Below are 72089 nucleotides of genomic sequence, written 5' to 3' on the forward strand. Positions count from 1 at the left end.
ATTGCATTTAAAAGATTGGTCAAAGCATTAAAGACTGGAGCGTAATCAGTTAAAAACATTTAAAGCTCAGTCAAAACAAAAACCACTTTTTTGTTATGGTACCAAAACAAACAATCGGTTGTTTCCTCGAATCAATCCGGTTGTTTTGGTTTTAACAGCTCAACCATTTTGAAAACAATTTTCAATCTTTTCTAAAAACACTTAAGTATAAAACAATCGGTTGTTTCGACAAAACAATCGGTTGTTTTTCACTTAGTTTGAAAAACATTTTTCTTTTAAAAGGATTGAGAATGCCTATGCTTTGGATTCGATCAAGGGTGAATTACAAAACTCAAACTACCAAAGATTCTATCTAAGACAACTCAGCAACAGCAAGCATAACCCTTCAACATCCTTCAAAGGGTTTTGGATTCTTCAAAGCTTGAACACCACTTGGTTCAACAATCTCCCCCTATTTGATGAAGACAAATCCCTGATGCTTGTGTTGTACCTGATTGAATCTTAAGCAGTTCCTGCAAAGCATAATTTTAAGCAGAACACAAACTTTCTGATATTTGGTTAGCACAGAGACAAATATAGAAATTTTGAACATAATATCAGAGCAAACAATCAAACCAAATATAGGAGCAAAAACCTATAAGGTTTTACTCATCCAACTATTTTTCAGAAATAAAAACCAAATAGACATTAAACACATCATACATATCCCCCTATTTGTCTTCACAAATAGACAAACAGAAGAGATAAACAAGATAATTGTTCTCAATACATCAGATATAAAACAGCAAAAGCAGAAAGAATAGAAAACTGATACAATCACCAAAACAATCGGTTGTTTCGATACATCAACCGGTTGTTTTTCTTCATTCATCATCATCAGCATATTGAAGATCAAAGATTTGGTTCTGTACTGCTTCAATCTGTTCATCTAGAGTCTTGAAACGTGCATCCATACTGTCGAACCTGTTATCAATCCTCTGGAAATTGCTGACACAAATATCATGGAGATTCCTTTGATTCTCCGCAAAGCTATCAAGCCTATTCATCATGAGTGCTTCAAAAGAAGACATGGAATGCATTCTTTCTTCTTGATTTCCAGCTCCAGCACTAGGTCCAACATCTTGATGTGCTTCAGGTAGATCTTCATGTTGAAAATCCATATCAGCAGGTTCATCTTGTTCATGATCAGCAGCAGCACTAGATAAGGCTCCAAAGTCACCATCTTTGCTAATCCATTTGCCACCTACTTTGGTGAAACCCATTTTGTTGAGAGATCCATTGTTCAACTCTTGAGTTGACTTGACCAACTCAGATGTTTCATTCTCTAGGTTTACTTCAAAATAATGCAGAAATTTAGAAATCAAATTAACATATGGATAACGATAGTCACTTAACCTCATTGCCTTTTGCATGTGCTCTTTGATGATGTGTATCCAATTAATTCTGATCTTCTTCATAATGCAGAAGATGTACACCAGATTTTCCTCAGTGAGAACATAATGATTGCTTCCCCTTGGAGTTAAAATCCAAGTCACAATGAGAGCTAGCAATCTTTCATCAAGTCTTAAGCCACCAACCGAACAAGTCCCAACTTGTGCATTTTGGTTCTTCAAGCAACTCTTGTAGTATTGAACTTTGTTGAAGTCCTCCACTACACCAAGGTTCCCTTTGTTAATTCTGAGGTCTGAGTACTTTAGACCAGCTACAACAGTCCACACCTCATGTGTAATCTCCATATCTACACCTTTTACATGAGAAACAAGGTTGTTTCCCTCAAACTTGAGATTTGTGTAGAAAACTCTTATCAAATCTGGATAGATATTCCCTTTCATCTCCAAGAACTTTCTAAGGGACTGATCTTTGAGGAGCTTTCTTACATTGTCCAGCTTTTGACTTTTCAACCAATCAAAGCAAACAACTTTAGGGTTGTTTATCACTTTGGTGCTAGTCTCAAATCTATATCTCTCAATTAGATCATTGTCACCCGAAAACCATCCTTCAAGCCTTCCTCCAGACCTTACAGCTCTGGATTTGACTCTTCTTGAGGTGGGAGGAGTTGAATCCATGATGGCAGAGATGAACAGCAGAGAAAAGCTAACTCACAGATTTTGCAAGAGATGTTGCAAGAGATATTGCAATGGGTTGTTCTTGTGGAAGAGATGAGCTGCAACAGTTTTTTATAGCAAAACCAGAATCATAGGATATTCAATGGCATGAGTGGGTACCAGATTTTCAGAGAGAGAGGACTTGACCATGCCCTGCACAGAAAAAGCGTCAGAAAAAGCAGAAAATCACATGGTCTTCACATGTGATCTTTGACTAGTCATTAAGGCTCTTGAATTTGCAAGATATTGGAATATATTCCTTTATGACTATTGTAACTTCTTTCTGAGCGTGATCAGCTTTCAACTCAGGTTCATTGACCAAGGATTCTCTCTTTAATTTGATTTGCGACGGATAGAAAATCAAAATAGAAATTAAATTGGTTTCTTCACAGTGCTGTCAGACTCAAAACAATCGGTTGTTTCGAGAAAACAATCGGTTGTTTTTCTGCAGCAGTAAACTCATTTTGAATTTTTAAGCATGAGCAGAGATAAATCAAAGCAAATGAAATTTAACACTTTAAGAAGATTATTCAAACATGTAAAAGAATTTAAAAACAGAAATTAATAACAGAGATAAGGAATTTCTTATCCTTTGTGTTGTTCTTTCAATGAGCCATGTGCTTTGAGATCAAGAAGCCTTAATTTGACTGTTGAGGGCTTTTGGACAGATACATAACATTGATTCAGCTTGAATGTTGGTCTTTTCCTTCAAAAGGCTTGATCAGATGACTCAGTCCTTCACGCTTCTTTAGATTTCCTGCACAAGCATGAGTTCAAGCAACAAGATTTGACCCCTTCACAAATGTGGATCCAATTGATTTCTTTTTCTCATTTGGAACCTCACATTCTTTAGGAATCCATTTCATGTAGCCTCTAGGAACAAAAAACTTTCTTATTTTGCAGAATCTAACCGAATGGCCATTCTTCATGCAATAAAAGCATGTAACAACCGGTTGTTTCGAAACAACAATCGGTTGTTTTTCTAGCTTTCTTGAAAAAAAATTGAAAACTTATCTTGTTGGTTTTGTGGATTAAAACCTAAAGCAGCCTTTCCAAAAACACAGCTTTGAGATGCCAAGACATTCTCAAAGTTAGATTTCCCTTTTGAAAGCTTGTCCACAGTGTTAACAAGATAATGTACCTTTTTCTCAAGATTTTCACAGTTTTCGCAAATGAGAGTGTCACACTTGCAAGAAGAATTTTTGAAATGAGTTTCCAGATTTTTGAAATCATTTTTTGATTTTTCAATCTCATCTTCAAGTGATTTCACTCTCTTTTCCAACCAGCTATTGAGTTCTTTCAATCGATTGTTTGAAAGCACCAATCGATTAGCTTCATCGTGAGTTTCTTGAAAAGCTTCAAGCAATTCACTATAATTTTGTTCATTTAAAGAAGCACAAGAACTTACCTCACTTGAGTTACATGATTCATCATCATCTTCAGCAATCAAACAGATGTTTGCTTTCTCATCTTCACTTGAAGAAGAACTTGATGATGATACCTCATTTTCATCCCAAGCTATGTAGGCTCTCTTTGTCTTGCCTTTCTTTTCCTTGTAGCTAGGCTTTTTCTCCTTGCTCTTGTTTGGACAATCTGCCTTTATATGACCTTGCTCATCACAGCCAAAATAAGTATAGTTATTGGAATTAAAATCATTTGATTTCTTGTTTCCATACCTATCTTTGTTGTTGTCCTTGTTGCGGTTCCTTTTCAAGAATTTGCTAAACTTTTTTTATAGCAAACTAAGGTTTTCCTCATCACTATCATCGCTGGATTCTTGTTTGCCTTTATGCTTGGAAGATTTTAAGGCTATGCTCCTTCCATGCTTGTCTTCGTTTCTTGAACATTGAGTTGATTCATCTCTAACTCATGTTCCCTAAGCTTACCAAACAAAGAAGCCATACTTAAGGATGTTAGATCTTTAGATTCGAAAATAGCAGTTACCTTGGGTTGCCATGTTCTATCGAGACATTTCAAGATCTTGATGTTTAGCTCTTCCTTTTCGAAGGTCTTGTCAAGGCTCATTAGATGATTGATGATGTGCGTGAATCTTTTCTGCACCTCAGCAATTGTTTCACCTTTGAGCATTCTGAACATCTCATACTCTTGGATTAGAGTATGCTTCCTAGCTCTCTTCACCTCATTTGTACCTTCATGAGTTACCTCCAAGGTGTCCCACATCTCTTTTGATGATTTGCATTGAGAGACCCTGAAAAACTCATCTGAATTTAAAGCAGAGGTTATTATATTTTTGGCAATGCAATCGAATTTGGCCTTCTTGCTTTCTGAATCAGTCCATTGAGACCAAGGCTTTTCAATGGAGGATCCATCTTTTTCAAACTTTGGGATAAAAGGACCATTTTCAATTGCATCCCAAATTCTTTTGTCAAGTGATTCCATAAAGCTTTTCATTCTCACTTTCCAAAATTGATAATTCAAACCACAAAATAGAGGTGGTCTGTTGATTGAAGCACCTTCCCCAGAAGGTAGTCTATCAGCCATAAAATTTTTTTTTAGATCAACTTGAATAACTTTCAAGAACCAAGCTCTGATACCAATTGTTAGAATATATGTCTTTAAACTAGAGAGGGGGGGGGGGTTGAATTGTTTAAAGAGGGTTTTCGAAAAATTTTAAGTCAAGAATGAAATTTCTTTGAGAATCAATTGATAAAGAAAATCAGTTTGCCAAACACAAAGCAAAAAGCAACTGCACCAGAAAAACAATCGGTTGTTTCGCAGAAACAATCGGTTGTTTATACCAGTTTGCAAATATTAAAACTGAATTTAAAGAGTTTAAGGATAAAGAGAATGCACACAGATGTTTATACTGGTTCACTCTAAACCCAGAGCTACATCCAGTCTTCTCAGAAACCACTGAGTAATTCCACTAAGCAATCAAACCTAGATCACTTACACCACAACCAAGAAAGTGACCTTGATCCCCTCAAGACACACACTTCTCTTGGCCAACACACCAACACTAAGAATGCTTATCTTGATCCCCTCAAGAACACACAACACTTCTCAGCAAACACACAAAGATACTTGTTCAACAAATACAAGGATTACACTTGTTACATAAGCAAATCTGAAATCAATACAAGCAGAAATCCTATCTCAGACACTTTGATCAATCTCAATCTCTAAGCAATCTCAACTCTTTGGAAAAACTAAAAAACTTGTGTTAATTGTTATTACTCAAATTTGTTTTTCTGAATATATTCAAAGATGTTGTTTGTTATCAAATCTTAACAAACTTATTCATTGCATTTAAAAGATTGGTTAAAGCATTAAAGACTGGAGCGTAATCAGTTAAAAACATTTAAAGCTCAGTCAAAACAAAAACCATTTTTCTGTTATGGTACCAAAACAAACAATCGCTTGTTTCCTCGAATCAATCGTTTGTTTTGGTTTTAACAACTCAACCATTTTGAAAACAGTTTTCAATCTTTTCTAAAAACACCTAAGTATAAAACAATCGGTTGTTTTGACAAAACAATCGGTTGTTTTAAACTTAGTTTGAAAAACACTTTTCTTTTAAAAGGATTGAGAATGCCTATGCTTTGGATTCGATCAAGGGTGAATTACAAAACTCAAACTATCCCAGATCCTATCTAAGACAACTCAGCAACAGCAAGCATAACCCTTCAACATCCTTCAAAGGGTTTTGGATTCTTTAAAGCTTGAACACCACTTGGTTCAACATGGGCAACCGCAACAGATATAGGAGGACGACCATGTGTAAAGCATAACATCTGTCAATTTTGTGGCCAAGTTTGCCACAATGGTCACACTTGTTATGCCCTTTGTCTGCTTATGTGGGTGAGTACGATCACTATGCTAAGAGAATAAAGTAGAAGATTCATCAACATGAAGCGTTATACCAGTGGTGTGGTTACTTGACACTCACAAAAGTGTAGAACAAGTGGAAGTAAAATTGGACATGATATGAGATCCCAAAATTTGATGACGAACACGAGAATAATCATTAGGAAGACCATGTAAGCCCAATAACATGAAGAACTTGGATCATTGCTCTAGTTCTTGAGAAGGAGTGAAGACAAGAGGCAAATACTCATTAAAATCATGAAGAAGAGCATGAAGTTTACCTAGATATTTCGCCATTGTACCATCAAGACGTTTGGGAGCAACAATTGTGAGGAGATTTTGACACACCATAAAGACATTGAGTATCATTGGTGTATAATAATTTTGCATATTCCCAAAATTCTGAACATGTCTCAAAGGTACGAAAAAATTGTTTTAAAGAGGAGTGAATGGTAGATTTAATAACAATGCATAATTGAGCATCAATTTTCAACCAATGGAAAATCTCATTTTCAACAACATAGGAATAAATGAGATGATCAACATAACCTTGAATCTTAAGCCATAATTTAATATCTAAGGCCCAAGTGTCATAATAGACGGATCAGGCATAATGGCAACAAAAAAAGGCATAGTGGCAGCGGAAGAAGCCATAGAAGACAAGGACATATCCAATCATCAGCCAATTGGCAACAACAACAACGATGACGACTTCGACAAAACTCAAATGGAGGCTCTGGCTAGACTCTAACGAGACTTTGATGACGGCTCTGGTGAAACTCCGGTGGCGCCTTCGACGTCAAAGCAGCAATGGGGTAGTGGCTAGAAGATACCGGTGAATATTGGGTTCACCAAAAAAATGAATCATAACCCTATGCTCTAGATACCATATTAAAATAAAAGAAAAGGAAGAATAAGATAAATCACTTGTGTATATTGAACACATAAGATTATGTTTATATAGAAAAAGAAACACACGGAAAATATGGACTAAGTCCATTACATATATAGAAATATCTAATAATATCTATAATATCTAACAATATAAAACAATTTTCAAAAACAAATTTTAAAGATAAAAAATTAAGTAAAAAATGAAAATATATAATATAAGTAATAAAAATTAAAACAACTTAAAGATGATATTTTGAATGTATTTAATTTTAAAAACTATATTTATGTTTCCAAAGTTTTAATTTTTTAATTTCAAAAGCTTAAAAATGGATAGTTTTGAAAACAATTTTAAAACATAAAAATAAACAGGAGCAGTTTTCCCCTAATGCCATGTCAAATATAATGTAAAGGATCACAGAATGAGATAATGCAAAAGAATTAAATAATAGTAGCACACATGATGAAGGGGACAAGAATAAACGATTTTGCTTCATGTAAAATTGTCTATGCATACTTTCTCTGCATATACATAATAAACCTATCACCACAGAAGGGAATACTATACTTAAACTATAAACTCCAAAATATACCATACACCTTTCATATAAATGTATTAAAATATATAATAATGTCTTATCTTCTTATAAGCTACCTTATCTTACACGTTTCACTAAGATAACAAAATTTATATCTATTTCCACCTTCACAAAACTAAGGTCTCAGTCATTGCAGTCTCAGTCTAAGGTCTTTGACACTTAGCCTTTGTTTGGTATTCTTTTTACCATGCAGCAGGTGTAGGAGGCACCTCCTTAGGCACATAAATCAAATTCCCCTTACGTCCTCCTCCACCTCTATAGTTTCTTCTTCCCCTATTCACATTATTCTCATTATTGTTACCATTATATGCAGGAGGGGTTTTAGACCATGCATTATTATCTCTCCTTCTATAATGGCCATCGCATGTTCCCCAATTGCCATGTCCACCACCGTTTCTTCCTCTTCCCATTTTGTTCATGTCACCACCACCATACTGCTCCCTATGATTCCACTCCCAAGAATCATTCTTCCAACCTTGCCATTCAGGTTCTTTTGCAGGTTCAGCATGACCCTGTTGTTGTTGCCCATATTCTACTCCACTGTTTTCATGCAGCTTTGTCCCCCAGCCTACGACAGCAGTAGTTGGAGCGAAAGGCTTTGGCTGTTCCTCTTCATCGTCCCCCCATCCAGTACATGGAAGCTTCTGATCATTTAAGTAGAGAGCACCACCAATAATCACAACATCTTGATCATTTCTTACTACTCCCTTACAAGGGACCCTTAATGCTTCTCTTTCCAAATCCAGAATAAGTTCAGGGTCAACAATTGCATTCCAATCTACATCATCGATGTAAATGTCAGGATCAGGCAGCGAGATGTTGCAGCGAATGCCGTTGATGTCAGCCCAATACCTCATTTTTGCCTTCTCAAATGCCTCCTTGCCAGCAGAGTCATCCCACTTCACCACATTATCAAACAGATGCATATATTGCTTGGTTTCTACTATCTTTCGCCATGGAACTGAGCCAATTGAAGAACAAAATTTCTTTTCCCAGGCAGGGATGTTTGAATGGTAATTGTCTGTGAACCAAGAAGATTAAGCAAATCAGTTAACAATAAAAGGAAGCTCCTACCATCATGGCCAACATACGTAAGGAAAACTGTTTCAGTCCAAACAAAAGAAAAACATAAGGAAATGTAATAAATAATGTGTAAAATCTCAAGCAAAAGGACCGTGTGTTACCCTGCAAGCAGTTTAAGTCTGATACTAATACATTTTCTACAAAAAAAAATTGAAATTACCATGCTGGTGCTTCTAACACATTTTAAAGGAATGCAAATGTTGCAAGGAACCATTACTTTCAACGTTTGTTTGATTCAAATGCTATTATTATGAAATATTCAATTAATAACTAATATTTGCCAAAATCAACAGCTTCAATTCAAAACTTGAGACAACAGACATCTTTATCGAACCAAGGATCAATAACAAGATTTCTTTTTCAATAATTGAATTGTGTAGGCATTGCTTCAAACAGTCAGACATGTCTCCAAAAGATTGCATTAGTATATATACCTCGACGGTTTCAGTTTTGAACACAACATACCAAGTTATTAAAAACAGGAGATTCAGTTATATTTGCAGTACTTGATTTCAATTAAATAATACCATGTACAATTGGATGAATGGGTCAAAAGATGCGTTTCAGAAATTGCCAAAATCAAGACATTTTCAGTTCAGAACATGACAGAAATCAGAATCGCTACATTTGTAAAAGAGACTATCATAAGAATAGTTTACACTAGACTTCGACAATCTGATAATGTGAGGTTTTATCATACAGCACAGCAGTTTGGGTTCAAAGCACACAAACAAAAATTATTACATAGCAGAATTTGCTTGGATCCACTACAAAAAGGATAATTAGTAATGCATGTTAAATAATTCAATGACATTGGAACCGATCAATCTACTGAGCATGCAAAGCATCAATACCAGCAAACTACGACCCAAGAACCTACCAACCAAAGATATGACAGCACTTTATAAACTTAGAGGCCCTCACTTTGATAGTTGAAACTCTTAGTTACTTTCATTGACAAGTAAATGAAACCTAAACCCTCCATCATAACCCTTAACTCCTCTTTCACACACAACACAAGCCCAACCTTGAATAATCAAGCTCTAAGCCTTCAAACACAAAAGAGGAAGGTTTCATAACGGCACAATCAAATCACTCCTCACTTAACTTTGTAAATTAAATACAAGTTTGAAAATAAATTAAAAAAGAATAAAACAAACTCCAATACATATCTCTATCCAACTAAAGCTAGTTCCTAAAAACACACGACTAGCACAAAATTAGAACTCCATCACACGGCAAAGAAAGGCAAATGAGCAATAATTACTCGAAACCGACCATTTTAAAAAAAGGGAACCCCACTTTCTCAAACCAAAACCCCAATTATAATCACTCAAAAGCAGCCTGATCATAAAACGTGCAACAATTCCACAGCAACCCAATTTTCAAAACGGTCTGGAAATAAATAAAAAGGAAAAAAACACCAAAAGAGTAATCCATGCAACAAGAATTAAACGCGGGTTCAGAACCCAAACGAAGAAAAAGAAAAGAGTACTAACCCAAAGGAGGCTTTCTGCTGTTGGAAGAGGATCGCAAGTGAGCCACTTGATGATGAGTCAGACCTTGTTGTTTTCTCAAATTAGCCATTCCCAGACCCAAAAGAGAAGGACCCAGAAGAGGAAATTGGAAAGCTTCGGTCGCAAGCAGCGCAGAGGCAGAATATAAGAGAAAATTTGCAAAGTTTGGCAAAAGGGAGAAGCAGGCACGGATTTCACGAATTACCTCAGCAGAGAGAAAGAGAAAAGAGAGTTACTGCCTATCTATATGTGTATGGAGACACCACCGCATCAGACTAAGAAAAAAAACCAAGAAAAGGGTGATTGATTGATGGTAGAGGAAGAGGTGGAAGAAGAAGAATATGAAATTAAAGATGTGTACAGAAGGAGCATGAAGATGAAAACACGAACCAAAAAAAAGAATGAATGAATGTGTATGTGTAATTGTTAATGGACCCCAGACCGAGGAAACTCTCTTAAGGTTTCTTGTCACGCCTTGGAAGCAATTCCTTTGAAGTGAGACCCTATCATATTCTCTTCGCTATTTATAGCACATGGTTTTCTTTGTCCTTTGCTTTGTTTCAGTTTCATGAATCATCATCTTTCTTATTTTATTTTATTTTCTTATTTGCTTTATTACTTTCTATCTAATATCAACAATTAACCAATTAATCAATTATTTTTTATCTCTCTTCTCTCTCCCTCTCATCACAAACTAAAATAACAAATCCCTACAAAATCTCAACAACATACAATTTTAATATTCTTCACTTCTTTATTTTTTATATCTAATCTTTTTCATTTAAGATATAAGATTTGGTTTTGCATGATATTATTTTTATAAGAAAATACTTCTGTTTTTTACTTTATCTAACGGTTTATAACTACTATGCTATGCTCCTTTGTTTATTTGTAATCAATGGTGTTATGATTCTTTTAATTTAAAATATAAAAAATCATATTCATTTGACTTTTTTATCTTTCTATTTTTTGTTTTGATTCGCCTGTCATTAAATACAGAAAAGTCACCTAATTTAATAATATTTTATTATGCCGCTAAAACTAATATTTATTTTTTACTCTTCTTGGACCACAGTTAATTCCTATCCAAAATCGTTTTATTCAGCATTTATTTCCAGCTTAATATCTTTTTATTTTCTTTATTTGTATCTTACACGTTAGATCATTATTCAGAATTTGGATTCTCTAATGTGAGTAAAGAAATGCATGAAAAAAAATTAAAATTTGATATTTCGACAAATTCATAACGAAAACTAATTATTATAAAACATATAATTATAAATCTACATCATGTAACAATCTAAATTTAAATCATAGTTACTAGTCATATGATCATTGAAATATAATATATATTTATAATTTTTATTTATACTGCCGAAAATACGGTCACTATCTGGTCGGTATATTTGCATTTTTTTATCACATTATTTTATTTTAAGAAGTAAAAATTTAATATTTATATTAATTTTAATTTTAGTTATATATGTAAAATATATGCATCATTATTTTATATTTTATATTATATCTGTAACAATATATAATTTACCGATATATAACGGAATATTTCATTTAGTATATTGCCTATTTATAATATGTGTATATGTAAATATTAAAATATTATAATTTGAAAAATATAAAAAAGAAATAATTTTATAAAGATAAAAGTTAAGGAGTTATACAGTTATTCTTGAATTGATGAATTATACTTTTATTATTGAGTTGATGAGTTATGTGATTATTCTTTAATTGACAAGTTAAGTGGCATAAGATTACTTTTGGGTTGAGAGATTTTTTATTATATATTTTATTAATCTATTTTAATCAAATAAAGAGTAAAACATTATGATTAAAAATTATACTAAAAATGTCAAACAAATAACACACTTTATATATATATGATGACATATCCTCATGGAAAATAATTTTTAGAGGATAATTCATTTTCATATAATAACATTAAGGCTCTAATCTTTAGTCGATGTGAAATCTGATAAACCCAACAAATACTCGTTAGGATAGACTCGAAAATGGTTCTGATACCATGTTACAAAGTAAACTTTAAGTCTAACTTAACCTCATAAAACCAATTATTGAGGTTGAGGTTTGCACCCACTTATATACAAGGAAAGACTCTAATCTCTGGTCGACGTGGAATCTCCAACATTAACAACACATTAACAAACTCTAACAATATTGTTCATATTCAGTACACCATCAAATTTGCATCTAATTTCAACAAGATTCACTAAGTTATACATTGGAAGGTTTTTAATATGAATACCAAAGAGTGAATACAAGCTTCCTACAATACTGTTTGCATTATGTGCCTATTATTTAATAAATAGAAATAAATATTTTAGGATTTTTCTTTTTTACCTTTAAACTCTTCTCTCGAAACATCTTCGATTTATAATGTGTTAGTTTTTACCATTGATACAACCAAATTTTAGTTAAGTGTTGTTGAAAAACAATAAAAAACAATTAAAAGGTGCACTTTTTTTTTATTAAAATGTGTGATTTTATATTTAAAATCTTAAATGAATATATGTGCTAATGGTTATTTATCTCTTTTATTTCACCATTAAAAATTCTCAAAGTTTAGTTACAAATCATATCAAATAAATTTTTTTTATATCATCTCACAAGATTCATTGTTGAATAATATATTTAATAACTAACTTTTTGGCAAATTCCATAACTTTTATTTTATTGTAAAATATAGTTAATTAGGAAACACTATAAGAAAACTATTTAATACAAATTTTTTATCTTTATTTTTTGTGAATTTGTCTATATAAACATAAATTACAAGAAAATCATTAAATAAAAAATAATTTTAAAAATAAAAACTAATTAGTTATTATATTGATAAAGTTAGATACTATTTTATAAACTTGAATTTATTGGTATTTAGAGTAGTTTATAATATTAATAAAAATCTATAAACCTGTTTCTAAATTGATATTTAACATTAGCTATCAAATTTTGGTTACTAATTACTTTAGATTCTAAATTAGTCTTTATAGTGATTAATTTAGAATCTAGAGGAGTTAGTTACTAAACAATTCCCTACAAGAAAATCATGAAATACAAACTAAGTTTAGAGACAAAAAATAATTAGTTGTTATAGTAATTAAACTAAAGACTATTTTAGAATTTTTTATTTTTCTAAATTAGTTTCTATTATTGTTAAATAGTTTCTAAATTGGTATCTAATTAGCTACCAAGATTTTAACTACAAATTATTTAGATTCTAAAGTTGGTAGCAAAAATCTTGGTTGCTAATTAGATACCAATTTAGAAACCATTTAACAAGAATAGAAACTAATTTATAAACCAAAGTCTCTAATTTAGTTAGTATAATAAGTAATTATTTATTTGTTTCTATTTCATGATTTTCTTGTAGTGATTGATAATGAACATTAAATACCAATTTAAAAATTAATTTAAATTTTTTTATTAATAATAAAAATTACTTTAGATACCAATAATATTTTAATTTATAAAATAATATCAAACTTAGTCAATATAATAACTAATTCCTTTATCCCAATTTTTCCTAAAAAAGTGACATGTTCTTCAATTTTTTTTCTTTTATTCTAAAAAATAAAAAATTTCACAGTTGTATAATCACTTGATTAAACTCGTGGTTTAATTCTAAATTATATATTGTAGACAATATTTGTCATCTTCATCTTTAATTGGTTTTGTTTTTAAATTCTTAAACCCATACTCCAAAGAGCAACACAAGACCATCCAAGGTGATACAAGCCATTTCCACTTACTAAATCACTTCTTCTTGAATCTTATGGATTAATCCTTCCAATAAGCTTCAAAATAATTTATTTATTTATTTGATTACTCGTCGTTTTAGGTTTAAGTATTGAAGAGAAAATCTTATTTGAGTTGAAATTTGAGTTAAATCACCTAATGATTAAAACATCTAAAAATAGATTTAGGATTGTTCGTTGGCTAAGTTCATGATTATAATGACAGGTTTTTTATTTGATAATCATGGAATTGGTTTTGTTTATAATTATATGCTTATAACTTGTTTATGAGATTGCTTTATAGGCAATTATCTTGTATTTACTAGCTTATTGAATTTGATTTTTTCATATAGAAAAATGTTAATTTGAACTTTAATAGCTTCAATAATAATAATAATAGCTTATTATTTTTCTAGTTATATTTGAAACCTGTTGTGATGTTGTGATTGTGATTGGTACATTAATATAGAGGTTTATAGATCCAGAAGCTGAACTTAAAAGGAGTTCATAGATGATATACATTTTTGTTCATGGATGAATGCACATATTTTTAAAAAATATTATTTGTTTTGTAAATTCTATGTAAGGTAATACTATACCATATTATATTTGTGTAGATTTTAGTTATTAGAGATGTTAAATTTTTAAATAAAATTCTTTGCAAAACATGTGATAATGAAGATGATTACCAATCTAATTTGAAACACTTTAGACTATTTTTTTTTTCATTATTAATTTATATAATTATGACTTTAATTCATAATATAAAGTTTTGTGTTGCACCTTACAAGCTACCACCCAAATCTTATACAATAATGACATATATAAGATTTGAGGTTTTAGTAGAGATAATTTTTATATGGATAAATAATAGAAAGTCTATAAATAGGTTATACATGTTTTTTTTTATATAATTGAAATTTCAATCTCTCTAAAAATTTAAGTTTCTATGAAATTTCTTTAAGATTCCAATAATATGAACATTTTTGTGTTTACAAAATACAATTTTGTGGAGGTAGCAAGGTAGGGATTAAGTTGAATTGATCTAATTCTTAATTTAGGTAAGTAATTCATTTGCTACTAAGGACAACCCAAGCAACAAGATAGTTGCTCAAGGGTTAAGGATTAGAGATAGTCCTCATGTGAGTTTTGAAATGTGTAAGAGCATTCAATTACATATCAACACTCGAGTGATAACTTTTTTAGTCAAATGTTTTTGAAGTGGTGAGTTGAATGCTTATAGAACTTGTTGTATGTAATACAACAACTCCAGCTCTCAAGCACTGATATGACGCTGATCGATGATTATTTAGGTCAAGGAAGTCTTCCTTAGTTTCAAAATACAATTTTGCTCAAGTTAGAGGAGTTCGCTTAGACAACACAACTGATGATGACAAAAATGTTGATGATTGACTTATGAGGGATTAATGAGCGAAGTGAATGTATGATATGTTATTTGTGTGATGTATGTGTTGGTATGATATACATTGTGTTGTATATTGCATGTGGTATATGTATAATTTATTGTTCATTATGAGTGTGTTGCCTTTTATAGGCGTTTGGTAAGAATATTCAAGATAATATTGTGGCCTTAATACTCATAGTATTAAGCAGGAAACTTATTAAGAAAATAAAATATTATATACTTCAATGGGGATCTAATAATGTATATTAAGACACAAGTTGGTGAAAAATTAAAGAAAATTTATGCATCAGGGTGCATGAACTATCTGTTATAACTTACACAAGAAAGGCCAAGCTAAAGAGAATCAAGGAAAAAAGTATCTACATAGTATTACCGAAAACATACGTCACAAATTTCTTATAAGGGAAAAGAAAAACATCCATTGACTTAGTGAATGCTGATACAAAGACTAGAATGAAAAAATTCCCTAAGGGTCAGAGAGAGAGAGAGAGAATTCAAAATTGATTCCTTTTTTTTCTGCTACCATTGTTGCTCTTTAAAACAACCTCACCACAAGTCTGATTGACTAACTTTTGACACTCACTTTTTCGATTGACATTATTTTTCATCTCCTTGTTTGTACCTGGCTAACAATTTTACCTTTTTTTTTCATTAGCTTGTTGTCCTTTTCCACCATTTTATTAATTGACCGTTTTACCCTCTTAACATCCTTATCCACCATTTTATCATCTAACATGTTACCTCATAATACCATTCTAAGTTAATGATGAATTTTTAATACGCTTATGGTGGGGTGTGGTGTTAGTTTGTGGTGGGATATGCTTAATATGAGTTGTGTAGAAGGATCACACATTACTCTATTTCATTGAGATGCAATTTGAATCTATTTTCAATTAAAAATGATTAGATTGTAATTTGTTATGTGTGCGTTATGTTGAGAGTGTGATATATATATATATATATATATATATTGTAAATAATTTAAAAATATTTGTTTATCTTAAATGTTTGGTAAGGACTAACTTGAAATTGAGAAAACATAAACTAATTGTAAAATTATTTTGCATCACTTTTTTAAATTTTTTCTTTTTAACTTTTACAAAAAATTAAATTTAACTTATAAGAAATATATTTATTTTATTTTATTTTTCATTATATGTCCATATTCAGAGAATAAAATAACACAATCTCTTAGATACCTAAGTTTCAACATACAAGAGAATTTAATCAATTACATAATCTTATAAATATAAAAGTTGGGTATTTTATGTAACAATAATCTCACCATTAAAATATCTCAAATCTCAGCATTAAAGCACCACCCCACTTTATACTTTATAAGTTAGTCAAAGTCGTAATCTCTTACACATCAACATTCAATAAAAGTTAGATTAAATGACTTCATTAAGTTAGGAATATTATAGTGTGTATTGTACAATCGTATTAGCATTCTAAATAAAATTGTGTTTGTTTGGAATTAAGTAAGAAATGATTAAATTTATCGTAAAAGATGTAAAAATAAGTACATGATTGGATACAATCATCAAATATATATATATATATATATATATATATATATAAAGAGAGAAAGAAAAAATGCATATTGCATCTTTGAGTTGTTATTCCCTTCTTAGATTCTTGCAAGAGCCATGCAATTGAAATGCAGTGGATTCATTGTCTTTCCTTTTTCAACTCAAGTACATCAACCTGTCATGGTCCCACTTTATGTCAAACTCTTTCCTAGGTTTTTAGATTTTACTCAAATTAATTACAACCGTCAAATACAATTAAAGTGTGTTAAAAATTATTTTTAATCACATATGTTGTATCACTAAAATAGACTGAAATGAAAAAAAATATGGAACTTAATTAATAAATATTTTATCTCTCTACTATATTTTCTATTTTCCTAAAATCGTCTTTATTATTGTAATGATCAATTTTGCATTGAAGTTTTAAGAGTAAGGTGAATAAAAAATTCAAAATTATAAATTAAATTTATAGTTATCCCAATCTATATTGCTTTAAATTTATTTAAATAGATTTACTTTAAATTTAAAATCATATTTTAGGATTTTAAATCTAATCTATTTAACTAGGATGATTGGATATAGATTGAATAACTTTTTAAATTTTAAAAACTGAAATTATTTAAAATTAAGTTTAAATGACTTTAATATATTATAATTAGTAATTCTATAAATATAATATTTATTTTATAATTTTTTAGAGAAAAATATTTGTTTATATATATATATCATATATTAAATTATTTTACAATCATTAAATTATAATATCTATATAATATATATAAATAAGTTATAGAGGTTTAAGTAATATTGTTAATAAAAATAGGATGTTAAAAAATTATTGAATAAAAATATATATAAATATATAAAGTTATTTTTATATTAAATAAAAAGTATATTACTGGTTAAATTACGTACTTAAAAAAATTACATATCAATTAATTATTATTTTTTTAAATCTATTTTTATTTAACTATTTTGTAGTAATATAATTTTTTTTATTTTTGTTTGTTAAATACGTCACTTTTTTTCTAAAAAAAAGATGTCCATGCAAATGTTATGGTTTGCTCTCAATTGATGTTAATTAATACAACATATTGTATGGGTCAAAATTTGTTAAACTAACAAAGACATTATAATCAATTTTAAATAATAATTTAATCTAAGTGAGAAAGTGAATTTAATCTAAATTTAATTTAATTTAAATAAAATTGAAAAAATTCAAATTAATTTTATCTATTTAAAATAAATTTAAATTTTAGATCTAATTTATTTTATGGAATTTGATCTAAAGTCGATCTTTAAAAATTCAATCCATTAATTCCCGTGAATTACCTAAAATAAATTGATATAAAATATTTATTATAATTTATTTTTAAAGTTATTTTTAACTTTTTTTTCTAAAGCAAATTATTTTTTAATAGTGGTTGGTTACTATTTTCATGAAAGATAATTTAATGAGGTATATTTATTCTAATTTATGTTTTTCAGAGTATAATTAATAAGATTTTTTTAAATATATATTATTAAAAAAATTACCAATTCTTATAATAAATTTTTGAAGGGAAAATCAGAAATTTGTTTATGAATTTAGATCTTAAAAATTTAATATTCTTTCATAAAATATTTTTTACCATATTTAAAAAACATATAAATATTATACAAAAAAATTAATTCTTAGATATTTATTGATTTTGCTGCACTTATCTTTTCGTCCGTGATTAAGTTATGTATTTCTTTTTCAACAAAATAAACCATCATATTAAACAAAAAATACCATAATAAAGATACATAACCCTAAAAAACATTAACAGTTGGAAACCAATCTACATAATAAAATATGCTAAGAACATGAGGTCACTAATTAAGGATTATGCTCATTTCTTGCATTCTTACTCTGCTCAAATAAAGCACTATAGTTCATATGAAAAATTGAGATTGATCGGTGACTGTACATAATATTTTTATAGTTAAATTTAGTTAGAGAAGATATCTACAACCGACAAATATGTTTATCTGTTAAGGAGATTTGGGAGATTGACTCAAAATTATAATCTCTTCTCCGTCAAAAGGCTAGAACCAATTGGTTTAGATATGGAGACTCTTCCTCTATATTTTTTCACTCATCATCAAGGTGGAGGAAACTAAGGAACGAAGTGAATGGGGTTGAAGTAGGGGGTATCTGGTGTGAGGAGCCTAGTTTTGTCCACTCATAAGCAAAAAAGCTCTTTGAAACTAGATTCAAAGCAACAAAAGACTTTGGGGTTAGACTTGATGGGGTTGAGTTTAAAACTCTCTACTCTGTGCAAAGTTTGAGGTTGATAGAAGCTTTCTCTGAGGAAGAAATTATGGATGCGGTGTGGCAATGTGAAGGATCAAAAAGCCCTGGACCGGATGGTTTTAACTTTAACTTTATTAAGAAAAGTTGGAACTACCTAAAAGATGATTTTGTAGCAGCTCTGGAGATCTTCCATAAAACTGGATTTATCCCCAGAGGGTGTAATGCCTCATTTATTGCACTTGTACCAAAAGTGAAGGATCCTTGTAAGCTTGATCAATTCAGACCCATATCCTTAGTGGGTGCCACATACAAAGTCATATCTAAAGTTCTAGCTGGGAGACTAAAGGAAGTGTTACCTGCTATTATAGATGAAAGTCAATCAGCATTTATAAGGAATAGGGGTCTGGTGGATAGTGTGCTTCTGGCAAATGAGGTGGTTGAGGATCTTAGGAGGAAAGGGAACAGTGGCTTGTGTTTGAAGGTAGACTTTGAAAAAGCGTATGACTCAGTTTGGTGGGACTTTATGTATGACATGCTTGGTAGATTGGGTTTCCATTGTACATGGATAAAATGGATTAGAGGTTGCATGGAATCTTCTTCTGTATCAGTCCTAGTGAATGAGAGTCCTACAGAGGAATTTAGGTCGTCAAGAGGGCTGAGACAGAGAGATCTGTTAGCACCATTTCTCTTTATTATGGTGGTTGAAGGTCTTGCGGGACTGGTAAGGCAAGCACTAAAAGCCAATCTTTTGTCCGGGGTCAAGATTAGAAGTAAGGAGGTTGAAGTCAATTTCCTCCAGTTTGCGGATGACACACTCTTCTTCTGTGAGGATTCATGGAGTAATGTGCGCATCATGAAGACTATCTTAAGGGGTTTTGAGCTAGCATCAGGTTTGAAAATCAACTTTCACAAATCGATGCTAGCTGGAATCAACGTTCAGAATCATGATCTCATATGCTACTAAAGGATCTTACATTATGGACAGATGAGTTATTCTTTCAAATACTTGGGTCTGGAAGTAGAAGGCAACCCAAGGAAGAAATCGTTCTGGGAACCTGTTCTGAACAAATTGAAAGCTAAACTAAGTGTGTGGAAGGGGAGATTTCTATCGTTGGCAGGTAGAAGCTGTGTAATTAAGTTAGTGCTCACATTTATACCTCTCTTTTACCTGTCAGTGTTCAAAGCCAGAGTCGGTCTACAAAAGTATTAGAAGCATACAAAGGAAATTCCTTTGGGGATGGGGAAAGGAGAAAAGACCAATTTCATGGGAAAGCTGGGTGACTTATGTAAATCGAAAGAAGAGGGAGGTTTGGGGTCAAAGATATCAGAATGTTTAACTATGCTCTCTTAGCCAAATGGAGATGAAGGTTCATCTCACAAGAAGTAGAAAAGTGGAAGGAGGTACTATTTTCAAAATATGGAGGAGAACTAGATTGCCCCCATATTCCTGTGAAACAACAATCGTGGTGGTGGAGGGACTTAGTAAAGGTTTGTAGGGAGGGAGAAGGAGATGGGTGGTTCCAAGAAGAGTTGCATGGAAACTAGGGAGGGGAGACAAGGTAAGATTTTGGGAGGATGTGTGGGTAGGTGAGTCAAGTCTCAAAACTTTATTCCAGAGATTGTTTTCATTGTCAGTTAATCAAAAGAATAAGGTGGAAGAGGTAAGTGTGTGGAAGGGTTCGGTTTGGCGGTGGGGACTACAGTGGAGACGAGACAAATTTGAGTGGGAATCTGAAATGGAAGCAAATCTAATGGAACACATAGCAAGGGTCTCGGTGAAGAGGGAAATACATTATGTCCAAGTGTGGGGTCAGGGGAACTTGAGAAATATACGGTTAACTCAGCATATGAGTGCCTAGCCAAGCAAACGAGTGGTACCCATCACGTTGTTTTCGAGCTCCTTTGGAAAGCTAAAGCATTCCCTAATGTGTTGACAACAACTTGGAGAGTTCTTATAGATAGAATTCCAACAAGGGTGAGGCTAAGTAGAAGAGGAGTGCAAATGCTGTCAACTGTATGTGGTTTGTGTCAAAGTAAGGAAGAATCATGTCAGCACTTGTTTATAAAATGCAAGTTTGCATAGCTTGTTTGGTCTCTATGTCTCAAATGGTTGGGTATCATGTTTGTTCAACACAATGACCCAAAGATTCATTTTGTGAGCTTTCATAGTGTTCAGGCCAGTTGCAAGCAAAATTTGGTTTGGAAAGGTATTTGGGCAGCCGTAGTAAGGTGTATTTAGGACCAGAGAAACTCTATCCTTTTCAAACTCGGAGTAGTAGATGCTGATGAGATCTTTCAGCTGGCACAACTTAAATCGTGGTCATGGTTGAAACATAGGTCAAACTCCTTTAATTACTCCTTTACAGACTGGACTCTTAACCTGGTGTTATGTATAAAGAGCTTTAAATAATAGGATGTGAGCAGCTGAGGGGAAGGATGTGTAAATATGAGCAAACCTGTGTTCTAATAGAAGGTGAAGAGGGGACAAGGGTGAAGGGTCGGGGTATACAGGGGTTGGATAAGCTCTAAACAGAGCTGGAGTGTCACAGTTCTGTCCAAGAATGGAAGGTACTAAGATGGTTTCGAATGACTAGCTGTTTGCAGGGTTTCTGGAAGCAAAACAGTTGTAGGTGTGTGCATAGCAGAATGTACGAGAGAAGCTGAGAAGGAACCAAAAAGATTGATTGATGTTTCTTTAGTATTGGCCAATATGTCTTGGTTCTGAACAATAATTGTTGGCTGGTCTGGGACTGAATGTATGAGTCTAGGAGTTTCTAAACCAAGGTCTAACTAGCAATCGTGTTCCACCTGAGTTAGAGGTGTAAGGCCTAAGTTTTGAGCCAATAGAACCTGTTGTTATTCGAAACTGGTTAAATCTGTGGCATGTGGGCAGATTAGTTGGGATCAGTTTAGTAGATGCAGGGGTGGTTATTTGTACAGAGTTACTAGTTCTCAATTGTAAGGATAAGCACCATCAGTTCAATCTAGGAGCAGGGAACAGTATGGAGTTGGAAAGGATGTGAGAGTAGCAGGGATGGGTCTACAGTTCTGTGCAGATCTCTTCTTTGCTATTAGTTGGTTTCCATGTCTGAAGCTGCGGTTGAACCATACCAGAGTCTAGGCGGGGATTTCTATGCCTTTGAAGCCATATCCACTTTTTACCACATGATGAAGTCATAACCCCATATTTATGAAGTTAGATGTTAGAAGAATTAGGGGTAGCAGAAGAAGTACAGGGAGAAGTTTCAGTTGTGACTACGCAGCTTTGAGGGTTGGTCCAACTAGACCATCAATTGTTCTGTTTAAACAATGCTTGATGAAAGGTATGGAAGTGACTTGGCTGCCAGTAGTGTTGATTCTAGCTGGAGTTACTGGCTGGTATGGTGGTTTGCTGAAGCTAATAACACTGGTTGGAGGGTTTTGTCGGCTGGATATGTTGGAGATACTGGATGGTTTTGGGGGTGATGGTTACCCTGTGTGCTGGAGGTCCTGGTTAGATGCAAGTGAAGATCATAGCGTCTAATGGAGGAAAATGCAGGGTAGATTTCTTATGTTTGTGGTGGACTGCTGGTTTGTGCAAGGATCCCTGGATGGTGTATTTCTTGTGATGCTAAAGCTGAGTTGGGAAAGGGTGGCCGGATGTTGCTCCCAACGTGAGCCAATGAAGTGAAACTAGCAATTATCTCCTTTATGTGGATGGTGTTGATGAGGCACATATACCTTATATATGTTAGAATATATGGCCTTAAACGAGAGGGGGGGGGGGTGAATTGTTTAAGAGGGATTTTCGCAAACTTTGAAGGTATAATGAAAATCAATGCTGAATTACAGAGAAAAGAATCAAGGAAACAAATACCCAAAACTGTTTTAAGATGATATCAGAAAAACAATCGGTTGTTTTGTCGAAACAATCGATTGTTTTTATCAGCAGTTTATAAAAACAACTTAATAACAGAATTTAAAGAGTTAAGGGTAAGAGATAAGCACGCAAACAATTTATACTGGTTCACTCTTACACCAAGAGCTACATCCAGTCCCTAGAAACCATTGGGTATTCCACTATGCAATCAAAACCAGATTACAAACACCACACACCAAAGTAGTGACCTTGAACCCCTCAAGAAACACACTACCTTTGGCAAACCACACCAAGAATGTTGATCTTGAATCCCTCAAGAACACACAACACTCCTTGGCAACACCAATACAGAAATACAGTAATCAAGGAAGAAGGGAATAGAATACACCTGGGTATTACAAAGCTTAAAGTTCAGAATTACAACCCAATCCTATTCCACACACTTAAGAATGATCCAAAAGCTCTTTCAAATCTTGGAAAAACTGTTTTGATAAACTCTTTCTCTTACTTCAAGATTAGGAGCGTAAAACCACCTTTATATAGACCATCCAAGTGGTCAAAAGCATTTAATAAAGGAGCCAAGTTAGTTAGGATCATTTAAAACATATTAAAATTGCTTAACAGAATTTTGTTAAGGTTTTCAGGAAAACAATCGGTTGTTTTGTCGAAACAATCGATTGTTTTGGTTTGACAGCAAAGTCAACCAAGATTTTCAAAAACTGCTAAGGTAAAACAACCTGTTGAAATTTTGACAGCTTTTTAGAAAACACATCTTTTCAAAAGGTTAAAGATTCAAATGAACTTGGATCAACTTAAGGAGTGAATTAACAAGTTTCAAACAACTAGACAACACACACACACCCCCAGCAGCAAGGTCTTCAAGCTTTCCTTTTGGATTTGGAGACATCAAAGCATCTTGTTCAACAATATAGGGTTGTCTTGAAGGAAAGCTAGTGCTAGAGCAAGTCTTAAGACAACATTTATCAGTAGCCAGGAACTTTTTTAGCTAACATTGATTTGTAGTCTATGCAGGTACAACATAATCTAAATGCAGGGATGCAGGGTGCTATATACTGAAGTGTTGGTGCTCCCAGATACCTAAGTGGTTGTTGCTGTTACAGGTGACTCTGATGGCAGTTGCGACAGTCCAAGGAAGTTGATATCCAAGGCCAAATCAGAGTGTGCAACAATTTTTATAATACTATATTATCTGGTATCTGGCATGATGCTGCCACTTGGTTTTAGGCATGTTGTTCGGCTGGTATAAATGAAGTTGGAGGTTTCCAGCATATAGACTTAGGATGTAGGAGGAATGTGTTGTTTTGGGTCGTGTTTTCTTTGGCCAAAGAACTTCATGTGTCAAATGCTTAAGGCTATGTTTTAAGGATTTACAAATGCAAATTGAAAGACCTACAATGGAGTTGATGGTCATTACCCCTGTGCTGTAAAAGAATTTTGTAGGAACAATGTAGTGATCATGACATGAAGTAAGAAGGAAGAAGTAAGAAACCTTGGAAATTGCTTGCAACAGAGACTGGGGTTACTCTGGGCTCTTTCTGATGTAATCAAGATGCAGCTGACTTTGTCATGTTGTAAAGGGATGGGAGGGAGTTATTTTTTCTCATATTCCAGTAATATGTTTTTCTACTGGTGTATATGCTAATCAAATTCCTTTGGTTTGAGAATCCTTTATAGTTTAAGTTTTCTAGTGTTAAGTGATCCCTTACTCTGTTTTGTATTGTTGTTTGTTTAAACAATGAGCGTCTTATATATAAGGGTTGAGACACCCCTTAAGTGTCTCATTTTATTCTATTAATTTATTGCTGATAAAAAAAAAACTTACAACAATTTTTTTTAATATATAATAATTTATAAATAATTATTTTTTTGTTAAAGACAAAAATTATATACTGCATTATAAATTATAAATATAGTTAGCGTTGTTATCCAAATAAATTTTAAATTTTATCGAAGTTTTTACATTTAATTAAATTACATATTTTAAAGATAAAATTTCAAATTTAATTAAAGAACGAACACAAATATCTAAGTTTTTTTGGATACGAAAATAGATTTTCTTCTGCAATGTTTGTTTGTCATAAAATGTTTTCAAACATTAAGGGTCAATTATGAGTATGGAGAAAAGGTCTTAAAAAACATTGAATTCAATGCAATTTTAACACACTACTCTCATGAGTGTACAATTAATTTCTTAGACTGGCCACCCTAATTTTGTTCTCACTTTAATTTAATAACATTACTACTTATAACTTTGTAACATTTTAATAAATTTTAATCAATAATAAGAAATGATATATGTTAAAAAATTAATTGCTAGTAGTAATCTTAATTATGACCAGGGTTTTTCAATACTCAAACAAGTAACGCCAATTATCTTCTCTATTTTATGGTCGTTTCTTTCTTTTTTTATTCACCTTTATTTAATTTAAATTGAAAAAGGCAAAAAGACCATTATATATATTTATTAAATAGATGCCATTTTTTGTGCAACCATGTGGTAATGAAGTTACCTATATTTTGCACCACTACACCAATTCTAGTAAGGTTAAATAAATGCTCATATTACGTTTTATCATATTAATGTTTTAGAACTTGGGATGAAACTTATTAGATTTTGAACATCTTCATTCATTATTGTTTATACAAAATCCTTTATTCTATTTTCATGACCGTTTTACACTAAATAAACTTTGAATAAATATAAGAAATTTACAGAGTGTTGAAGTTTATTTATATAAGGTAAAATTGGATCAAACTCTTCACAAATAGAAATTTCATTTTAAAAATATAAACACGGTAAGAAATGAGATTTTAAATAGAAATAAATTTTAAATGGATAAAAAATAAAAACTTTATAAGTTGGTTATAAGTATTTATTATTTATTTTATTATAATTTTTCTCTCTCTAAACTTTAGTTTCTCTTAATTTTCTCTAGAAATATAAAACAATATGAATATCGTTTCAATGTGTGATTATAACCTTGATGAGGTAGTAAGATAAAATTGATTAGTTTATTGATTAAGGTAAGTGGTTATAACAAAAAATCATTAAATAACAACTAAAATTAGAGATTAAGAAACTATTGGTGTATAAAGTGATTTCTATTTTTTATAAATTAATTTTTAAATTGTTATCTAAATTAGCTATCAAAGTTTTAACTACTAATATTTTAGATTCTAAATTAATCTTTAAAAGACTAATAGAGATTAGTTTATAATATAAAGTAGTTAGTAGCTAAAACATTTATAATTTTTAATTTTTAATTAATAATAGAAACTATTTTAATACCAATAATTTTTTAGTTTATAAATTAGTTCATAATTTAGTCAATATAATAACTAATTATTTTAGTCTCTAAATTAATTTCTATTTAATTATTTTCTTGTAGTCTAATAGTGCGTTTGAATGAAAAATTTTAAAGGAGTAATTTATTTGTAAGGAGAACTTGAAATACTTTACAACAAATTATGTTGTTTAGGTAAGAAATTTCAAAAGAAATTAAAATTCAAGAATTTCATAAGACTAATTGGATTATTTAAGTACAAAATTTCAAATTCCATCTAAAAGTATGAATTTAAAATTTTTCATATTTTCAAACTCATGTATATTCTTTTCATATTTTTCACTTAAAAGTTGTCGATGTAAGATCAAAATATTATTGGAATGACTACTTTTCAATTGATGTCGACTAATTTTTTTAATAATATATATATATATATATATATATATATTATTTTGAAATACTTTATACAAAGGAGAAAATTAATATTCAATAAATTTGAATTGATTTATCTAAACAAAACATTTAAAAATGAAACAATTTGAAATGATATGAATTCCAATTCAATGTATTTGCATGTCTTAAAATTAGAAAATCGTGTATTCAAACACAAGGTTAAAGTTGGGTTTAATGGGAGATGTTATTGGAATTGATATTTTGGATTAGCTAAAGACTTATGAGGAAGTTATGCTAGTAGAACCCTAGTACTAGATAAGGATAACTTGTTTATAACATATATTAATAGGATATTGTTTAAATGAGTGAATAATATAAGCATGAAATATATGATCTTTATGAGAATATACATTTAATAAGTAATTATGCATGTATGCATAAAATTTTGCGTAGTTCAAAAATATGATTTTTATATTAAGAAGATCATATATTAATAATAGATGGTTGTAAAGATAAATTAGGATGATTTAAAACATATATTTACGTGTTGAAAATATATAGTGCTATTTGATGATCAAATCCGTGCTTTTGGACAAATATCACTTAAGTAGTTGACTACCATTCAATTGACACTTAATTGATGAGTCATGATTACAAGCACAACTCAATATTTCTCAAGTATTGAGTTGGTATGTGGACGAGTCCGCCCGTTTAATCCCACACCAGTATAAACCTATACTATAAAATCTCATTCATATAACTCACATTTTAAACAAACTTTAATTTTTGTAAACTGCATCTACTGGACAAAACTCGTTGGTTAAATGGGTTAGCCCACACCTACAAAGATACATTGAGATTCTTTAGCATCAATTTGCTTAGAAATAATTTATTCAGACCATTAAATAATACACAAACAATAGAATCAAGAAAAATTGAATTATGTGTGTGCTTTTGAGTGGGAGCGTGATGTGCTTGATATATGTGTGTAAAGAAATAACTCACGAATTCGCTAAACTGTCTAATAACATAAACAGGTAATAAATGATAAAGAAGAACTTGCAAGAACACACTATTTAGGATTTTAGCAAGATTTTATTGAACCAATCTTTACCATATGTATTTTTGAAATAAATGACTCTAGCTATATCTTAAAGTGAAACAATAAAGTAGTTTTATACTAGTTCACTCAAGCTCACATGCTCTGTCATTTATGTATTTAGACAATTTTTAAGTGATTTCACTAATCAATCATAGATTACAACGAGTACATAAATCACTTCTACTTATCATGTCTTAATCACATTTAATATCTACAAGTAGTAGTGGAGGAATTACTTAAAAGATAAAAAAATGTTTTTAAATTTCTTAAATGTTGTTGAATTTTTCAAAGAGGAGGGATTCATCAAGAAAACTTAATAACAATAAGATATAAGTCAAGTAAAGAATTTACGACACATATAATTCAAAATCTTAAGAGAATATATTTGTTCTGAAGTTAAATTTTCTTATTTCTACTCCATCTAAAAATTAAACTCACAACCCACTTTCTGTAACAAATATTATATATATTAACTTCACATTCAATCATATAATATATATTTATAGTTGCATTATTAATATTGTATTTATGACACGTACAAACTAGTATAATTAAATATTAATATATCTACTTACAAGTAGAATTATATTTATTGGGTGTTAAAAGAAAAGAAAAAACTCTTACAAAATTCTATTTATTGAACTATATTTTTTTGGAGTTATGAAGTGATATCCTACTCCTTAATCATGATTTTGAAGTGGCTTGAGCTATATTTATTTTGTGTTTTTGAAAATATATTATGAAAGTAATGGACAAACAATATTTTAAGATATTTTTCTTAAAATATTTTATTTTCATAAACTAATATGACAATTATGTATAATTTGAGGTAAGCTAATAATTCTATAAAAAAGGTAAACAAACATATTTATCATTTTTCTTCTTTCTTACCGCACCACCATACACTTTAGATAAATCAAGTGATACCTCACTGCAATACCATCTCACTACTTTTCTCAATATAGTAAATCTTCACTCTCTAAGTTTGCATAGGGAGTTTAAACTTAAAAAAAGATACGTTCTTCAGTGAATAATCTCATATTGTTGAGGATGCTGTTAGATATTATCATTATAAAAAATTATTAAATAAAAATTAATTTTAAAGATATAAAATAATTAATCAAACTAAAATATTATTAATATATATTTAAAATAATTTTTTAAATTTATAAACTAATTTTTAAATTAATATCTAATTAGTTACCAAAGATTTAACTAATAAAATTTTAAAATTTAAAATAGTTGGTAACTGATTAAATACTAGTTTAAAAACTATACCAATAATTATTTTAGTCTCTAAATTAATACTTACTTTAGTTAATATAATAATAACTAATTACTTTTTATTTCTAAAATTGATTTTTATTATGTTAAATTATATATTGAATACATAAGTAACTATATCTTTCATTGTAGTTCAATTTATTAATAGATTTCATATAAGCTTTGTGTATTATCTTAAATCTATACCTTTGCAAAATAAAATTACAGTAACTAAATGTGTTGAGTTTGTTAGTAATTCATAATGATTGAATATTAATTATTTGTCTGTTTATATAAGATCTTCATTTGACTCTGTTATTTAAAGATTTATTTCTTCATCTAAGAATCAGTTTGTAAATGAAAAACCTGATTTTTTATTTTTAAGGTTAATGACACGTATCTTTAAAATCAAACAAAATTTTATCTTTTATTAAGATATTTTGTTATTTATATATGTTTATAATATAAAATATTTTTTTGAAGTTTTTTGGAATATAAAAAACTTGAATTTACATTTTGTTTGTTTGTTTAAAGAGTAAATTAGACTTCATTTTCATTTAATCTCCATCTCTTTTTTGGTAAATAGGGCTAAAGCCCAAAATTGAAAACTCAAAACTTTAAGGAAGGCAGTTGCATTCTGCACCCCTACATTTTCAAGCTACAGCACCCTACATTTGAAATTTCAATTTTACTCTTCTGAAAATAAATTTCAGTTGTGGACATACAGAATGTTCAATCCCATAACCTTTTGAATTGAATATTTCAAAAATATTAAAATTTAAATTTTTATACTTTAAAATATGTAATTCAAAATATATATATATATATATATATATATATATATATATATATATACCGATCAGGTCATCGGTTGTGATGACGTGCCTGGCACGTGATCGTGTGGGGCGTGCTCAGCAGAACACGTGGATAAGTGAGAAACGAATGGTTCAGGAGTGAGCATAGTCGCCAATTCATGGAACTGGCGTTCTATAGTGAACATGGTCGGTTGTCGCCGGGTTTGTGTGTCATCGACGTGTTAGATAATGGGAGACATGTGGTCTGACGTCGCCGTGAGGAGCACATCGCCGGATCTCCTAGTAAACTCAGTTGAAGCTGCTAGAGGCTCAGAAGGGTAAGTTCAAGCGTATAATTTCAGTAAGATGATTGTTGCGCCAACATAGGGCGTGAAGGTCATGTGGGTTGAAGGGAACAACTTGCCCATCAGCGACAGGATTCCTAGAGTGGACATTCGTCGATGGCGAGGTTTCCTCAGCTAGAACATGCATGGTGTGGCAAAGGGGAGGGTGCCACTAGCGACAAGCGATATCACAAAGATGGTGCACTTTGCTGCACCCGATACTCGCCTTGTCAGGTGGTGTTCTAGAGCATATTGCGTGCTAGCTTACTCCTTGAGTAGAGGACTTAGCCGCGCGGCTGGTTACTACACAAAAATAACGTTCAAGTTGCTCCAACCCAGATGATAACACGTGTAGGGTCGGATGCAATAGAGAAATGACGCTCGAGTTATCCTAGCTCAGATGATGACACGTGTAGGGCTGGGTACTACCTGCGACCCCAGCCCAGATGGTGACACGTGCAGGGTTGGATGCGAGCCACGCGTCCAAAGCGTAACTGCCTGGAGAGAGAAAAAACCTAGCTATAAAGGTAAACTTAACAGAATTTGCAGAGGTACGTTTTTCATTACGGCTCATTGCTAGGGTTGTGTGCACTTTAGTACGGTTCTACAGAGTATATTTTCTCTCAGTTTTTGGGTGTTCTTGTTACTGACTTGAGCGTCGGAGCGTCACCGGCCGCAGAGGCGCCATCTTGTGTTTTCAGGTCCTCAGAGAGAGACTTTCTGTGGTGTGGACTTGAAGGGTAAGTGGTGTCAAGCTAGTGAGGAGGATCGTGACAAGACAACGCTCTTGCGCTAGGTCAACCGGCAGGATCAAAATATATATATATATTAATTTAAAATAAATATTTTATATTACAGATTATAAATTCTAAAATACATATTTTTATTTTGGATTATATTTCAGAGTACACAACTTAAAATATATTAATATAAATTTATTTTCAGACGTAGCAATATATTTCGGTCTTTACATTCTAAAATGCATAATCAAAATATATTTGTTTTTTTAAAATAAGTTTCTTAAAAAATCATAAAATTTGTATTTCAGGACAATCTGAAATAAAAAATCTTATTCCAGATTATACATAATTTTTATTTTTAATTGTATAATTCAAAATATATTTTTAAAAGGAAAAAAAAATTCAGATTTTATGGACGTACAACTTTAAAATAGGGGGTGCGGAATGGAATGGACTAAAGGAAAATTCATGGCGGGAAAATCAGCCCATAAAATAATGGAATTCTGCCCAATACGGTCTAATACACTGTGCACCCAAACACAAAAGCTGATAATGGTGTCTAGTGAAATTTAAAGAAATTAAATTTAGAATGTGAAAATAAAGTTTAGTATTTTGATTCTAGAATTTTGAATAGATGAAGTTTGAAAAATTTAGTCAATTCAATATATGACTAATTTTAAATAGAAAGTGAGATTTAGAAGTTTAATTTATAAAATCATTTTTTTTTACTTTGTTGAACAACCTTTTTATAATTAACTTTGTGTGTATAGGCATACAGTATATTAATCTAATTAAAAATCTATTAATATAAGATAATTTTAACAAAATGAACTATATTTTTTTTTCACAACACATATGGCTCAAAAGCCGAACAAAATGATAATAAATTAATCACATCTCACACAATGAAGGACAAATAATCTATTAAATATTGAAGGGAATAGAATATATTTATAGATTATTTATTTCATATTATAAATATTAATAAGAGAAATTATATTTAAAGGATGGGTACCTGCAAACTCCATTATTGTAGATAGATCTACACAGATAGCTACTTCTTTCAAGAAAATTATCCAAGTCATTGCCGAGTCTTTCATAAAAAAACTTCATAGTGTGCTTCTGCATCATATGGAACAAAAAGATACCATTAGTTAGCTGGTTTTACCAATAATAAGATTAAACTTAAAATTCAAATATGAGTGATTCAGTTTAGTTGGTTTAATTTTTGTCATTTTTATTACTTGTTAAATATTTTTTACAAAAGTAAATTGTTAAACAATTTTTATAAAAATAATATTAACTATTTTATGATAAAAAAAGTTTTCAATATAGATTTATGATATGGATTTTTTTTATTATTATATAATCATAATTTTAACTTTACTTTATATTAATAAATAAATTACATTATCTTATAATTAAAAGTTATTATATAAATTTATTATCATGTTTAACTCAATTGGCTTAGGTCGTTGTGGGACAAATTGGTAAGAAGATGATATATTTGACGAAGATCCTCATTTGAGTATGCTATTAAGCTCAAATGCGACTAAGTTTAACAACTATTTGAGACTGATAACTTGATGATATGTTTCTCTTGACATTCCATCATGAAATGAGGTTGAAGAGACCGAAAATAATCTCATGTGATAGGATATTTAAGTATTGTACCATTTTATTTGAACACCTTATTAATTAATTTCGTTATTACCTGACATTCTTTAATTGATTAATGTTTTATTTGTTTCTTACAACGAAATTTTGAAATTATCAACACTAAGGTGGTAAAAAAGAAGGTCTTATCAACCATTGCTACCAAGTGGAGGAAATTCAAGACGTTCTTGATATGATAGTACATGTTTGAAAAGCAAAAAGATGACATTCATTGTGTCAAGTACCAGATAATTGAAGAAGACTAGATGTAGTTTCATGTCAGTAGGTTAAATGTGTCTTGGCACGTTAGTTTTGGACAATTATTATACTTACACAAATTTGTACCTTCAATTTTTGGTTGTCTCATATTTTTATTTGCATTATAGGAAAAAAATAGTCGCCCAAAAACAATAGAAGATGAACGATGTCCCACATCTAGTGTCATGGGCATGGGTTATGCATTATTGAAGCAATGCCTTATGAAGGCTCAACTAAAGGTAGTAGACTTTGATTATGTTGACCTTGTATCTCCATCTCCCTGCTATGAGATGTGGAAGATTGCTCGCACAAAATTAGATGGATAAATGATTTTATAGTCTGCACATATCTTTGCTAAAAATGTGATAAGTATAAATATTCATACTATCCTTGTCATTTTCCCGTGTCCCTAGGTGAAGTGGTGTTGTTTATGCTTAATTATTGTTTATATTTTATAGGATTCCTAAGTCGAGTAGGAAACAAATGACTCATTTGTTCCCTATGATTGAGACGATATTCTAATGACGAAACATAGCAAGAACAGAGCACTTAGGATGTGTGCACGATACTGGTGGTTTTTGGGGACTCTTAGATTACTTTGATCCACCACAATAAAGAATTGTTGACTCTTCCTTTCAAGATGCCTTGTAGATGGTGAAGATGTAGTTTGAAGATAAACTTACAATCCTTACAACAAGAGTTTGATGAAAAGTTAGAGTCCATTTGCTCTCAACAACAGACTCAAAGAACACCTACATTTTCTAAGATTGTTCACGTGAGCACGAAGGGGAGTTTTGTAGTTGTGAAACAAATCTCTTAATAGATTATACTGACACTGATGTACCAAACTAGTGTGAGTTATATGTTGAAGACAATCCCCTGCATCTAGTCACACTTTGACAACAAATAGGGGAGGATTAACCATCCATGTTGTCCCTTTACAATCTGACTGAACATGGATGGTGATTGATAAAACTCGAGATGTTGCTGCTCAAGTACCTCTGCCCAATACAGAGGTTCAATTGGTGGAGAGATTGTAGGCACATTTTTGGCTTGGCCTAAACATATGCTCAGGTAAGTCTAATCACGACCACATGTATTACATTGTATTATTTTTTATTTAACATCCATGGATTTGAGTGGACGTGAGTAGTAGTTGATGAAGCTCAAGATGTTGTTTCTCGAGTGTCTCTACTCAATATAGAGGTTTAATTGGTGGGGGAGAATGTAGGCAATTTTTTTGCTTGGCCAATACATTTGGTCACATTAGTCTCAACACGACCACATGTATTACATTATGTTATTTTCTGTTTAAGCATATATATGGATTTGACTGGATGTAGGTAGTAGTTGATGAAGCTCAAGACGTTGTTGATCGAGTGCCTCTACTTAATATAACGATTCAATTGGTGGGGGGACTGTAGGGACATTTTTTACTTGGCCTATACATCTAGTCAGGCTAGTCTCAGCATGACCACATGTATTACATTGTGTTATTTTTTATTTAGCTATTATTGTTATAATTTCTATCAATATTGAATTAATATTTTCCTTTTTTTAGGGTTATATCTGTTGTGGTAAGCAGGTTATGGGAATACCTGCTAGTGATAATTATGACATGGTAGAAGTTGATTGTAATTATTCTTAGGGATTACCTAGTAGTGTGGCTTTTGTTTGCTTCAAAGAAAAACCAGTCAGGAAATGAAAAGCTTATTACAAGGGTATTTGGAGTAACATATGTCTTTGTTTTAATTAGAGTTATGACTGACACAGACCCTAAGGTTAGACATTTTTTAATACATATAATAGTTATTTTATGCTTAAGTTGTATGAAATTAATGTTTATCACTTCTTTCTCATTTTAGTGTAATGGACAAGCAGACTCGTTCAATGTGGCTACTATAATAATTATTTTATGCTTAAGTTGTATAAAATTAATGTTTATCACTTCTTTCTCATTTTAGTGTAATGGACAAGCAGACTCGTTCAACGTGGCTACTATGTGATGTATTGGATGAGAGCAATTATTTTGGCAGGTATCATTGACTCTTGGACAAAGGTAACATATTTAAACATAAGATGATTTTCATTTTATCTTTATGATAATTGTATAATCACGTGTGTGAAGTGTTTTAGGTCTTCAATGATAAATATCTATTGTCCCAATATGACATCCAAAAGTTGAGAGAACAATGAACTACTTTCCTTCTCCAACATAGATAGTATAGTTTTATTTTCTTATTCATAAATATTTTAGGTTAGATTACTAGATTTTGTATATAATTTTTAGTTGAAATGTCTACCTATTGCTATTGAACCAATATAGTTTTTTTTTAAAAAGTCCAAAATTTATATCGGATAATGCACTATTTGAAGTAAATTTTTGATAATTTTTACCTCTTTTTTCTATTACAAATTTATATTTGTTGTGTTGTGGTCTGGCATAAATTAGATGTTTTTACGTCGGAATTTGGATTTTGTTCCTACTAGGGAGATGGGATCTAGAGAACTATTGAAGTCTTCTTCTCCTTCCTTCGGTCGGGCAGGTGACTGGGTGATGAGCTGAGATTCTTCTCGTCCTCTTGCTTCTCCTTCTGCACTCGGTCGTCGGGCGAACACCGGATGGTGGGGGTACCTGCGAAGGCACTCCGACGCTCAAGTCAGTAAAGCAGGTGATGGTGCTCTGGTAGGTGAACAGTAATAAATGACATACCTTACTCCTTGGGATGCGTGCTATTTATATTATTGTAATGGGCCTACCTTGTTGGGCCTGTTTATCGAGGTGGATACCTTTTAGGGTTGCATTACCTAATTCTTAACGATGGATTAGCTTTGCTGACATTGATTTGAGCGTTAAGGATAATCAGGACTGGCCGTCGGTCGTTGGCCTTAGGCACGAGTCGGCCATCGGCCAGATTGCTCGCTCTTGGCCGTCTCGGCCAGCTGGATCGTCGGCCAAGTCTCTCAGGTTTTGGGCAGGGTCTTGGTCAGGTTGACCTGGTCTCGGGCAGGGAGACCAAGGGTTGGCCTCGCCCATATCGGTACACTTTCCCCCCAGGCTCGAGGGCAGATGTGTCAGATGTGCCCGATGAGTTTTTAATGATGGGTGTCGGTCGGTCTTCCTTGGCTGTCTGGTTGTTTCATTTCTCGAGGTATGACGTGACTAGGCGGCGTGACATGACCTCAGGCGGCGCGACGTGACATGCATTGATGAGGGGTTTTTTTTGGCGGGAAAGCTCGTGGACCGTTAGATCATCTAACGGTTGAGATTGGTTCGACGTTTCGAATTCCGAGGCCCATGGGCCCTATAAATAGGGGTCCACTACAGTGTCGAACCCTTGTGTTTTCTTTGTTTGAGCAAACTGATAGCCGAGTGATCTCTCGCCCTTAGCTCCGATAGCCGAGTGATCTCTCTCCCTTAGCTCCGCTAGCCGAGTGACCTCTCGCCCACACTTCCTTTCCCAGAAAAGGTTAGTTATGTCGAGCCGGTTTCGACCTACGTCCTATTCGTCCGGTCGAATGTCCTCTCCTCCCGCTCACCCTCTGTGCCCTCTCGGTCGTCAGATTTCCCCTATTAGACAGTCTTATTCCTCTTCTTCTTCTTCTTCTTCTTCTTCTTCTTCTTCTGCCACCGACTCTCAGTTGGTTGGGTTGGCCGAGGGGTCGACCCAGGTAGAGGTTGCAAGAGAGGATGACCCAGCGGTTGCGATTGACCGGTTGGACTTTCCTCCCTAGGCGATTCCCCTTATGGACTTTAGCTGGGTAGACTCCAATGTGATTGAGAAGTCATCCAGATATAGCACTGAGGATTGTGTGGCCGAGTTCTTTCTTAAGCACCCGGCCTTAAATCCGGGCGGCCATTCTCACTACTTCGACGTTGTGCCTTGCGGGCCAACTGAGAGGGTGTGCATGGGGTGACCAGGTGTCGGTCCCCCTTTCTTTTATATGTATACTTGCTTCTTTTCTGACCTTCACGCGTCTTTGCCCTTCGACACATTTACGATGGGCGTCCTTCGGGCGCTCAACGTGGCTCCAACCCAGGTTCACCCGAACACCTAGGCGTCCCTTCAGGCCTTCCGCCTGTTGCGTGACGTGATGCGTCTTCATCCTTCCCCCTCTTGTTTTCTTTCTTATTATTCCTCTTACCCCGCTAAAATGGCTTCGTGGCATTCGTTGGTCGGGCGGTCGGGTAGCGTGTCGTTCGACCTTTTTGCCGGTTCCTATAAGAGGTTTAAGGAATGGTTCGTCAAGGTCATCATTCGGCCAGAGGCGACGACCATCTTTTTTGACCAGTCTGGTGGGTCGAGGTTCCCTCTCTACTAGACTCGCAAGCCTTGTGGCTTCAAAGAATGGCCGAGGCCGACAGAGGGTGCCGATGAGTTGGAAGTTCTTTCGCTCTTTGATGCCCTCCCGAGGAGGCTTCCATGCCGGATGTTGATTGGGGCCTATGCTAAGCCTGGGCGTTGGGCGGCCGTCCGGGGTATGGGTTTTTTTACTTTGTATTTAGTCGGTCGGTCGGTCGGTTTATTGTCCATTTTTTTTTCTAACTTGTTTTAACTTGTTTGCTCTTGCAGAAATCATGGTTAACGAGCGACCGAGTGCCATTAACGTCCTCGACAAACATTGCCAGAAAGCGGCTGAGAGCAAGGGTCGTCGTAGCCTGGAGGTTATGCCGCCAGCTGATGAAGGGGCGGCCAAATCGAAAGGGTCAGCCAACCCTTCCTAGAAGTCCAAGAAACGACTGAGGGAGGGCAGCAACGTTGCAACCACCACCCGCTAGCTCGGGTCGATGCTGACACCTCCTCCTCCTCGTCGAGGGGCGGCTGAGGTGGTGCCGCCCTCTCCCAGATCTCCTCCGAGCTCTTCCGACGCCGTGGCGAGGCCCACACCTACTCTTTTCGACCTCTTGGGAAGTGGCTATCAATTCACACGGAGAGTTCACGTGGCGCTCCCTGATGAAACTCGGGAGTCGTTCCGAGATGTCTCCCCCTCAGACCTCCTGAAGAGTGGCTTTGAGCTTATGTGTCGCTCGGTCGTCCTCACTCAGCACGGTCTCCAGAGGCGAGACCGACACGTGGAGGCGGTGTCGCAGTTGGACCATCAGCTCTCGGAAGCCACCCAAGACTCAAAGCAGTCTTTGGCTGCCAACACTGACCTAACTGCCAAGATTGCCAAGGAGGCGGCAGAATGGGAGTTGGCGCAGAACGAGTCTGTTGAGGCGAGGCATCAACTCGAGGCTGAGAAGAGGAGGGTGGCTGCTGAGATCGCCCAACTGAAGAAGTTGATTGAGGAGAGAGGCAAGAAACTCGCTGCTCGGTCGCTGAGATGGCTGCCCTCCAAGCTGCTAAAGACCAAGTCGAGGCTGAGCTCGACGAGAACTATGAGGAGGCCGAAGAGCTACTGAAGTAATGTTTTGAATGAGCCGTGCGTCAAGCGCATGTGCTATACGGTGGGCCGCCGGCCACTGGTGCGTTTGACCTCGACTGTGAGGTCTACCAAGGTCGGTTGATGCCGAGTGCTGAAGTGGCGGCCTTGACTGCTCAAGAGGCTGGACAGGCCGAGGTGTGGCCTTTTCTTACTTTTTGATTTCCTCTGAGGCCGGGGTGTGGCCTTTTTATTTTGTCTTTTGCTGTATCGCCCGACTTCTGTTCAATATATCGTCCAAATTTCATTTCATATTGGCTTTGCATAAAAATTTACAAGTTAACTAATCGGTCTTTAATTGATTCGGGCAACCGGCCCTACTTATTGTGATGTTAATCGAACAAGTAAAGCATGGGCGATCGGCCGTTAGTTACGAACGTTAATTTGAGTAAGTATGAGTGGGCGTTCGACCATTGATTGTGTCGTTTAATCGAACAAGTATAGTTTGGGCGTTCGGCCATAAATTGCGATTGTTAAATCGAGCAAGTATAATTTGGGTGTTCGACCATAAATTGCGATTGTTAAATCGAGCAAGTATAATTTGGGCGTTCGGCCATAAATTGTGATTGTTAAATCGAGCGAGTTTGGTTGGCAGTCGGCCAATACTTGCGATGTTAATCGAGCAAGTTTGGTTGGCGGTCGGCCAATACTTGCGATGTTAATCGAGCAAGTGTAGGTGGTCGGTCTCGGCGGGGTATGCCCAGCCGAGAAGTTGTAGAAGAATAATGCCAACACTTTGACGAGAACGCCTCGTTAAAACCTTTCTGGTGGGGCGAGGAAAGAGTGCGTAATTTTATTGACTTTAGCTGTAATAGAACTTGAGGTGCGTGGCATTCCACGTCCTCGGTACAATTTTGCCTAAAAGCCATTCTAAATGGTAAGCTCTCCCCTGTGCGACTTCTCGGACTCGGAAAGGCCCCTCCTAGTTTGACGAGAACTTCCGTTCATTCTTTCTCGCGTCACTGCGCATTCTCCAGACGAGGTCGCCCTTCTGGAAACTTCTCGGTCGGACCTTTGTGTTGTACCGTCTGGACGCCCAGACTTTGCAGGCGGCCTCCCGAATCCTGCTTTTGTCACGAAACTCACTCACCAGATCGAGGTTGACCGCTAGGCTTTTCTCGTTTAGGGTGTGATCAAACATATGTCGTCGTATGGTGGGCTCGACCACCTCAACCGAGATCATGACTTTGGTCCCGTATGTCAGACTGTATGCCCAAAGTACCTCGATCAGCTCCTCGACCCATCGGCCTTTTGCCTTGCCTAGCCGCTTCTGCAACTCGTTGAGTATGACCTTGTTGGCGGCCTCGGCCTGCCCATTGGTTTGCGGGTGTTCTACCGAGGTCGTGATGGACTTGATGCCCAGGTCGTCGTAGAAGGACTGCAGGCCTTGGTCAATGAACTGTCGGCCATTGTCAGTTATTATCGTGTGCGGAACGCCAAATCGGCAAACAATGCTCCTCCATACGAAGTTTTGCACATTCTTTGCCGAGATGGAGGCAAGGGGTTCGACCTCGATCCACTTGGTGAAGTAGTCGACTCCCACCAGGAGGAACTTGGTTTGCTCTTTCCCCGAGGAGAAGGGGCCGATGATGTCCATCCCCTAAATGGCGAACGACCATGGGGAGATGATGTTGTGCAGCTCTTCCGGACTGGTGTGGTGGAGGGGACCGAACTCTTGGCACTTGGCGCATTTCTTCACGTATTCGGCGCAGTCGCCCTGTATGGTCGGCCAATAGTAGCCGGCCCTCAGAACCTTGGCGGTAATCGTCCTCGCCCCTCTCGGCCAGAATGTACTCGACCCGTTTGTTTGTGATGCATTTCAGCAGGGGGGTCGAGTAACCTCTCCGGTACAAATCTTCGTTGATCATGGTGTATCGGGCACATTGTTGCTTCATCGCCTTTTCTTGATCGGCCTTGTATGTGCCGTCCGTGAGGTACTGGATGATGGGTGTCATCCAGTTCTCGGTTTCGGCCTCGACCTCGGCCTTGGCCTCTTCTATGGCCAGGCATTCGGCCTCGGCCTCGGTCACACTGGGGTGTCTCAGCCATATTTGTATGACTGACCTCTGGTGGCTCTTCTTCTTGGTGACCGACAGCTTGGACAGGATGTCGGCTCTTTTTTTTCCTCCCTCGGTATGTGCTCCAAGGGTGCCTTGTTGAAGCGGGCGATGCTATTTTTGGCCGCGTGGTAGTATCGTTGCAGCAGGAGCTCTTTAACCTTGAACTCCCCGTTGACCTGGCCGACCATCACCTGGGAGTCGCTTTTGCATGTAACTTCGTGCGCTCCCATGTCGTAGGCTAGGTTCAGCCCAGCGAGCAAGGCTTCGTACTCGGCCTGGTTGTTGGTCACTTGGAATCCGAATTGGAGAGCTTGCTCCAATAAGAGGTCGCTCGGCCACTCCAGGACAACTCCCGCTTCACAAGCTATTCTATTTGAGGAGCCATCCACATAGAGCGTCCACCCGCCCGAGAGGGTGGGTAGTGGTGTCAGCTCGGTCGAGAAGTTGGCCAGGCATTGATACTTGATGGCGCCCCTCGATTCGTAGCGTATGTCGAACTCGGAGAGCTCGACTGACCATCCTATCATCCTCCCTGCAAGATCCAGCTTAGACAAAATTTTAAAAATAGGGTAGTCGGTTCTTACAATTATGGAGTGGTTGTGGAAGTAGGGGCACATCCGTCTTGTTGTGAGAACTAGGGCGAGGGCCACCTTCTCTATCATCTGATATCTGGTCTCGGCCGAGTGGAGGGTTCAGCTGACGAAGTACACCGGTCGCTCCTCGCCCTCGGTCTCCTGTACCAGAGCAGCGCTAACTACTTCCTCCGAGACTGCCAGATACACCAAGATCGGGTGGTCGGGCCTCGGCTTCTGGATGACGGCCAGAGATGCCAGAAATGCTTTGAATTGCTTAAAGATTTCCTCACATCGGTCGCCCCAGGCGAACTGCTTGCCCTTTCGGAGCAGCTGGACCATCGGCCTCGTCCTCTCGGCCAGACGGGGGACGAATCGAGAGAGGGCGATCAGCCGCCCTAGGAGTTGTTGTACCTCCTTCACGCTGTTGGGACTCCTCATGTTGAGTATGGCCTGGCATTTATCGGGGTTGGCCTCTATCCCCCGGTGGGTGAGCATGAAGCCTAGGAACTTCCCTCCCTCAACCCCGAAAGTACACTTTTCTGGAGTTGAGCTTCATGTCAACTCCCCTAAGGGCCTTGAAGACCTCGTCCAGGTCCCTCAGATGCTGCTCGAATGAGTCGGACTTCACGACTATGTCATCCACATAGACTTCTATCGCCCGACTAATTTGTCCATGAGGCGCTGGTAGGTCGCCCCTGCTTTCTTGAGGTCGAACGACATGATCTCGTAGTAGTAGTTAGCGTCGGCCGTCATGAAGGCCGTTTTCTCTTTGTCCCTGGGGTGCATGCTTATCTGGTTGTATCTAGAGTAAGTGTCTAGGAAGCCCATGATTTTGTGGCCGGCCGCCCCGTCCACCAGCCAGTCGATGTTTGGGAGAGGGTAGGTGTTCTTTGGACATGCGCTGTTGATGTTTCTGTAGTCGACGCACATCCTCCAGTTGTCGTTTGGTTTGGTGACCATGACGACGTTAGCCAACCACGTCGTGTCTCGGGCCTCCCTTATGAACCCGACCGACAGGAGCTTGTCAGCCTCCTCTTTCGCCGCGAGTCATTTTTCGTCGCCCAAGTCTCTCTTCTTTTAGGAGATCGGGCGGGCCTCCTTGAATATTGACAGTCGGTGGGTGATGACATCCGGGCTCACCCCCGGCATGTTGGTCGGCGTCCACGCGAACATGTCGACATTCTTTTTCAGCGCGGCGTGTATGATTTCGGCCTCGGCCGCCGCCAAGGCTGTTCCTACGGCCGTGTTGTGCTCTTCGTCAAGGAGGGGGACTCTTCTGAGCTCCTCTCTTGCCTCCAGCCTATCCTCGTTCGCCTGGGGGTCGAGGTCCACCAACGCTACGGTTGGCTCGATCTTTCTTGGTCGGTCCTTCCTAGGGGAGCGGTTTTTGTGGGAGGACTTTCTCACCCTGAGGGAGGAGGTGTCGGCCCTTAAAGGTTCCACCCGGAGGCTTTCGGCATAGCACTCTCGTGCTTCTTTCTGGTCTACGTGGACCGTGAGGATGTTCCCTGACCTTGAAGGGAATTTCATTGCGAGGTGAGGGGTTGATACTATGGCCATCAACCGGTTGATGGATGGTCGGCCGGGGAGGATGTTGTAGGAGGTGTTGGCGTCGATGACCAGGTATCGGATTTTGATGGTCCTGATGCCCTTCCCCTCTCCGAAGGTGGTGTACAAGTCGATGTAGCCCTTGGTACCTACCCTCTCACCTGACGTGGTTGTCGTATGGCATCATCTCGGCCTCGACTATCCTCATGGCCTTGAATGTTTTCCAATAGAGGATATCTACCGAGCTTCCTTGGTCCACAAGGGTCTTCCGTATGGTGAATCGGTCTATATGGAGGTGCCCAACCTGGATAAGTTCCTCGATCTTATCCTTTAGGGCTTGACACTCCTCGATCGAGTGTCCGGTGTTTTGGTGGTACCGACACTGCTTTCTCCGGTTGGCATTATTTGGGCTGGCTACCTTCCTTAGGGGAGAGATTAACTCGGCGATGAGGGCCTCGTCCAGAATCCTCCCCCTCTCGGTAGTCAGGGGTGTGTATCTTGAGAACCAGATTGGTCGGTCTCAGTTCTCCCGACGTCGGTCATTTCTTTGACTCGACCGCCCCTGGCGGTCCTTTTCTTCCCTGTTTTTCTCCCCGCCGGCCTCGGTTATATAATTCTCTTAGCTCTTCCAGCTGCATGTACTTAGCAGCTCTCTTTCTCAGCTCGTCCAAGCTGTTGGCCGACTGCATGCAAAGGTTGTCAACGAAGGGCCCCGGACGAAGGGCCGTCAGCATGTGGTGCATGGCAACATCCGGGCTCAAATTCCGGATGCTCATTGCCACCTTGTTGAACCTATCCACAAAGGTTCTCAGTGACTCAACCTTCTCCTGGTGAATGCCAACCAGGGCGATGAAGGTTAGATGGTGCGGCCGGCTGGTCGCGAACTGAGTTTCAAACTTTGCGACGAGCGTGGCAAAGCTATCGATGGAGTTGGGTGAGAGCTTGGTGAACCAACTGAGGGTTGCACTCTTCAAGGATGTGGCGAACACTCGGCACAACACGCCGTCATCCGAGGTGTAGAGACTCATATGGGTGGTGTAGGCGTCCATATGCTCGTCCGGGTCGGTCGACCCGTCATACCGGTCTCGGTTGAAACCCTTCCACTTCTCAGGCAGTGGGACTTCAATGATGTTGTTGATAAAGGGATGTCGGCGGTTCGGGTCGGCTGTCAGGGTCGTCTCGGTGGACCTCATTAGGCATAACTCGTCTCCCATCTCGGTTTCCCGGGGAGGTGGTGGTCCCCTCGGCCACATCTGGGTTGGGGGGTGAGGTGTAGGACTTGCCGACGACATTCGTCGGTATGACAGAGGGTTCTCCCTCCCCCAGCTTCTTCTTCATGTCCTCGTTCTCTCTTTGGAGAATTTGCAGCTCTTACTCGCTTTTCTGGGCAGCCTCCTCGGCTTTCCTTCTCATCTTTACCATCTCCTTCTGGAGAGACAACAACAACATTGTTTGGTCGGCTTCAGTCATTCTTTCCATGCTTCTTGTTGAGACCATCCACTTTTTTCCTTCAGCTAGTTTCCCTCGGCCCCACGGTGGACGCCAATTTTTCCTACTATGGAGATGGGACCTAGAGAACTATTGAAGTCTTCTTCTCCTTCCTTCGGTCGGGCAGGTGACTGGGTGATGAGCTGAGATTCTTCTCGTCCTCTTGCTTCTCCTTCGACACTCGGTCGTCGGGCGAACACCGGATGGTGGGGGTACCTGCGAAGGCACTTTGACGCTCAAGTCAGTAAAGCGGGTGATGGTGCTCTGGTAGGTGAACAATAATAAATGACGTACCTTACTCCTTGGGATGTGTGCTATTTATATTATTCTAATGGGCCTACCTTGTTGGACCCATTTATCGAGGTGGATACCTTTTAGGTTTGCATTACCTAATTCTTAACGATGGATTAGCTTTGCTGACCTTGGTTTAAGCGTTAAGAATAATCAGGATTGGCCGTCGACCGTCGGCCTTAGGCACGAGTCGGCCATCGACCAGATTGCTCGCTCTTGGCCGTCTCGACCAAGTCTTCGAAGGTCTCGGCCAAATGGGTCATCGGCCAAGTCTCTCAGATTTTGGGCAGGGTCTTGGTCAGGTTGACCCGGTCTCGGACAAGGAGACCAAGGGTCGGCCTCGCCCATTCCAGTACAGATTTAACATAAGTTTATGTTACATGACGGAAAAAATCACTTTTACACTAATAAATATTGTTAAATATATTTTTATAAGTTTCAACATATTTATAAGAGTGTAATGAATATTTCTTTTAAATGAGTCTCGGTTAGCATGTTTCACAAGTACTAATATCTGATTATTCATTGTTAATTGAAATATGTAGTTCATGTTTAACCTATAATCTTAATACTTGTACGAGGACATTTCAGTTTAGCGAGTACACATTCTATTAGGCTTATTTCATTAATATGTGAGTAAATGTTTTATTTAAATTATTTGTAATAAAAAAAATATAAACAAAAAGCTACTAAAAATGGTGTGTATATACATAATTATTTATAGTGTTTAAAATAGATGATAAATAACTTTTATTTACCACAAATAATATTTATGAGCATCTACTTGATTCAAATCCAACTATCATTGGCATTGTAGTTTTTACCCAGTTATTTTTTCGAATTTAGATGTTTTCTTGGGATTGGGATGTATGTATCCAGCAAAAAACATAAACCCTAAGATGAAATAAATTATCTTGGTTCTCTCTGATGCGCCAGTTAACATTCATCCCTATGCATAAATTATTCCATATTTTTCAGATTCCATGAGGGATCTTAAAATAATAATTATACATTCTTAAAATTAATCAAATGTATAATATAATATTTAAATATCCATGATTTTAAATTAACATAATTTATAAAAGTATAACAATACTTAAAATTATTACTACGTAATAATATATTTTAAATCTCCATGTAATGGACAATTAACAATAATACTAATATTTTAATTATGTTCATATTTTAGTGATCATATAAACTCGAACAGAGATGCAAGTGCAATTGATTAACCCAAGTGGAAACTATGCAATGTTTTTTTCTAACATTAATTTACGTAGTAAAGAAAAATCATTAAATAAATATTAATTTTAAAAATAAAAATAATTAATTGTTATATTATTTAAATTAAATATTATTTTAAAAACTAATAAAGTTATTAATATTTAAATTAGTTTTTATTATTGATAAATAATTTTTAAATTAATATTAATTAATTATTAATATTCTAATTATAATTTTAAAATTTAAATAATTAATACCTAAAATTTTAATAACTAATCAAATATTAACTTAAAAATTATTTATCAATAATAAAAATTAATATAATCATTAATAATTTATTTAATTTTTAATATAATATCTAATTTAATTTATATAATATTTTTTAAATTATTTTTATTTAATAATTTTATAATAATGAGACATGAATAAGAGACCCACCTTATTAGTGACTAGAGTGATAATCAGGAAGATTATTGGAGTCATGAAATTTTCCAACTTGAGTGAGACTTCATGATAGGTTTTCACTACATTCACACTAAAACCTAAAAGCTAAGGAAGATAAAATTCTATGAAAACAAAATTCTTCTCTATATTCATTAACGACATTGGTACTCAAATAGGATTTGTAAAGAGCCGCTGGATTTTATCCTTGTAAGCAACATTACATTAAAACTGAAAGCAATTAAATTAAACAATCCTATAGGCCCATTCAAATTAAGAAGTCTTCCATCCATCTAGGTTTATTAATCTGACGTTTGGACTTGTTGTTGTTAGATCATGGTGTAACATTACCGTTGGTTTAGGCACTTTGTTCTCAAAGTGAGTGTGATGAACTTGTTGGGCTGATTGGTTGGGCTTGGCTGTAATTGGAATTTGTTGAGGCTTCTTCTTCCTGCACCCCCACGTTTTTCTTCCTACACCCCACAATTTTAAAAATTCCAACATTACCCTTGACCTAAAATTTGAAAAGGGCACTGTTCTGCATTTCCATAATCACTGATCATTTTTATCCTTGGGTATCAACTGCAATGTCAAATTTAAATAAAGTTTACTACAAAACACTACAAAACCTAGTATAATTGTTTACCCAAACACTAAATAAAGTTTAAATATAATACCAAGCAAAACACTACAAAACCTTGACCCAGTATAATTGTTGTTTACTAATTTGAGTAACACAAACACAAACAGCAACTCATTATTCCGGACACATCAATCCGCTACAATACCGGATCCATAAATTTGGAAGCTTACCGGATCCATAAATTTGGAAGCTTACTGGATCCCGAAATCTGGAACATTCCCAGAATCAGAAGTTCAGGATTTTACCGGATTCATAAGTTCAGAATGTGAAAAAATGATTACAGAAACATAAATCCATGGAAAAAATGGATATGTAAATCCGAAAAACAAAGAAATTTACTTACCACTTTGTGAAGAGCACTCTAAATCACCAAAAAAGAATGTGTGAGATTGAAAGAAGAATGTTGTGGAGGTGCCGCTGCTATGTTGTTGTGGGAGAGGAAGAAAAACGCTGCGCAAATGAGAAAATCAATGCTGCCTTCATTTTAGGGCTTTTTCATATTAGGGATATGTTTGGAATTTTGAAAACTAATAAGGGTGATTTCGTCTTTGTATAAGAGTGTGGGGTGCAAAAAGAAAAAAGTGGGGGTATAGGAAGAAACTGCCATTTGTTGAATGTGTGGGTTTAATGGGTTGGGCATAGGTGCATGTATTATTGGACTCGGGTTAGGGTTCACTTTGGGGTATTATGGGGAGTGGGTGAGGCACGAGGCTATATGAGTGGACAGTTCGAGTTTAAGGTATTTGGTTTGGGGGCATGTGATAATGGGTTATTATGGGGAGGGGTTGAGGCACGAGTTTCTATGGATGGACCATTGGGAATTAATAGGTTTGGTTTGGGGGTACGTGTGAATGAGTTAGGAATATGGTTACGTGTACTTGGGGATTTTTGAAGATTAGGTGTGGTGAGGGGCTCGATATTTGGCAGCGGAAAATAGTTGGGGATAGATAAGTTGGCACATTTTGAGTGGTTAGTAAAGCAGTGTATTCAGAAAGTCATGTGAGGGTTGTATAGGGGAACTTAAGGGGGTAGTTGAGTTATGTTTTGTGCTAGAGTTTGGGTTTGGGGGAGGGGAAGATATTGGTCCTATGAAAGGGCGAAATAGTGAAACATGAAACATTAGGTGGATGCGAGATGAGGGAGGTAATCGGAGTTCATACGCAACAACGCCTATACGGTGGCAGATTTGGTACGATCCCGAGTAGCGAGGGGCTAGTTTCAGACATGGACGATGTTCCACTGTCTGTTGGCGGTATGGCTGGAGGCGGACCCAGACCTAGCCCTCTACGTTGAAGGTGCGGTCCGATCGGTGTCGATTATCCTGGTCACACATACGTTGGCGAGTTTTGCGGAGGTTATGTTTAAGAACATGCAATACTAAGGTATGTTGGTGTAGCGGTTCCGAGATGGTGGTGCCAGCGCAAGGAGTATGTAACATATCGAGGATGGTGGAAGGTGGATAACCGTATAACTAATGGAAGGGGAAGGTGCTGATAGCCGAGTGATGGATCGTATTGTGCCATAACTTCGCGAGGTGGAGGTATTAGTACCATGTTTGGGGGTGTCCCCAGTGAAACATCGTAGGTATGCTTCTAGCCCTTTGTTTAAAACCTCTGTTTGCCCATCCGTTTGTGAGTGATAGGTGGAGATAAACTTTAATGTTGTACCTTGGACTTTGAACAATTGTCTCCAAAACGTGCTAACAAAGAAGGGATCGCGATCCGAGACAATGGTTTTTGACATTTTGTGAAGGTGAAAGATTTCCACCGCGAAGCGCTTAGCGAGTTGTTGCGCCGTGAAGTGTGTAAGGAGAGCCAGAAAATGGGTGTATTTGGTGAGACATACACAGATGACCCAAACCACTGTTTGACCCGCAGATGAAGGTACATGAGTTATGAAATCCATAGATAAATCTTCCCATACTTGTGCCGGTGTTAGGAGAGGTTGGAGTAACCTTTGAATTTTTTTTGGCAGGTATTTATTTCTTTGACAAGTGATGCATTGCTAGAGGAATTGTTTCACATGGCCAATATAAGGAGGCAACGACTCGAGCGAGGGTAGGCTTGAGATTGGAATGACCATTTGTTGGGGACTCATGCATTTCGTGAAGGATCTTTTCTCTAAAATTATTGGACGTTGGGAGGAACAATTGGTGTCGAAAAAACAACATCCCATTCTGATTAACAACAAATTGGGCTGTTGTTGATCGTGAGTGCAAGATTGGATTAACTGTGCACCTTCTGAGGTTTTGAAGAACTACTGTAACTCTTGAAAAAACAAGGGAATCAACAAAGACAATGTAAGAAGTAATGAAGGGGTTGGTGTTCCTTGGCGGGACAAAGCATCAACAACTACATTTTGTTTTTCAGGTCGATATAAAATTTGAAAATCATACCCTTGTAATTTTGCTGTCCATTTCTGTTGTTTTGACGTTTGAATTGTCTGTGAAAGTAATGTATGCAAACTTTTTTGATTTGTGAATATTTTGAAGTGTTGGCCTAACAAGTACTGATGCCATTTCTTTACTGCTTCTGTTATTGCATACATCTCCCTCACATACATGTATGACGCTTGGAGTCGTGAATATATCTTCTTGCTGAAAAATGAAAGTGGGTGGTTTTTTGGCTGAGCACTGCCCCCACGGCCACTGACGATGCATCTGTTTCCACTACAAAGGGCTGATTGAAATTTGGAAGGTGTAGTGTAGGAACCTTTGCAATTTGTAATTTTAATTCAGTGAAAGCTTGATGAGTTGTCATAGGCCACATAAATTTCTGATTATGTAATAAGTCGGTGAGAGGAGCGACGAGAGTAGCGTAGTAACGAACAAATTTCCTGTAAAAGTCGGTGAGACCGAGAAAGCCCCTTAGTTCCATGAGTAACACCATTAGGAGCAGGGGCAGGGGCAACACCATTAGGAGAAATGATACGACCTAAGTAATTAACTTGAGTAGTTGTAAAACTGTACTTAGGGTGTGTTTGGATTGGGGAGTGGATTTGAGAGAGTGGATTTGTAGTGATTTAAGAGGAAAGTGTGAAGAAAGTGAGGTTGTTTGGATTAAGGTATGTTAGAGTGGATTTGTGAAGAGAGTTTATTGAAGTTTGTGAGTGATGTGATGGTTGTAAGAGTATTTTGAATTATTTTTAATAGTGTGAATTACAAAATTATAAATTTACCCTTGTGTATAAAAAAGAAAAAAAAATAATAATTAATTTTGTATATATTTTAGTTGATTAAAATAATATAAAATTACAATTATAAATAAAAAATAAAAAAATGTAAAATTAAAATAAAGAAATAAAATTAAAAATTTAAATAAAATTATATTATTTTTATTTTATTAATCTAAATTACATTATGTTATATCTATATATTAATCTAAATAATTATAGTTATTTAATTTATATTACATTATGTTATATATATATATTAAGTACATATTTTTTTATATAAGAAAAGTAATATTAATGGTGATTTTTATTATTATTAATATAAGAAAATTATTTTTGAGAATGTTTTCTATTCAAATATTACACTGGACAAAAGCACATTTATTTGAGGGCAAAAACGGAAACTAAAAAAAATCTTATGTGGCTTTCTCTGCTGGGTTCCACTTTCTTCTCAACTATGAGAAGATTGCTTATACCTCCTCATTCATCTTTCTTCGCCTTTCCATCCGTGTAAATGACTAGAAACAAACAAAAAATTTCTGCCTTTTTCCATCCGCATGTACAGTGTATACATAGATACAAACAGAGCATTAGTTAACTTCAAAAAGATTTGCTTAGTTTATAAGAGATCCAGAATAATCTGTAAGTGAGTAATATAATCTTGCAATGTAGGATTGTAAATTAAAATATCATAAAATAAACTAGGACTAACCGTCCTAAATAGGGTCAAAGAAGATCATTCATAGTTGCTTGAAATGTAGAAGGCGGATTAGTCAAGCCAAATGACATGATTAAAAATTCGTAATGTTGTCTTGTGGGTATCTTTTGGTCTATGAAGGCGGATTAGTCTGTGAAGGAGAGTTTCATAATAAAAGGATTCAAGTTTATCAAAGTGAGGTACTTAGTGGGGAACTATGTTTTGTTGTCCGGGGATTTGGCAGAAGCGATTCAAAAATCGTTACTTGAGAATAAGGATTGATTTGCAAAGGCTTTTGAATCAGTAGTTCCTTGGGAAGAGAAGTTTGTCGTGGAAGACAAGCTTGTCTAGGTCATATGTAGAAGAATACCTATTAAGTTCTGGAACAAACAATGTTTCGAACAAGTAGCTGCTCTGGTAGGATCTTTGGTAGAACTTGACGTGGCAACGTTGGAGCAAAAGGTTCTCGAGTATGCAAGGATGCGGGTGAGGGTTTTTCTGTTCGGATAGGCACGCACGGTGAAGAACGTTAGGTTTAATGAAACACTGTGTAAGGTTGTGATAGAAGAGGAGAACTCCATCACGAGCGTATGTGTTTGTGGTCCTCATCAGAAGTGAAGAGCAGTGCAGGGAGGGAACTCGAATACCGGGTCAGAGGAGATGTTCAAAGAAGAGTTCTATGATTCTGAGGGTTCTGACTATGGTCACCTATATGACGTAGGGGTGGCCGACGGAGAAGAGGTGTCCGTGAAGTTTCTGACAGTGGGGGTTTCAAGTCAGGGGGGAGAAGCGTGCAACGGAATCACGAGTGGTGGTAGGGTATCGAGCTGCGGAGGTGGTTACACTAATATGGAAGGGTACAATGCTTGCATGAGTAAAGAAGGTTTAGCAAAATGTCTTTTGAGAATGTGTTAGTGCAACAGGTTAATACGCAAAAAGGAAGTGAAACAACAGGTAGGACTGTGAAGAAGGTTGACATAATTGATCCAAAAGGAGATAAAGGAGTATGTTTACTGTTTTTATGTGGTTGGGCTCAAGGGAGGTGGAAGATGAACAACCAGGGAGGGTGTTGCAAGCACAAAGCTCACATGTTATGCGTGAACCAAGTAGCGGTAATGCCCATGATGGTGAGGGGAGGCACGACCCCGCTGGTTGCTCACGTTGCGCGTGCGAGTCCAGCGGGAGTGGGAACAACCTTAACAGAGAGGAGAGGCACGGGAAAGCTGGGGAGAAGAAGGAAGGAAGATAGGCGTGAGGCAAGATTAAACTTCTCTCGAGGCTAGGCACCCTTGGAGACGAAGGACCCAAGAAACGAAACAACCAAGACGAAGGATGTTAGAGCAATGTCGTCCAAAGGCAACCATTATAGCTTACGATCAAGGGCGAGGGAAACCACGTCCTTGCGAAGCAATGGCGACGAGACGGTGGAGAAGATAGACGGTGGCGCGGTGCAGGAGAAGGATGTTGGCGATGCAACTGGGGAGAAGGTTGTTGGCGGCGCAGGTTTGGAGGAGATGGGCATTGGCGACGCGGGCTCGGAGGAGATGGTCGTCGACGGTACTGTTTTTGTGGGGAGTGAAGACGGAAGATATATGGGGACGTGAATACGAAAGAGAAGGAAGATTGTGAAAATTCGCCATGCGAAAACGCAAGTGAAGGAAAGGGAACCAGAGAATTATCAAGAAGAGGAATGGGAATGAGAATCATGTCGGGAAATCAATGGGAACTAAGGTTAGAATCTTAGAGTTTAAATAACTGCTTATCTGATAGTGTAGTCAGGAACTCTAATAGGTTGTTTTGGATGAAAGACGACTATTTATAAGCTTTTAGGCCTGGAATATTAGAAAGGAGGTGGGGTTTTCCTTTTTGGGAGAGGACGATATTGTTATTTGACATTTACAAGCTATGGAGATTAGAGACAAATTTGCAGATAGGAGGGAGAACTCAAGCAGGGTAAAGAACAATTTCTCTGATGATGAAACTAATTAGTATGAATATTAGGGGAGGCGAGGAAGCATACATAAATATTTGGGTGAGTTGATTAAGAAAGAACAAGTGGATTGGGTGTGTTTACAAGAGAAAAAGTGCAAGGAGTTGAGGAGGGAAGAGATTTATAAAATGTGGGGTACTAATGAAGTGGAATGAGTTGAAAATGGGGCTGGAAATAATGCTAGAGGGGTCATCACGATGTGGAGGAGTAGTTTTTTTCGTCTCAGTACAATTACTAATGGGAATAATTACAGTATTATTGAAGGGGAATGGAAGATAGGAGAGCCTGTACAAATCATTATTGTTAATATGTATAATTCTGGCTTTTTGGCGGATAAAAGGGCAGTTTGGGAGGAGGTCTGAGAGAGGAGGAGGGGGCAAATTGAAAAGGCCTGATGCGTGGTAGGGGACTTTAATTTTATTAGGAGATCATGTGAAATGAGGAACACAGGAAATGATGTTGATCAGAGTAGGGAGATGAGAAGGTTCAATGATTTTATCGAAGGTACAAAGTTGGTTGATATTTTAATGGTGGGATGAAAGTATACTTGGTATAAACCAAACGACCTAATGAAGAGTAGAATTGATTGAATCTTGGTGTCGAGGGAATGGCTGGAAAAGTGGCCCAATAGTAAATATTCTGTCTTAGACAGATCGATGTGTCTGAGCATTGTGCTCTAGTGTTAGAAACAAATATCACGGATTGGAGTCCGAAACCGTTTAGGTCGTTGGACATCTGGAAAAAGATGGCAGGTTCAAGGATTTTGTTAGTAAGAAATGGGCGGGGTATGAATTGCAAGGAAGTGGGATTTTTGTTTTAAAGAGAAGTTGAAGATGTGGAAAGATGATCTCAAAGACTGGAATAGAGAGGTTTTCGGTAATATTGATCAGCTGGGGGAAGATTTACAAAAAGAAATCCAGGAGCTAGATGCAAAGGATGATGAGAATGAGCTGGATGAAGAATGATGGGAGAACATAAAGTGGTTGGTAGCAGAACATAGTAAAAATAATTATAGACAGGAAGCCTTATTACAGCAGAAGGCGCGTCAGAGATGGTTGAAGCAAAGGCGACTTGAATACAAGATATTTCCACTCGATTATTAAATAAAGAAGAGCTAGGAATGACATTAATAGGGTGAGAGAACAAGGACAATGGTATGAGGAGCAGAGTGCGGTAAAGGAAAAGGTTAGAGATTTCTTCAAACAAAGTTTCGAAGGTGAGCCAAGTACACGTGTCAGGTTAGATAACACATCTACACTTTCAGAAGAAGACAATGTTATGCTGGTCGGAAGAATAACCAAAGAAAAGATAAAACACGTAGTGTGGTGTTGTGGTAGTGACAAAAGCCTAGGACCGGATGACTTCAATTTTAGGTTCTTAAAGTTCTGTTAGGATGAGCTTAAGGTTGACATGATTACGACAATTCGTGATTTTGAGGAAGATGGAAGATGGCCAAGGGGGACAAGTGCTTAATTTATCTCCTAGATTCCTAAAGTTGACAATCCACAGGTTCTGAACAATTTGAGACCGATATCCCTGGTTGACTGTATGTACAAAATTGTGTCCAAAATTATGTCTTTAAGGTTGAAGAAATTTTTACACAAAGTCATTGAAGGTAGGCAGTTAGTGTTTCTAGAGGGCAGGGGGTTAACAGACAACGTTCTAGTGGTAAACGAAGTTCTGGATGAAGTGAATAGGAGAAAGACCAGTTGTATTGTCTTCAAAGTGGACTACGAAAAGGTAGACGACTCTGTCAAGGAGGATTTTCTTTACTACATGATGGAAAAACTAGGTTTTTGCAGAAAGTGGATTGGATGGGTTAGAGCATGCCTCGAGTCTTCTTCGGTGTCTGTGCTAGTAAATGGGAGTCCTACACAGGAATTCAAACCACGGAAGGGGTTGAGACAAGGTGATCCTCCAACACCTTTTCTTTTCCTCATTGTGGCAGAAGGGTTAGCTGGGGTAGTAAGGAAGGCGGTTGAGAAAGAGGTTCTTGAAAGCCTGAAGATTGGTGACAGGTCCATTAAGGTTAATGTGCTACAGTACACGAACGATACATTGTTCTTCAGCAAAGCAAATATGAAAAACGTGTTTGTTATCAAAGTAATTATAAATTGTTTCAAATTAGCTTTAGGTTTAAAGGTGAATTTCAGAAGAGTAACATAGAGGGGTGGGAAGCAACCTAAATTTGTTACAACGATGTGCGACTATCTTGAATTGTGATATGATGAAGATGTTGTTCAAGTATTTGGGGATGCTAGTTGGGGGTTGTCACAAAAGAAGCAAGTTCTGGGAAGGGATGGTGGATAGAGTGATGAATAGGTTAGGTAGATGGAAAGGCAAGTTTATTTCAATGGTTGGAGACTCTGTTTAATAAAATTTGTGCTATCTTCTCTTTCCCTGTTCTATCTGTCTATGTATAAAATGTCGGTTATGGTGGTGAAGGAAGTAGTGAAGATATAGAGGAATTTTTTATGGGACTGGGGCTTGGATGAAAGGAAAATAGCATGGTCTTTGTGTAAAAAGGTATGTGGGTCGAAGGAAGTGGAAGGGTTGGGAATGATAGAGATTAGGCGGTTCAATATTGCTTTGTTGGGAAAGTGGATATGGTGGTTAGGGTTTGAGAAGAAGGGCTTGTGGAAAGAAGTATTGGATTTAAAATATGGAGGATGGAAGGACCTTAGGGATCAAAAGAAAAGTAACTTAGATTCACTTTGGTGGAGGGATTTGAAGGACGTGTGGGCGATTGAGGGTTGGAAAGGCAAGTTTGAGGATAATTGCATGTGAGAGATTGGGAATGGGAGGGAGATAAAGCTGTGGGAGGATAAGTGGGTTGGAAATGTGAATCTCAAGACCAAATTTCTGAGGCTTTTTTCAATCTGCTTGCATATAAATTCCTTAAAGAAGATGTCCATGGGGAAGAGGGGGATTTATACGTGGGTTTTTGGAAGATTAAGGCTCAACCGTCACCTCTTGTTACAACTTGGAGGGTTCTTGAAGATAAGATTTTGACTAGAGCGAATTTGCCAAGAGGGATCAGAATGGATAGTTGAATTTGTTGTTTGTGTGGGGAGGAAAAAGAAACTACGTCTCACCACTTTTGCACGTGCAAAGTTGCCTGACTAGTATGGTCCAAGTGTTACGAGTGGATGGGGTGACTTTGACAGATCATTAGGAGCCAAAAATGCATTTTTTAAATTTCAAGATTAGCGGGGTGAATAAAAGTGTTAACCAGATGTGGGATTGTGTGTGGGTAGCTATGGTAGCTGAATTGTGGAATCATAGGAATAGGAAGATCTTTAAAAGCGGCATGATAAAGTTGTGTGGTGAGAATGTATGCATAGACAATTAAAACTGTCATACCCACGCCTCATATATTTTTAATACATATTACACTCGTATATTTTATGTTTTTACTGACTTGAGCATAACATAATCTTCTGTAGGTGAAATCTCCCTCATCATTGTGTGACTTCCAACATGAAGAGTTGGAGTTTGTAAAAAGATAATATGAAAGTCACATCACATCGCATCATTTCGACTCATGTCAAGGAGAATACATACCATAATTTAAACAAATGAATTGGTATTTTGTTTATATTAATTAATAATACTTTTATACTTTGGAGCAAGCCTCTCTCTGTCATCTTAAGATAATATAAATGTGTAGGTTTGTGTCATAATTATATGGCAAATGAAAAGGAAAAGTTTTATTGAAAGCATCAAAGTTTGATAGTAAATGGGTAATAAGATTCCAACAATGGAGATATTATGGAAGAGTCTCCTCTGGAATCATAGCCCTTATTCCTTATAAATTTTGGTTGTATTAACTAATTCAAATTAATAGAGTATTTGGGCGTTTTATCTGGACGGAAGAGCCCCCAAAATTTCTCATGCTCTGGATGCTTCTGATTTTCATCAAACATGGCAAACAAATATGTTTCAATAGGTTTACCAGGTCTTTTTGGAGTTCCACTTTTGACATGTTGAACCAACTTTGTGTTGTGAGTTCTTGCATTGTCAAGTGTAGTTCCCTTCCCACCAGAAGAAGGCCATCCAGTCTCAGACACAACTATGTTCAGTGACCCTCCCCCTACTTTTTCCAATGCAGAATAAACAGCATCCACCATAGCATAAAAAAGGTTTCTATAACCATGTGAACCATCATTCACCACCACCGAAGGAGAAGTGAAAAGAGCATAATCAAGACTAATGTCCCCAGATTTGGCGTAAGCGAAATAAGTGTAAACATTAACCAATAATGGGGAGTTATTGTTCACCAGAAATCTTATGACACCATCAATATATGCTGCTCTATAGTTAGACTTGAAGGAGCCTTTTGATGGAGGGAATGATTCGGCCAAGGCACCAGTCTCAATGGCAGTGGAAACTTTTATTTGGTTTCCAAGGCCTGCTGCAGAAATGGCATTTTGAATGTTTTGCATTGCAGGCACTACAAACGGTGCAGCTGAATCTTCAGGCTTTACTTCATTTCCCACAGCAATGTATCTGAATCTGACATTGGCATAGTTTTTTATGTTGTCTTGCACCCATTTGTTTGCATTCACTTGGCTAGATGCTAGATTTCCGAGGTCTTTATTTGGAATGTCTAACAGCAGCTGAATAGTGGAGCCTCTCAAAGCTCCAAGAACTTCTGGATTTGGATCATAAATTCTCATCCTGCCAATGTTGTATTGATTGTAGAGTCCCACAACTTCTCTGGGAGATGGCAAGTCGTTGCCAAGTCTTCCATAACATACTCCAGATTGTGCTTCTGAGTTAGATGCAACAAAATACTACCAATGGTCAGTAGATAAAAATACTACTACTTGGGTTAGACTTCAAATACCTCTCACATGCATAACTAATTATTACCAACTAATCATAGTTAGTAAAATTTATTTAAATATTTTATAAAAAATATCAAGTGAAGTTATTGATAAAAAAATATTAATCATTGTTAAGAATGTAATTTTACGTATGCATTGTTTTCATTTATACCTATGAAATTGAAATTGTTTTCAAAAAAAATTATTTGAAATATACTTTAATATTATTTGAAGTTATAAGTTTATATTTTAAAGCATTGTTTTTAAATATTTTTGTTTAAAATTAAAAAAACAATTGTGAGTATAGCGTTTTATTTATATCCTACAATAAGGGTGATAATTCTTTAACATCTACAATTTTTTCCACCTTCATTTCACAACTAAATATAATATTATTTTATTTTAAAATTTTGTTTACATGAATTTTTATTAACAAAATATAATATTTATTATTAAAAGAATTGTGAAATGAAAGTGAGATAGAACTTTTTTTGAATAAATAATGAGTAGTGAAAGATACCTGTTATGGCAGAATGAGTGATTAGAAGCATAAATAGGAGTGAAATGAAGGAGTGAAATGGAAGCATTTTGATGAGAAAAATGTTTAGGAAGAAGGAATAATAGAAGAGGGAATGGCAATGTAAGTTCCAAAACTAGTTGCTTTATATATAGAAAAATAAGGAGACTTAGAAATTTGGAAAACTCCATTTTTGTTCTGCATTTTCTATCAGGTCAATCTCGATGACGTGTCAAGGATTGCATCATCCACCAAGTACCTCCAATAACAACAAAACACAGCTCAGATTCATCATTCATAAATTTCCAACTCAATAATTTTGATTGGAATGAAATTTCTGGGAACTATCTTTAAATTTCTTAATCAATTTCTGCATTATTATAAAAACATTTTTTTTATAGATTATTATGAAATTAAGAAATAAAATTTAAATCTAATTCAACATTGTGAAATCGATTTATAAGGTGAGATTTCTACAACTTATATATTACAAAATGTTTTCAACTCTAGTCGATATGAGATCTTCAACATACACAAAATAAATAAACTTGATTTTGTTAGTTCAATCTAAAAAATTACTTCCTATACTTTTTTTATTGATCAATTTGAAATAAATTATTAAGAAATATTACTAAGAGGTCTAGATAGTTCCTACTATCGACTGAATAACTAATTTTTCTCCCTCGATCATACTTTCTTTCCTCTCGTGTTTAGATTTCTTCTTTCTATAAGAGAGTGTTCTTACAAAAGATTTTCCGTTACAAAAGATTTTCCAACACTCAAGTGAGTATTTTGAGTATTGTTAATATTATAACAATTTTTATTTTATTTAATATATTTATTTATAGAGTTTACAATGAAGTATATATTAATGAACTATATCATTAATGAATCATGAACTATATTATATCTTTTATATCTAATACCTTCTATAAATTTATCTTATACATAAATTATTTTAGATTAGAAGAAAATATTTTTTATTTTTTATTTTTTTTCCTAAAATTAAATTATTGTCTCAAGTAAATATAATTTTGATTTAAGTTCTGTACGCTTAGTTGGTTTGGCCTACGATTCAAAACATTGTGCTGAAAAAAGTATATATATATTTTAGTAATTCGTTTATTAAATTTGTATTATGATACAAAATTATATTTGGGATAAATGATTTCTTTTAAAAGTATTAAAAAATGAGAATGAATAATTAAAGAGGTAAGAACAAGTTAGAAAAAAAAAAACTCCTTATTCTGAATGCAGAAGGACCTTAACGTGTGATAATAATGATTTTTCTTCATTATTATATATCTAATTGTTGCTTGTCGTTAATTAATTTGGTGGAAGGATTGATATTTTAATCAGCTCAACTTGTTTTGGTTTCTTTGGTTTCATCATCATCACTGGTCAAAATTGGAGTGAGGCCACTTGACTTGTAGATATTTATTTTATAAACTAAAAAGTTAAAATAAAAAATAATTTTAAAATTTATATTTTATTATATTATTTAAAATATTAAAATATATAATAATATTTTAATTTAAATAATTAGCACTTATAAATTATTAATTATAATAAATTAATTTAAATTTTTAGAAAAATAATCTTTAAATTTATCCAATTAAAATTATTAATTAAGTGTGTTTTTATACATTTTAAAAAGAATAATAAAATTATTATTAAAAAAATTGGTGACTTTCCAGTCACCTAACGAGATGGGATCAGAACTTGCAATTCACATAACTCCATTTCAGACATTTTGGACGGAATAGATCCAAACGAACTAAGTAGCCTATTTTTCCATACAAAAGGTTTTCCGTTACAAAAGATTTTCCGACACTCAAGTGAGTATTCTGAGTATTGTTAATATTATAATAACTTTATTTTATTTAATATATTTATTTATACAACTTACAATGAACTATATATTGATGAACTAACTCAAGTGAGTATTGTTAATATTATAATAACTTTATTTTATTTATTATATTTATTTATACAACTTACAATGAACTATATATTGATGAACTATATCATTGATGAACCATGAACTATATTATTGATGAACGGTATCGTGTTACCATGAACTATATTATTGATGAACGGTATCTAGATAAACACGATACTCGAGAAATCAAATATTATTGGATTATCAGGTTCCATACCAAAAATAAGAATGCATTCTCATTGATATTCTCATTGATATGGTAAAAAATTGAAAACAAAGAAAACTGTTGTAATTAACTTGTGATCGCATAACTTGTATAAGTGATCTTTTATATCTAATACCTTCTATAAACGATCTTATACATAAATTATTTTAGATTATAAGAAAATATTTTTTATTTTTTATTTTTTATTTTTTCTCATAAAATTAAATTATTGTCTCAAGTAAATATAATTTTGATTTATGTTCTGTACGCTTAGTTGGTTTGGCCTGCGATTCAAAACATTGTGTTGAAAAAAGTATAAATATATTTTAGTAATTCGTTTATTAAATTTGTATTATGATACAAAATTATATTTGGAATAAATAATTTCTTTTAAAAGTATTAAAAATGAGAATGAATAATTAAAGAGGTAAGAAAAAGTTAGAAAAAAAAAACTCCTTATTCTGAATGCAGAAGTACCTTAACGTGTGATAATAATGACTTTTCTTCCTTATTATATATCTAATTGTTGTTTGTCGTTAATTAATTTGGTGGAAGGATTGATATTTTAATCACATACCTTGTTTTGGTTTCTTTCGTTTCATCATCACTGGTCAAAATTGGAGTGAGGCCACTTGACTTGTAGATATGTTTTTTTATAAATTAAAAGTTAAAACAAAAAATAATTTTAAAATTTATTTTTTATTCTATTATTTAAAGATTAAAGTATATAATAATATTTTAATTTAAATCATTAACACTTATAAATTATTAATTATAATAAATTAATTTAAAATTTTAGAAAAATAATCTTTAAATTTATCCAATTAAAATTATTAATTAAGTGTGTTTTATACATTTTAAAAAAGTTATTATAAAAAAATTGGTGAGTTTCCCTCCGAGATGGGTCAAAACTTGCATTTCACATAACTCCATTTCAGACATTTTGAACGGATTAGACCAAGAGGAACTAAGTAGCCTATTTTCGCATCTAAATATCTTTATAAATATTTGTTAAAGAAAAAAATAATATCTAGAAAATTAAAATTAACTTATGAAGTAGTTAATTTGTAAAAATTAATTATAACATAATTTTTCAAAGTTTTATTTTCTAACTTATATATAAATTAATTTTAACCTATAAATAAATTGAACTATTATTCATAATTTTTTTTTCTCTCAAACTAATAAATTTGTCCATACAATTCAACGTATAGGTGTTGCAAAAATAGTATCATTTGTGTAAAAGCTGAACGAGTGTATAATATAATATAATATTAATCAAATGTATAATATAATATTTAACTATCCATGATTTTAAATGAACATAATTTATAAAAGTATAATAATACTTAAAATTTTACTAAATAATAATAGATTTTAAATGTCCATGTAACAATAATACTAATATTCAAGAGTTATGTAGTGCTGAAAAAAAACTTATGTTCAGATAAATAATAACTTGTGATAAATATTTTTTATATCCATTTCATAAAACCTACACTCTTTATATTATATTGTGATATTTTTTTCCAGAATGTTAGTTTTTTCCAGGGAAAACATTTATTTTAAAATATTTTAAGCATATATTGAAGGGAAACTTAACCTATTTTCTTAAAACAAATGCAAAATATAGTAAAATCTATATAGTTTTTTTATTGGAAATGACATAGAAGCATAATTATATTTAAAAGGATGTAATAATAAAACTTAATCTTATCGAAAAAATAATTATATTTAGTAAAAAAATCAAGTTAAATGTTAAAAAAACTTATTTAGTTACGAGTAATTCTAGAGGAATATCTGTCTTATTTAGCACAACTGAAGTAAACATGAATTTCCTAAAACATTACAATTATGTAATTAACATAATTTGATTTGAAATTTATAATTTAAATTATATTGTTATTAAAAAAGTAATTTAGATTTCAAATAAAAAAAGAAAACTTTAAAGCAACCCTAAATCTATATTTTAAATTTAGGAATACTAGCATGATGAAATTACCTAAAATTTAAGTAGACATAAATAGGATAAAAATTCTCATGAAATCTCATAAATAGGATAAGTTGAAAATGCTAACTTTTCTTACAATCTCATGCAACACATATACAAAATCTTGTTATAAATGTTTAAGATTAAAATATAAAAAGAAAAATATCTTTTTTAACAAGTCATCTAACATTTTATTTAGTGATCATATAAATTCAAACAGAAATGCAACTGCAATTAATTAACCCAAGTCGAGACATCGAAGAGACAGAGAGAGACCTCTTATGGCTGTATGAGTGGCTAGAATGATGAACAGGAATATTATTGGAGTTATGGAATTTTCCAACTTGATTGAGACTTAGCCATGTAAGATAATAATTAAGGAGAGAGAAGAACTCAACTTGTGTGTGCCAATTTGAGCTTCAATATTATATTTTAAATTGTAAAATTTAAAAGAAATTTTATAGTGTGAAAAGATTAAATTAAACATTTTATATAAAAAATATAAAGATGAGGAAGAAGATACGAAAATACAGAAAGAAAATGTCATGTTTATATAGATAAATAAGACAACTTTCTTTTAAAAAATAGACATTTACAAAAAGATTTTAAAAATTCTTTGAAATTTACTTTTAGAAATAGATTAGAATTCATTTTCTAAATAACTGAAAAGATAAATATAATATATGTATAATGTTATTTTAAATATAATATATTATATGATACATAATTATAATAGTTTCCAAATATAATGTATTATATAAATTTATAATATATGATCATTTATGTAAATAAGTTTTAATAAATATTATTTTTTAAAAGTTCAAAATTGGGTTTTGGAGAGATGAAATTCTAAGTTATTTTACAAACAAGTATATTGTATTGGCTGAGATTTTTCTGCAATTTCCACTAATACTTCCTTTTTAGTATTCAAAACAATGAATAATTTTGTTTCCTAGAATGGAGGGAAACATGGACCTTAGAAACACAAAGTTTGTACTTATGTTTGTTTGATTCATCGCCAAAAACTTTTTTGGCGTCTCACTTTCTAAACAAAATTATAATTATTACAACCATAACATGGAAAAAAATTAAATATATAAAAATATCTGCTATGTAAACAAATTTACAATTGGATTGAGTTTTAATATAAACTTTTAAAAGTTAAACAATATAATTTTTTGGGAATTCAACATCTTCTAACTCAATATGCCAAACAGTTAATGAGTAAAAAAAATATTAATATCAATAATATCACAAGTGACAATAAATATCAAGATTTACACTCTCGTGATGATCTAACTATAAAAATAATGTATAATAAACATTGAATTGAAAGAAATTGTTGAACTTTCTTATTTTATACGCATTATTACTACAGAATCAATCAACTTGTTTTAGAGAAGCTACTAGGAGCTCTATGCATTGTAGCGTCCCACATCACAAAATAATTAATAAAAATATATACATTTGTTTATTCGAAAGCCCACTTGCTTCCACTGTCACATGCAAGAGAATTTGATCTCACGACAACTATGATCATCACATATAAACAAACATGGAAAGTTTAAACTCATAAATAAAACATAGCATTGTATAATAATATTATTATCATCATATAATAATTATGTTCCTTATAAATATGAATACTATTATACTCATATTTAGTCACATATTATGTTTCATGATTAAATGTAAAATATTTTAAAAAAAATTCTAAATCATAATAAATAAGTATATTCAAAAGTTAATATTTTTATATTATATCCTAAATTCACTATATATTATTGATATCAAGGTGACCAAAATATTTACTATCAAACTAAATGTAAGTTTTATTTTAGCTTCTCATTACATGAAATTTTGTTTTACATAATGTTATTGTCACATTTATCATCAGATATTTATAAGTGTCATAATTCAGTAATATTTCATACAAAAAGATAAACATTTATGGAATTTCATTGATAAAATAATTATAACTCAACCCCTAATTTAAGAATCTGAATCTTTTTACATATTTTTGGATTATAAGATGAATGTGAACAATTTATTCCCAAGTTTGTGTTAATTTCAGGATTTCATGAATAAAATAGAGATAAAAGAGTTAAAGGAGAATGAACAAGACAAGATGAAAAGACATTTAAAACTAGTCAAAACTCACTCAAACTCGCCCAAACAAGATCATTCCAGAGGAACTTGTCCAAGACTAACTTAAGAGAGTTCAATCCAGTGAAGTGAAGTTGGACTTTTTCTCGTCAAAATCGCTTAAGTAAGTAATATCTCGCTTAAGCGACATGCCACTCATCCCAAGCCTAATTAGGTTAAATAGAAGGTGTGAGACATAGCCCTATCATTTGGAGGATATGGAGAGAGAGAAAACCCTAGAGGAGCTTTGAAACTATTTATGATTTTGATCCTTAGATTTGTTTGGAAAGTACTTATGGGTATTTGACCTAAATGGTAATGCTTAATATATTTGAATGTTAGGAATAAATTTGAAATGTTAATTGCTTTATAACATTTGTTCATGATGATAAGAAATTTTTATAAATATGTGGAGAATCGATATTTAGGAGACTCTCTTAATAATTTTGTATGCGATGTATCGATATGAATGATTTTTATATGTTCATCAATGTGAATCAGGATGGAATATTATATGTTTTTATTCATTGAAACTACATACGAGTCAAAAGGATTAACCTCATTCTCAATTTTCCTAATTGACTCATCTAAATCATTTAGTTTGCTTTTATTTAATTTTCATGCAAACTTATGTCAATATCTTTCAAATCAAATTATTGTACATATTCTTATACTTAGTGAATGCTACTATTAAAATTTTAAATAATGTTCCTTATGTGTTCGATATCCATCTTTAGAGACAAATTATTATTTCTATCTCGGTACACTTGTCGTAAAAAAACTTAAGTATCCTATCCAACACTTAAGTGTCCTATCCAAAATCCTTAATTGATATGCTTCCAAAAGAGAAAAACTCATCTCGCCTCTTTCTTGCTCAAGCTACAAGTCATTGTTTATACTATACTCCACATTGTTTGAGTAACCAACACATTGCTCTAGCGAGGTGGTAAGTGTAATGTTACTTGGGTATCACTTGAGTGATAAGACGTTGTGCAAGTAATATTTTATCCCAAAATAACTAAACCAACAAAAAAAAAAAAACATGTTTACATCAATCTCAATCTTCATACACCCTATAATCTTCCGTATCACACGAAAATATACCCGTTCATACTTACATATCATTAGAAACACCAAATTCATGTATTCTTACATTCAAATTCCACACCATAACTATCAATATATATAATTCTACAATTTCATACCCATACTATACACAAAACATTCATTATACTATAATATTGTATTATTCATTACCTAAATTGAAATGTGTCTTATTTATTAATCTCTTGACAATCCTTCCTATTAATTTAATAATTTTAGGTAAGCATCTAGAAAATCAACCACACACTGATAATATCTCCTTTTAACCTATCCACCCAAGAAGATATGAAAAAAAAAACTAAAACTCAATAAGGTTAATTATACTTACCAAATCCTTTCTATAGTCAAAATCTCTACTTATATAAAATGTATTGAGAAAAAAATGTCTAATTTCTATTTATATACTTCAATTTCTATTCATTTAATTTGTATTTATTAAAATATTTTCACTACAAGAAAATCATGAAATAGAAACCAATTTTTAGAGACCAAAATAATTAGTTGCAATAGTAACTAAATTAGAGACCATTTTAGAAACTAAACAAAAAATTGGTTTCTAAATTAGTTTCTATTATTTTCTATTATTGTTAAATAGTTTCTAAATTGATATCTAATTAGCAACCAAGGTTTTAGAGACCAAATTTAGAAACTAAATATTTGGTAGTTAAAACCTTGGTTGCTAATTAGATACCAATTTAGAAACTATTTAACAATAATAGAAAATAATAGAAACTAATTTAGAAACCAATTTTTTGTTTAGTTTCTAAAATGATATCTAATTTAGTTACTATTGCAACTAATTATTTTGGTCTCTAAATATTGGTTTCTATTTCATGATTTTCTTGTAGTGTTTGGGTATTACACGCATAAAAAAAATCCCATCAACAAAGAAAATACCAACAAAATTTTTTGTTTCAAGTTCAGAAAAGCTCAAGACAAATGAGATGAGTGATATATAATGTTAGTGAAACTAGAGAATATGTTTTCTTGGTATATATTTCCAAGTTGAAAAAACGAGTGAACTATGAAGAGGAGATAAAACACTCAAATAAAAGAAAAGATTTGACTAAAAAAAAAAAACAAAACATCCTGCTTATATGCGATACCAACAAAAAAACATTGTGTACATACTCAAATGGAGGAAGATGATAGTAGGAGGAAATCTATCGATGGCAATGAACCAAAAATAAAAAAAGAGAATCAACATCCACAATGATAACATGTGTGGGTGCATATGAGACGAGATTAAGAACTTTTTATAGAAGAACAAATAAAAATGATACCAGAAACATATTGATAATTCGACAAAATAATCATCATTATAATATAACATATACACTTATCTTTATAACTATCATTGTTGGAATACTTTGTCTTATGTTCTTAGACAATCTTAATTTAAAAGTTATTTGTAATTACAAAATTGTGACTAATATTATTTTTAACAACCATCTCTAATAAACCATATTAAAAAAATTGTAAAATACATATTTTTGCATAAAAACAACTATAATCGATCATTACCATATTTGAATACTGTTAGCATTAAACTCAAAACCCGTCTTGTTTTATTTAAACCGTCATGTTTTATTTTAAAATTTGAATAATCAATAATTATTACTTTTTATTCTAGTTTTGAATGTTATTTATATTATAATTTTAAATAGTATAAGTTTTATGAGAGTATGTAGAATTTGAGAAATGAAAACTTTTCTTTGTATAATTATTTAATTATTCATGTTTCTTTGTAGAAGGTAGACTAATAAAGTCTTAATTATAACCTATAATTGTAACAGCGTGCCTTTTTTTTTTTAAAAGCCAACAAAAACATTCTTCCCACCACAGTACCATTTTTCTTTGATTTTTCTTCTTTCTCTCTCTCTCTCCATATTCTCTTCTCTCCCTCTCTCCTAATTTTCTCTCCCAAACTTCATCTATTTTAGAATCTGATCATACCACGCTGTAGCAGAGGAGTTAAGGAACATTTCTACCCCAGATTTTCAAACAGAGTAAGTTCATTTTTACTCTAAATATCCTTTGTTCTCTGTTTTTCCTTAGGATTTAGTCATCAATCTTGGTGGGGTCAGTTGAGAAGTTTAATCATCTCAACTTATTCTATTATATACTGAAATTTTGTTCTGTTTGGATAATTTGCATTAGGCCCGTAAATCTTGAAGCTTATCCAAACGGTGGGGAATAAAATTCTAAAAGTTGCTTGGAAAGCAAGCAATTGAGGTAAGGGAAGCTAAATTTAATTTTTAATAGCACCCTAGGATAGAAGATCTGAATGCGAAAGGGACGTGGTCCCAATATTCAATTTTTCTTACAGGGATGTTGTGTGTTTATATATTGGGTTGTTTGTTTGTATATTATTTAAATTTGTAAAAATATTATATTTTGATGATTTAGTATTAAAGTGTTATTTCTTTTTTATGTCAAATAGACTTTTGAATATTGTGGATCACTTTTTGAATGATATTGTATGACAGAATGGTATGGAATTGAATTCATACATTTGGGATAATGTATGGACTGATGTTTGTTGTGTATTAAGTATTGATGCCTATGTGGTAACAAAGACCTCCGAGCTTCAATGATGATCTAAGTCACATAGACTAAGATATCAGGTGGTGAGAAGCTGATGGGGGAGTTCATGCACACCGTGACATATGAGATGCACGACTTGGGTTGTATTAGACTTACCCTGATCCTTTCTGTTGGATTCGCTGGTAATCTTTGGATCAGGTGTTAGTCTCTGGTAGGACTTACTTAATACGGGTCTTCCGGAAGACGTTGTTTGTTGAATATTCTGGATGTGTAGATCCATGTGAGATCTATGTGATTGTTTATTGTTGAGATTTGAAGAAAATTGAATAATTTGAGAAATTGATCATGTAATTTGGTTTTCTCTTTTGATTTAATTGTGTATATTATAAAATTCTATTTTCACAAGCTTACCCTTGCTTTTATTGCTGTGTTTAAACTGCGATGACTGTACTATGTACACGAGCAGATGACCATACAGGTGCGGGAGAGCCTTAGAGGTTTCATAGTTTTAGTTTGAGTTGTGGATATGTAAATATTTGTATTTCTATAAATCCTAACTATGTATTAGGAATGTTTTGAAAAACTCCAAGTTTGTATAGAAACTGGTAGAACTTTTATTGTAATAGTTATATGTAAATTATGGGGTGTTACAATAATGACACCACCTGGAATCGGTTTATATTTGACAATAATTTTATAATACATATGGATTAAATATTTTATCTATTTACTAAGTAAATTTGTTTTCAAAGCAAAAGTGGGTTTTAAAATTTATTTATTTGAATAAAATAATGGTCTAATCTATAATTATGTTTAAAATTACCACACTTTAAGAAGTTCTATTGGCAGATATTTTATACTTTTGTTGTTTTCATATGAATAAGCTTAACAAAAGTTTAACTTAGCTTATTTAAGCAGTAAATCAGCTTTGCTTTGTAGGTGGAAAAAGTGAGTGAAATAAAGTGTCTCTAATTTTATCATTTTTCTTATTTTTGTTGGATAATTAATACATCAAGGAATGCACTTTGGTATTCTTTCTCCATTTTATTATTTTTCTTATTTTGTTCGCTAATTGATACATCAAGCAATGTACTTTGGTATTCTTTCTCCTTATGGAGTGTTGATGCTTTCCTTGGAGTCACAAATGTTTATAATCAAAGGACGTTGATGGCAGAGTCCCCAATAAAAGACTAAATACTAGGATAATGGCCAGAAGAATACAAGAAGAGTGGAATTTAGCTACCCCTAGTAAAGACATACTCTTATACAAGTTTGAAGGAGTCATAACTTACACTACAAGAAAATCATTAAATAGAAATCAATTTTAGAGACAAAAACTAATTAGTTACTATAGTGACTAAATTAGAGACCATTTTAGAGACTAAAATAATTTTTGATTTCTAAATTAGTTTCTATTATTGTTAAATAGTTTCTAAATTGGTAGCTAATTAGCTACCAAGGTTTTAACTACCAATTATTTAGATTCTAAATTTGGTAGCAAAAACCTTGGTAGCTAAATAGATACCAATTTAGAAACTATTTAACAATAATAGAAACTAATTTAATAACCAAAATTTTTTTAGTCTCTAAAATGGTCTTTAATTTAGTCAAATATAGTAACTAATTATTTTTTGTCTCTAAAATTAGTTTCTATTTAATGTTTTTATTGTAGTTTTAGTGGTATAAGTTAGAATAAGATTTAAATTCTTGTTAAAAACTAGTATAGATTTTTGGCTTGTATTTTTCCTTAAATAACGACCCCTCTTAAACCCTAGGTTGGTCACATAAGACCTTGCACTCCTAGGTTAAGCACATTGATCACTTGTCTTCACACTTGTCGTGTGACTTGTTTTAGGCGCCTATTTCAAAATTCCCACCATTTCTTTTGTATTTTGAGTATACCCTATACTTATAAATAGAGATGCTTGCCTCTTGAAATTTTAGATCAAGTATATTAGATTTATGCTGCCAACATTGCAAGCAAACTCTCCTTGTCTCCTCTCTCTAGGGTAGACACCTTTTATTTATCTCTCTCTCATTTTTTTCAAGTGATTAGGCCTAAACTATCACTCTCCACACTCCTCACGACACTCCAAGGAGCCAATAGTTCTTTGCAACTCCTCCTTGACCTCCATTCCTCATTGCTTCTGCCAATCCATTCTACAAGTCAAGAATCAAACCAATGCATGAAGGTTTCAAGCTATTAAACGGTAAATTGAATTATAAAAATCTTTTTGAAAGAATATTTAAGAGTAGATCAATTTTAGAATTTGATTATGTTCTTTTTAATGTATTAAAATTTAGAACAAGAATTAAAGAGCATATTAGAATTCTAAAAAATATCAAGAAAGAAAAAAACACACATTCCCACATGCACACACGCGCACACACACAAACATGCACACACCCTCACACTCCCCATAGGCGCCCCCATATGCGCTCGCAATCGCACATGCACCTGCACACGCACAAACACACATCCGCACTTGCACCTGTGCACATAGATGCATTCACTTGCATACATAAACATACACACACAAGAACATGTACACACATACATGCACACACTAGCACATGCATGCACACGCATGTACATCTTGGGTCTATTAGTGTCTAAGTTCAAGAGGGGAGGGGTGAATTGAAGTTATAAATTTTTTGCAAACACAAACTGATTTGCAGTGTTTCAGAAGAAAATAACATATTGTTTTTAAAAGGAACAAATTTATTTTTCAATGCACTTTTAACCAAAACCAAAACTTGTTCAGATTAGTGTTGAGATCAAACTAAGAAATCCTCAGAACAATTGAGTTACTTTCACAGCAGCTATAAGAACAAGATTTGCACCAATAGATCAAGCACAAGTTCTTTTGATTTAATTCTTTTAAAGAAAGTGAATCTTTAACAAAGATTTTATGAAGAAATTGTTTGTCCTTAAACCAGTCAATACACAGATTCAGAAAGCTTTGTTTATGATTAAAAGAATTTTCCAGATTACGAAGAACAGTTTGAGCAAGCCCAAAAATAACAGATTCAATTTTAAATGAACAGATTTATTTCTTTGACAAATTATCCAATTAATAAGAAAAGAGTGCAAGGATGAGAAGAATAATGCAAGCACACTTTATACTGGTTCACTCATAATGAGCTAAGTACAGAGTATCAACATAACCACTGGGACAAATGATCATTCTTGAAATATAAGGATTGTAGTATCGTCTTATTTTCTTACAAACAAGAAAAGACCTTTGTAAGTTATACACTGTTGAAACTCAGATTAGAGGAATGAATATTTTGATAGTTTTAGAGAGTGTTTCTCTGCTAGGGTTTTTCCCTGTATCTTGCGATCTTATCAAGAATCCACCAATTCTTGTGGCGATCATCCTTAGGCTTATCAAACTTTGTTCGTGGCACCTTCCTTTATCTAGGTTTTTATTGTTACTGTTTTGAATTTATTCTGTTCCGTAACCCTAAATTCCCAATTTTATTGTCATTCCTATTTGGATTCATATCAGTTGGTATCAGAGCAAAGGTTTGATTCATAATATAATTGTGCATTATGTATTTTTTTTCCCTCCTTACTGTTCACATTACTCTTCATGGTACTGTTCACGTTATTGTTCACAGGGTACTGTTCACTTTTTTTTTTTTTTTTAAATTTTTTTTTAAAAAAAAAGCAGAAACAGAAAAAAAGAAAAAAAAAGAAGAAATAGAAAAAAAGAAAAGAAAAGAAAAAAAAGGAAGAAGAAGAGCTACAAAAATAGAAAAAAAAACAAGAGGAAAACAGAAAAAAAATAGTTCTTATTCAGTGCATACTTGGTGTTTGTTAAAAGTTCTAAAAGTGTCCTGTCTACATATTTTATTTTCTCTATATATTGTTTTTGCTTGTTGTTTTTTTAATTGTCTTGCTTGTTTGTTGATAGTGAAATTGTTCTTCACTATTTTGTTCTTTACTATTATTTTTAATTGATTTTGAAAGTGATTCTGGATTATTGATTGTTTGATTCTTGTAAGAACCTTTAAGTAGAGAAAGAGTGGTAAAAGGCAGTGTGATCAATAGAGAAAAAAAGCCTTATTGTGTGAAACACGAGTGTTGAGTGTAAACACATGAGAAAGTGGTGTGAGGCCCAAACTTATTGTTATTTGTAATCTGTTTACTTGAGCATGGCAGGGGAACCGTCAGATAGTGGACTGTCTCAACTACAGATGCGAGCCTTAACACAACACTTGGAAAGGATAATGAAACAATAAAGTGATGGACTCCATGAGAGGTTGGATCAAATGGAGCAAGCACAACAAGTAAATCCAGAAAATAAAAGGGGAGATAGGAGGAGGAGAAGAGAAAATGATGGAGAACAAAGAACTCTGAGAATTGATGGAATAAAATTAAATATTCCCACATTCAATGGGAAAAGTGATCCTGATGCTTACTTGGAGTGGGAAATTAAAGTGGAGCATGTGTTTGCTTGCAATGAGTACAATGAGGAGCAAAAGATGAAGTTGGCAGCAGCTGGATTT

General features: G+C 34.1%; 4 protein-coding genes and 2 long non-coding RNA genes across 7 annotated transcripts in view; 2 read left to right on the forward strand and 4 right to left on the reverse strand.

Moving 5' to 3' along the window:
* Positions 1 to 7288: 7288 nt before the first annotated feature.
* On the reverse strand, positions 7289 to 10543 carry LOC137814008 (uncharacterized). 2 transcript variants are annotated; one of them, XM_068616525.1, is made up of 3 exons: positions 10414 to 10543; positions 10006 to 10298; positions 7289 to 8444 (listed from the first exon to the last, which is right to left on the reverse strand). In XM_068616525.1, the coding sequence occupies exons 2-3, from the start codon at positions 10091 to 10093 to the stop codon at positions 7606 to 7608; spliced, it is 927 nt and encodes a 308-aa protein (XP_068472626.1). In that variant the 5' UTR covers positions 10094 to 10298; positions 10414 to 10543; the 3' UTR covers positions 7289 to 7605. The 2 variants fall into 2 exon arrangements, with proteins under 2 accessions (XP_068472626.1, XP_068472625.1); XM_068616524.1 differs by having other exon boundaries at positions 10006 to 10527.
* Positions 10544 to 42889: 32346 nt separating this feature from the next.
* On the reverse strand, positions 42890 to 43642 carry LOC137815957 (uncharacterized). Its single transcript, XM_068619064.1, has one exon. The coding sequence runs from the start codon at positions 43640 to 43642 to the stop codon at positions 42890 to 42892; it is 753 nt and encodes a 250-aa protein (XP_068475165.1).
* Positions 43643 to 45917: 2275 nt separating this feature from the next.
* On the reverse strand, positions 45918 to 47054 carry LOC137816164 (uncharacterized). The gene is made up of 2 exons (XR_011081774.1): positions 46781 to 47054; positions 45918 to 46376 (listed from the first exon to the last, which is right to left on the reverse strand). It is a non-coding gene; the product is annotated as an uncharacterized lncRNA (long non-coding RNA).
* Positions 47055 to 47471: 417 nt separating this feature from the next.
* LOC137814009 (uncharacterized) lies at positions 47472 to 48942 on the forward strand. The gene is made up of 3 exons (XR_011081582.1): positions 47472 to 48021; positions 48149 to 48320; positions 48412 to 48942. It is a non-coding gene; the product is annotated as an uncharacterized lncRNA (long non-coding RNA).
* Positions 48943 to 55978: 7036 nt separating this feature from the next.
* On the reverse strand, positions 55979 to 57774 carry LOC137814011 (glucan endo-1,3-beta-glucosidase-like). Its single transcript, XM_068616527.1, has 2 exons — positions 57645 to 57774; positions 55979 to 57069 (listed from the first exon to the last, which is right to left on the reverse strand). The coding sequence occupies exons 1-2, from the start codon at positions 57709 to 57711 to the stop codon at positions 56126 to 56128; spliced, it is 1011 nt and encodes a 336-aa protein (XP_068472628.1). The 5' UTR covers positions 57712 to 57774; the 3' UTR covers positions 55979 to 56125.
* Positions 57775 to 71852: 14078 nt separating this feature from the next.
* Positions 71853 to 72089, forward strand: part of LOC137815958 (uncharacterized) — a 2868-nt gene continuing 2631 nt past the window's right edge. The window contains exon 1 of the mRNA XM_068619065.1: positions 71853 to 72089. This exon is cut by the window's right edge and continues 525 nt beyond it. Within this exon, the coding sequence (XP_068475166.1) occupies positions 71853 to 72089 (237 nt within the window).

Source organism: Phaseolus vulgaris, chromosome 1, assembly GCF_000499845.2.
Source record: "Phaseolus vulgaris cultivar G19833 chromosome 1, P. vulgaris v2.0, whole genome shotgun sequence".
Taxonomy (NCBI): domain Eukaryota; kingdom Viridiplantae; phylum Streptophyta; class Magnoliopsida; order Fabales; family Fabaceae; genus Phaseolus; species Phaseolus vulgaris.

Excerpts from the sequence above, each read along its gene's own strand:
- LOC137814008 (XM_068616525.1), bottom strand. The coding sequence starts at position 10,093 with ATGGCTAATTTGAGAAAACAACAAGGTCTGACTCATCATCAAGTGGCT. Across the intron at positions 8,445-10,005 it reads CAGCAGAAAGCCTCCTTTGG|ACAATTACCATTCAAACATC; the intron begins GTTAGTACTCTT and ends CTTGGTTCACAG.
- LOC137815957 (XM_068619064.1), bottom strand. The coding sequence starts at position 43,642 with ATGTCGTCGGCAAGTCCTACACCTCACCCCCCAACCCAGATGTGGCCG.
- LOC137814011 (XM_068616527.1), bottom strand. The coding sequence starts at position 57,711 with ATGCTTCCATTTCACTCCTTCATTTCACTCCTATTTATGCTTCTAATC. Across the intron at positions 57,070-57,644 it reads CACTCATTCTGCCATAACAG|AAGCACAATCTGGAGTATGT; the intron begins GTATCTTTCACT and ends CATCTAACTCAG.